We start from the raw sequence: 72,089 nt of genomic DNA on the forward strand, positions 1-72,089 counted from the left end.
AGATCCTGCCTCATGGTCAGCTAAGCTCAAATGCTAATTATTCAGGAAGGGAGCTCCAGGTCCATGTAAAATTTCATGACCTAACATAATTTATAAGTAAAGGAAGAAATCTTGTTTAGGTTACTCATGAGTCGACTCATGACATGACGCAGTGGTGGTCACAAAACAGCCTGATAACTATATTCCAAACAGCACCTAGAGAAGCCATAAATCCTCTGGAACCAAATAATCTGGAGTGATGAGAAGAACATTTTACTGTATGGCCATAACCATAAATGCTATGTTTGGAGAAAGGTCACCAAGACCTATGAGAAACACTTCAGGGCAGATCCACAAAGAAATTACGCCGGCGTATCTATTGATACGCCGGCGTAATTTCCAAATTCCTGCGTCGTATCTTTGTTTTGAATCCTCAAAACAAGATACAACGGCATCTCGGCTTGATCCGACAGGCCGCTAGGTGGCGGCCGCTAGGTGGCGTTTCCGTCGTAATCCGCGTCGAGTATGCAAATTAGCTATTTACGGCGATCCACGAACGTACGTCGGCCCGGCACATTTTTTTCCGTTGTTTGCTATCGGCTTTTTCCGGCGTATAGTTAAAGCTGCTTTATGGTGGCGTACTCAATGTTAAGTATGGCCGTCCTTCCCGCGTACAATTTGAATTGTTTTGCGTCGTTTGCGTAAGTCGTTCGCGAATAGGAATTTGCATAGAATGACGTCATCGTCGTAAGCATTGGCTGGTTCCGGTTTAATTTCGAGCATGCGCACTGGGATACCCCCAGGGACGGCGCATGAGCAGTTAAAAAAAACGTTGATTATGTCGCGTCACGACGTATTAACATAAAGCACGCCCCCATCACAGCCATTTAAATTCCGCGCCCTTACTCCGCGAGAGATACACTACGCCGCCGTAACTTATGGCGCAAATTCATTGAGGATTCAAACCAAAGCAAAGTAAGTTACAGCGGCGTAGCATATCTTAGATACGCTGCGCCCGGCGCAGATGTATGTGGATCTGCCCCTTCATCTCTAATGTGAAGCATGGAGGTAGATTTCTGTTGGGTTTGTGTGTGTGTTTTTTTGGGGTGGGGGTTGAGCCAAAGCAGCAGAGGTAATCTAGTAAAAATTGATGACAAGATAAATGTAGCCTATTGACAGAAAATACAGGAGGAAAATCTGAATTTGCCAGCCCAAAAGTAAATGAGGAACGCTTGGACTTTCCAGGATGACAATGATCCAATAGATTAGGCCAAGTTGACCCTTTAGTGGCTTCAGTAGAAAAAAAGGTTTTAGAGCTTCCATCACAACTGACCTTAGCATAGTTGAGCCACTTTGGTGAGTTCTATGACATGTGCAGTTCATGCTATTCAGCCAAAGAATTTATATTACCTGTAGGCTTTTTTGTATGATGAGCAGCTTTGCCACATGAGAAAAAAGTACCTCACTTAATACTATCACAAAAGACTGCAAGCTGTCACTGATACTAAAGTGGCATCATACTGCATCCTATAGTGACGATCAGCCGCAGCATACAGAGGACTGACAGGCTATGAAAAGTGGATGCCATAGGAACTTTGGATTGAGAACGAGGCTTGGCTAAAACATGAATGCGCATGCGCGAGATTACAGCAAGGGAAAAATGAAAGGGCGGAAACTGGGCCCAATCTATTTGTCTGAATGGGCCCCTCACCATGTACCGTCAAGATCACTCCGTTCAGCCAACATATAACTTAGGCCTCGTACACACGACGGGACATGTCCGATGAAAACGGTCCGTGGACCGTTTTCATCGGACATGTCCGCTGGCGGATTTTGGTCTGATGGCTGTACACACCATCAGACCAAATTTCCCATGGACAGCGAACGTGGTGACGTGGCCGCGCCGTCGCCGCGACAATGACGCGGCGACGTGCGCGACCCTGGAAGGTCAATGCTTCCAGGCATGCGTCAAATCACTTCGACGCATGCGAGGGCTTTCGGCCGAGCGGACATGTCCGGTGAGTCATACAGACGACCGAACATGTCCGACGGACAGGCTTCCAGTGGACATGTTTGTTAGCATGCTAAGAAACCTTTGTCCGCTGGAAACCTGTCAGATCCGCGGACCAGTTTCAGCAGACATGTTGGGTCGTGTGTACGAGGCCTTACAGAACCAACAATCAGCAGACTACAATCCACTGGCAACAGACGTCTGGTCACAAAGGCCAATGAGCTGTGGAATTCCCTTCCAGCGTCTCTAAGGTCCTTACCTTCCCTCCTGAGTTTCAGGAAGGGTTAAAAACCTACCTTTTTATTCAGGCCTACATATAATCAGACGAAGAATAGGAATCATGCAAAAACATGGACTTTGAATGCTCTTTTTACTCCTCCCCCTCCCCAGTTTTCCTCTGTTTTACGTTAGCTCCTTTATATTCAATACCCTAGGCTCTTTTACCTTTGTATTGGTAATTAAAGTTTGAATATAGGGTCTCTGTGCGCCTAGACAAGCTTCTATGGGAGCGCATTCGGCGCTGTACAAATCCTGTATCAAATTAAATCAAATCAAATGCTATTCAAAAGCGAACTCAGAAAACCATAATGAAGATGGCATCGCCCTTATTCAGGGAGATAAACGTTTTTAAAAGTCTAATAAAAAAAGTACTGTAAGTAATAAGCAATTGTGCCTGGATTACATTGTGATTATAATGAACTAGATGAAAAGCAGTATCGGGATAGTAGAGTTTACTACCCCTTTGATGAGGAACTTCACTAAGTTTAAAAAAAAAAATATTAGTAAGCAGCTACAATATTTGTAGCTGCTGACTTTTAAAAATCAGGTGCTTACCATTTCATTTCATAGATTACAGTGTCATCTTCTCATAACTGATTCTTCTCCCCCATTCTCGGTCCCCAGCACCACCATCTTGAATTTGGGAGCTGGCTGTGACTTCCTGATGAAACACAGCCGGCTCCCCACTTTGCATGCACAAGATCAGTACATGGAGACTGGTCCTACAGCCTCTTGGGACGTGGGACAGGTGTGAGGGGGGAAAACAACATCATCCTCGCCTAGGCAAGAATTGCGGAAGTGTGAACAAGTGCCGACAAAAACAGTAATCGCCTTCCTAAAAAACTTTTTGAGTTAAGAACCACTTTAATTTTAATGACATTAAAATGTGTTTAACATAGTCACCTATGATCTCTTAGGCCGTGTACAGACGACCAAACATGTATGATGAAAGTGGTCCGCCGGACCGTTTTCACCGTACATGTCTGGCCGGGGATTTCTGTATGGTGGCTGTACTAACCATCGTACAGAAATCCGTGCGTAAACAATACGCGGGGCGTGTCCACGGCGTCGCCGCGACGATGACGCGGCGACGTGGGCGGGCCTGCCAGTTAAATGCTTCCACGCATGCGTCGAAGTCATTCGACGCATGCGAGGGATGGCGGGCGCTCGGACATGTACGGTAGGTCTGTACAGACGACCGAACATGTCCGAGCGGGCAGGATTCCAGCGGACTGTTTTAAAACAAGTCCAGGAATATTTGTCCGCTGGGAAAAGGCCCGGCGGGCAAATGTTTGCTGGAATTCTGTCCGCTCGGGCCTACACACGACTGAACATGTCTGCTGAAACTGGCCCGCGGACCAGTTTCAGCAGACATGTTTGGTCGTGTGTACGGGCCTTAAAAATGATTCACAACTTACAAATTCTGCCAGTGGCAATTAAACTAATCAACACAGTTGTATTTGCATTATTTCTATTAAATTAAAAAAGAAGCAAACATCTTTATCAGTGTAGCCTTTTTTGGATTTACAAATACAGAATTATACTGTAGGAATAATAGAGGTATATCAATTATTATTTTTTTTATTATTATTATTTATTATTTATTTTACACCATTCACCTCATATACACAACCCATCACACTTTTTCACTACTTTGATATCATTATGAGGTCCATTTCACAATTACCAACCTTCTGGTTTTTGTATACCCATATTTACATTATTATAACACACCAGCATTGGTGTACTTAGATATAGTAATATTAATACAATATATTTTATTACACATTCTTTACATATGCTCATGTTAATGATCTCATTAGATCTCAATACATGGGTGGGGTTATAGCCCAATTTATGCTACCTATGCTGTCAAAATACAATAAGTATTTACATTCATTTAATTTAAACATTTAACCATTACAGGTGTCATCCGGTCCTTTCTCCCCCCCCGAAGGTCCACACACGTGACTCCTTGTAATAAAAATGCCATAAATCTATCCTCTATTTTGTAGACGCTATAACTTTTGCGCAAACCAATCAAAATACACTTATTGCATTTTTTTTACTAAAAATATGTAGAAAAATACATATTGGCCTAAACTGATGAAGACTTTTTTTTAAATGGGGAAATTTATTATAGCAAAAAGTAAAAAATATATATTTTTTTTTCAAAATTGTCGGCATTTTTGGTTTATAGCGCAAAAAAAAGTTTTGGTGATCAAATACCACCAAAAGAAAGCTCTATTTGTGATAAAAAGGGACCTCAATTTTATTTGGGTACAGCGTCGCTCGACCTCGCAATTGTCAGTTAAAGCAAGTAAGGGACGCAGTGCCGTATCACAAAAATGGCCTGGTCATTAAGGGGGAACATTTTGCGGGGCTGAAGTGGTTCATTTATAAACCATCTTTAATATTACAAATTACACCAATTATTGTGCAAAAACAACACAAGAAAAAAGAACTAAAATATATTTTACACTAATGATACAGGTGTATACAGATGCAGTAACTGATAAAAAATAAATAACAAAAACCGGATTCTTTTACCCCTAAACCATACAGGGGTTAATCAGTTGTCCTGCTGGCTGCCCTGCTCCTTCCCCCTCTCTCTCTCCCACCCACCATTTTTTTCCTCTCCCTCTCTCTATGCTACTGCCTTATCCTCTTTTTTGCTTCCCCATTTGATATTCAACCCTGTCAAGTACACCACTCTATTGCAATAGTTCATGCTTTGCCTAAGCCAGGGGTGCCCAACCAGCGGCCCAGGGGACACATGTGGCCCGCAAAGCCCTCTGATGTGGCCCGTGACCCCTTGCTCTGGGATGGAATAAAATAGAATAGAATACTGTTATTAAAGGTAAGTTTATTACTAAAAAAAATGACAGTGTATATCTGGGCATATCTGTTCTGCAGGGGTTACTGGGCTGCTTTCAAACTGATCCGCAGGTGCAGAGATGTGCACCTGCAGGTTACCATAGACTTCTATTACCTGTGAGTTTGGTGAGATTTCTGAAAGTGCATCACACCTACTACAAGATATAATAGAAGTCTATGGCAAAGTGCAGCTAACCTGCAAGAAAGCCACAGGTGAAGTGTGCTGCATCCGTGATGTAGGTTAACAACAGTGCATCAGTGTGAAAGCAGCCGTATGCCCCTTTCACACGGTCTGTCCGACCAAATCGGACCCTCCATTCATCTCTAAGGAATGAAAGATGTAAATGGACTTGTGTCTGTTTACAAATGCCTACCTCCAATCCAATCCGGTAAAAAAAAAAAAAGAGTAGTAGTAGAGTGGACTGCCATCCACCCGCTCTGCTCTTTGTGGCCCGCGAATGGTTACCAAGTCGCTTCAGTGGCCCTTGCTCTTCAAAAGGTTGGGCACCCCTGCGCCTAAGCATTCCTGACAGAATATGTCTACAGTATGATTGGTCATTGCGATGCGTCAACATATACTCCCCATTATCATGTTGAGGGCCATTTCTTTGCTGCTTTTGTAGTACATGTTGGTCCTCCCCTTTTTAAACACTTTTTATTGACAAGATGCACAAAAAGAAAGACATGTTGATACAATGACCAATATGCTCAACATGAGCACAAAGAATAAACAATTCAGTACACAATTTTCAATCATATTTTCAGCTGCATGTACAGAGGCCAGCAGTACAGTTTATACATATGAAGATGACGTCCAGTCACTCGGCAATCGGGTAAGGATGTATCGGGTATCAGGCAACTCTCCACCAAGTATAATCACGGCCAAACCCATAAATCAAGTATAAGTCACAAACTCGTCAGGTAGTTGTAATAGTAAGAGTGGATGAACACCAAGGGCCAAATTCACAGAAAAAGTACGCCGGAGTATCTGCTGATACTCCGGCGTACTTTCAAATTTGCTGCATCGTATCTTTATTTTGAATTCTCAAACAAATATACAACGGCATTTGGCTAAGATCCGACAGGCGTACGGCTTCGTACGCCTTCGGATCTTAGGATGCAATACCTCGGCGCCCGCTGGGTGGAGTTTGCGTAGTTTTCCGCGTTGGGTATGCTAATTAGCTGTTTACGGCGATCCACGAAGGTACGCGCGTTCGTCGCATTCTCTTACGTCGTCGCTAGTCGGCTTTTCCCGTCGTAAAGTTGTGATTGCTATTTAGGTGGTGTAAAATTAGACAGCCCATGTTAACCACTTAAGCCCCGGACCATATTGCTGCCTAAAGACCCAAGGGGTTTTTACAGTTCGGGACTGCGTCGCTTTAACAGACAATTGCGCGGTCGTGCGACGTGGCTCCCAAACAAAATTGGCGTCCTTTTTTCCCCACAAATAGAGCTTTCTTTTGGTGGTATTTGATCACCTCGGCGGTTTTTATTTTTTGCGCTATAAACAAAAATAGAGCGACAATTTTGAAAAAAATGCAATATTTTTTACTTTTTGCTGTAATAAATATCCCCCAAAAACATATATAAATTTTTTTTTTCCTCAGTTTAGGCCGATACGTATTCTTCTACCTATTTTTGGTAAAAAAATCGCAATAATCGTTTATCGGTTGGTTTGCGCAAAATTTATAGCGTTTACAAAATAGGAGAAAGTTTTTTTGCATTTTTAATTTTTTTATTTTTTTTACTACCAATGGCGGCGATCAGCGATTTTTTTCGTGACTGCGACATTATGGCGGACACTTCGGACAATTTTGACAAATTTTTGGGACAATTGTCATTTTCACAGCAAAAAATGCATTTAAATTGCATTCTTTATTGTGAAAATGACAGTTGCAGTTTGGGAGTTAACCACAGGGGGCGCTGTAGGAGTTAGGGTTTACTTTGTGTGTGTTTACTAGTGTAGGGGGGTGTGGCTGTAGGAATGACGTCATCGATCGTGTCTTCCCTATAAAGGGGATGACGCGATCGATGCGCCGACACAGTGAAGCACGGGGAAGCCGTGTTTACACACGGCTCTCCCCGTTCTTCAGCTCCGGGGAGCGATCGCGACGGAGCGGCTATAAACAAATAGCCGCGCCGTCGTCCCGGATCGCTCCCCGAGCGGACCCGACCTCCGCATGTACCGGGGGGGGGTACATGCGGAGGTCACGTACCTGTACGTCTAGCAGAGGACGTACAGGTACGTGATTGTGCCTGTCCGTGCCATTCTGCCGACGTAAATGTACATGAGGAGGTCGGGAAGTGGTTAAAGTATGGCCGTCGTTCCCGCGTTGAATTTGAAAAAATTTGGTTTTTGCGTAAGACGTCCGGGAATAGGAAAGGACGTAACGCATGTCGCCGTTCAAAAAATTACGTCGGTGCGACGTCATTTCGCGCAAAGCACGGCAGGAAATTTCAAAACGGAGCATGCGCAGTACGTTCGGCGAGGGAACGTGCCTAATTTAAATGATACACGCCCCATTTGAATTAGGCGGGCTTGCGTCGGACGGCTTTATGCTACGCCGCCGCAAGTTTACAGGCAAGTGCTTTGTGAATCAAGCACTTGCGCTGAAAACTTGCGGCGGTGTAGCGTAAATGACATACGTTACGCCGCCACATTTGTACCTGAATCTGGCCCCTAGAGTCTAATACCTTGTTGTATTTATTAGGGCAACCCTTATGCTGTCCTCCCCTTTTTTTTTACCAGTATGGTCTTATTTAATAAGATGGTCACCACTGGTATACACTGTCACAGAAAATTTTTAAACATATTTAATTATAGAGATGTCATTTTCAGGCACTGTATGGTCATTGCTCTCATAAATATCATAAAAGGTTCAAATGGCGTTTAGTCCACACAAAAAAAATGCTGTACTTTCTGGAATTAATTAAATTAACATCAGTAGAAGATTCTAGTTAGTGTTGACTCTAGTCAAATTTCATGCTTTGCTGATGATATCCAAATACACAAAGTGACAGATCATAAATCCTTCTTCTAATTCAGCCACAGGTAACTTCTGAAAGTGAAGTTTTAACAGAAACTAAACTTGTGCTGGCTATTTGTATATTTAAAATATTTAAGCCTTGCTCCCTATTCCATGCTTAAGCTAAGGTGATTAATTATAGCCATCCATCTTCCCCCCAAAAAAGTATTAATCAGCTCGCAAATTTGACAACTTGTTCCCCACAATATGGTCCAATCACAATGTGTGGCACTGACCTATACATAGGCCAGGGCCCCGGGGAACACATAGTGTACTCCTCAAATCTGCTCTCAGCTTGAAGCTTATCTTTGTGTATTACCAATACACAAGGAAGAGGGTAGTGCAGTTTAGTCAATGAAAAGTAAAAGCTGTTCAAGGCAAATCAAAACTTTGAATGAATTTTCTTTTTTATATTAATATTTATTTATTTAATTCTAATTTTACAAATTGACTCTTTGAAATTTTAAATGGTATAGTTACACACATTGCCAAACAAATTTCTTCAAATTTCTTCAAAAGCACTTGGACAAGCATACTTGATAGGCACTCCATATATTATTAATATTTAAATAATAGCCTCTAAGTGCCCACAATCTCATTCCAACAGAGGAATGTACACATCAAAACGGCCTAATGGCCAGATTTGAATGTTGTCATTGAGAGCAAAACAGATAACAAACAAAGTTCTAATACGAGAGAAACTATACGTTTATAAAAGTGATTTAATTAAATCATTGGTGGATTGCAAGTGGAAGGTGGGGCAAAATGTCCCCGCCATCCATAGTGGTTTGACAAAAAAATATATACACTTCATTTAGATGTCAATTGTACTTACCTAGGATTGGTTAAAAGTGTTTTTCAACAGTCCTGGCCCGAGTCAGTACATATAAAAAAAAAGAAAATGTGTCATTACTGGATGCAGTCGACAGGGATTCAAGAAGCACTTACCGCCCTCCATCTCTTGTTGTGGCTTGAGTTATCAGGTTTTTGTCCATTTCTTATGAAATGAGACTTTTGCCCGTACACCCGGTCGGAAATTCCTTCAGCAAAAGTCCAATGTGAGCTTTTCGTTGGTAATTCCGACCGTGTGTATGCTCCATCGGACTTTTGCTGGCGGAATTTCCGCCAGCAAAAGATTGAGAGCAGGTTTTCAATTTTTCTGACGGAAAAAATTCCTATTGGAAAATCCGTTCGTCTGTATGCTTTTCCAACAGAAAAAAAAACACGGACGCTCAGAATCAAGTACGAGATGGGAGCGCTCGGTCCGGTAAAACTAGCGTTTTTAATGGAGACGGCACATTCGTCACGCTGCAAATTATTGGATCTTTTAATGCAGCGCATTCTTCTGTAATTTATAATGCGAAAATAATGAAGTTGTTTTACTGCTGATATTCAAAAAGAGTTCTGAAAAACGTATTTCTTTATTATTTCTCGTGATCTCATGAATAATCTTTATTTATTTTTTAAAGCCAGATCTCCATAATAATGTTTTCAATTATTTTTTAGAATCATTTTTTGTTTTTGTTTTTAATCAAGATCTCCCTTTTTTTTGTCTTATTTTTAAATAATTTTTTTTTTTTTTTTTTTTTTGTGTGTGTCAAGTTACTACATTATTATCTTGTATTTTTAAACCTCAAGGAGGTTGGTTGTTGTCCCTTGTTAATTTGACATTGTATTTTTTTTAAATGTGCCTGCCTACTCACAAACCAACTGTCCTATTTGAATGAAAACACATAAGCAAGTATTTTCAGAAAAAAAATATCCATTTATTCTGGGTAACAAAATAAAGAGGAAGGCAACGCTGGAGAAACTGCCGGAGTTTGCAAAGCCTTTGGACCCCAAGGCAGACATCAAGTCTTTGGAAAAAAAATTGGCCTGAGAAGTACATATAATAGGGAGCACAATCTTGTCCAGGACTCCCAGAGATCAGGAACAGCAGCAGATGACATATATGTCCCCAGTCTGTGGTATTACAACAGCCTGCGTCTTCTGTCAGGCCATCACTTTTTTGTCTTCCCTGCAGCCTTCCCTCCACGCTGTGGCTTTGCTCGTCAAGTTGTGGCAGGAGGTGGAGTGTGTGGAAGAGGAGAAGGAGGATGGACAAACCCAGAAAGGTGGGTATTTTCTGTCAGTTCGCCCATCAACCCCTTATTTAGGGTCTGTAAAATTAGGTTTTCACAGAGGAGGCGTTGGCCCTGCTCCATATCCTGCATTTTTGCTGCTACTATGCAGTAGACATGTGCACACTGAAATATTTTGTTTCGTAATTTCGTTTTCGTCCGAAAAATACATTTATTTAGTTACTTCCGAAATTCGTTTTTATTTTAGTTTTTCATAAAAAAAAATGCATTTGTCCGAAAATCCAAATTAAGGTTGAATCTGTTATTGAAGGCTTAGGCCCCATACACACCATAGAATCTATCCGCAGATAAATCCCATCAAATGGGTTTCTGCGGATAGATCCTATGGTGTGTACACTCCGTCGGATATCTATCCGCAGATAAATCTCCCCTGGAATGGATTTCCAGCAGATAAATATTTGTCGACATGCACAGAATATCTATCTGCTGGAATCCATTCCAACGGATGGATCCGCTCGTCTGTACAGACTTACCGGATCCATCCGTCCAAAGGGATTCCCCGCACGCGCCGTAATGAATAGACGCATGCGTGGAATTCCTTATATGACAGCGTCGCGCCCGTCGCCGCGTCATAATAGCGGCGACGGCGCGACACGTCATCGGCAGAGGATTTCAGCGCGGATTTCAATGCGATGGTGTGTACACGCCATCGCATTGAAATCCTCTGAAATCTTAGAGAGGATTTATCCGCGGATACGGTCCGCTGAACCGTATCTGCGGATAAATTCTATCGTGTGTATGGGGCCTCATGGTGTCTGTCGAATATTCTAAGAAGAAGAAGAAGAAGAAAAAAAAAAAGAAGATTCGACAGAATCTTTAAAAAAAAAAAATGTTGACTCTCTCTATGTCGAATCTTCATGTCTCTCTATGTCGAATCTTCATGTCTCTCTACAGTATGTCGAATCTTTTCTCTCTATAATGTCGAATCTCTTCTCTCTATAATGTCGAATCTTTTCTCTCTATGTCGAATCTTTTTTCTCTATAATGTTGAATCTTTTCTCTCTATGTCGAATCTTTTCTCTTTATGTAGAATAATATTGGACTAAAAGAGTTAAGGTTAGGCACATTCGACCGCAACGAAAACAAAAATAAAGCATTTGTTTATGTCGGATCTTTCGGTTTTCGTTTTCTGTGCTTTCGTTATCGTTTGTTAAAAAGATAAGGAAAATACCTGAAATTCGGACGAAAATTAATTCGGACGAAAACGAATGCACATGTCTACTATGCAGGCATAGCCCTCTTGAACCGTGGGGGGTCTCTGAGGGTTGCATGAGAATCCCGAATGAGGGCAAGTGCTGCCTCATCCAAGTTCCTCCACTTCCTGGGCCTTTTTGTTTGTAAGGCAGAGGGGAGGCACCTGGGATTGGGTCAGGCCACTGGGCCCAGCCACTTCCTGGCTGCCACTGGGCCTGGCCACCTCCTGGCTACCACTAAGCCCAGCCACCTCCTGGCTGCCACTTCCCCCTGCCACCTCCTGCCTGTCAATTTCCAGACCCTCACCCTGGCTGAGGTCTTTTTAGTTTTTGTTTTATCAATCACACACAATTTTCAGCTCATGGCTGTTGCAAATTTAATGTTAATAAATAGAAAAGACTATCATTCTGACCCCAGCAGTTTTCATTCTTGTCCCAATCATTTTTGGCCACCACTACTGTCTATTGATATGTAAAACACTTTTTTTAATCATTAATTTGTTAGCAATTAGAACATCTAGTTAACATCATTAATTTTAGTAAAAAAAATATGTTGAAAAATACTATATCTGGCTTCATCTGGGCTCATCCACTTCTTCCAGGATGGAAGGCCCAGGTTGGACCTCAGAAGCTTCAATCTGGTCTTCCAGAAACCGCATTCTGTTGTAGTACCACAGATTGGTTACATACATGTCCTCTGCTGCTGCTACTGATTTGAGGGATTTCTGGACCTTATTATGCTCCTTATTATACGTGCTCCTCAAGCTAGCAATTTTCTTTTCCACAAACTCGATGTTTGCGTCAGGGACCTGCATCTTCACTAATAGGGATGAGCTTCGTATTCGAGTCAAACTCATGTTCGACTCGAACATCGTATGTTCGATCGTTCATCGAATTACGAACATTTTGGGCCATTCGCGCCAAATTCAAGTTGCATTTCATGGCCCATAATTCACTGCGTGCAGTGCATTGCTGGCTGATGATTGGCCAAGCATGCACTATGACCAGCATGCTTGGCCAATCACAGCTTGCAAAAAACGGAGAGCCATAATTGGCCAAAGCCAGGGTGGCTTTGGCCAATTATGGTTCAGGGGGTTTAGTACACGCCCCACACTATAAAAGGCCACCTGCAGGTCGGCCTTGTGTAGTGTGTTGCGGTGGTTAAAAGAGAGAAGACAGAGAGAGAGAGAGTGTGTGTGTGTCATTGTTAGTAGGTAGATAGAGCAGGCAGGCAGGCAGGCAGGCAGGCTAGTCAGTTAAAGTTACAGTGTGTAGAGGATATATATGCATCCCAGGTGTTGTATATATATTTATACACTGTATAGTTTAGCTAGATCTGCACTTGCTAATTTACTGGCAGGCAGGTGATTGTGCTAGCTGCAGTATTCTCACGTGATGTACTGCTTGTGTCCTCTGCAGTGTGCACCTAAAGCTATGTGGTGTGTACTGCCTGTGTCCTCTGCAGTGTGCACCTAAAGCTACGTGGTGTGTGTACTGCCCGTGTCCTCTGCAGTGTGCACCTAAAGCTACGTGGTGTGTACTGCCTGTGTCCTCTGCAGTGTGCACTTAAAGCTACATGGTGTGTACTGCCTGTGTCCTCTGCAGTGTGCACCTAAAGCTACATGGTGTGTACTGCCTGTGTCCTCTGCAGTGTGCACCTAAAGCTACGTGGAGTGTACTGCCTGTGTCCTCTGCAGTGTGCACCTAAAGCTACGTGGTGTGTACTGCCCGGGTCCTCTGCAGTGTGCACCTAAAGCTACGTGGTGTGTACTGCCTGTGTCCTCTGCAGTGTGCACCTAAAGCTACGTGGTGTGTACTGCCTGTGTCCTCTGCAGTGTGCACCTAAAGCTACGTGGTGTGTGTACTGCCCGTGTCCTCTGCAGTGTGCACCTAAAGCTACGTGGTGTGTGTACTGCCTGTGTCCTGTGCAGTGTGCACCTAAAGCTACGTGGTGTGTGTACTGTCTGTGTCTGTGCTATTTTTTTGTGCAGGGACAGTTCTAAACACATGCCACTTCACAGGCATACTATAGACACCCAGCAGGTACGATATTTAAAGGAATTTTTCATTTTTTTTTCACTTTAAGCATCATTAAAATCACTGCTCCAAAAAAAAGACCGTTTTTAAAACTTTTTTTCCATTGATACATGTTCCCTGGGGCAAGACCCGGGTTCTCAAAGATGTTTTACGACAATAACTTGCATATTAGGCTTTAAAATTAGCACTTTTGAATTTGAACGTTCGAGTCCCATAGACGTCAATGGGGTTTAAAATGTTTGCACGAATGGTCGGTCCGTTCGAAGGTTCTGGTGCAAACCGAAAGGGGGGGTGTTCGGCTCATCCCTATTCACTAATACCAGCAGTTTCTCTAGCTTTGCCTTCCTAGTTGGTTTATTAGGATATAAGGGGTTTTTAACCTCCCAGAAGTCCCTACATCTTCCGTTTTGTGGTCCCTCACTGTGCTGTCCTATCGGTGGCGCTGCGGCAACTTTGGTCATTGGTGCGCCTCTATCGGTATGGTGCCTTAGTGCACATATGATATGATTTATGGTTATTTACAAATGCTTAGCGATATTTTAACTTGTAAACCAATAATAGTCTATTTTTTCCTTCTAGAAAATCTATAGATCCTGAAGAAGCATTCAACTGCGAAACATGTAGAGCTCATGCAAAGACATCTATTAATATTCACGCTAGCCATCAACTTATGTTGATGTCTCCAGTGGACCAGTATTGGTTTTAATAATAATCTTTTTTGATTTGTCCTATTATTACACAAATATTTTGTAATAATTTATGTGGTTTTTAATGTATTTCTACAAATATGTACTGTAATGTTGATTCAATTACCCACCTATTTGGGATTGCATCAATAAAAATATATTCTGTGTCAACTATTGGTGCCTAGAGAGTCCATTTCTTCCTCAAACAACAAACTCTCCTATCACCTCCCATAATTTGTTAAGCTCCCTGTACCAGTTTATGAACCTGCCCATGAATTCTGAGTCCTTAAATTGTTTCATATTTGCTACAAAAACAATAATGTCACGCTAAACTCTCCTAATCTTATCCCAATATAGGCCTCAATCTAGAAGGAGTGTAGGCCACTGATGCCCCAAGTTTAAATTTTACCATCGTTAGAACGTTCGGTGCTTCCGGTACTCCTTCTTCCGCACACAGAACGTAGGTATGACACATGCGTGTTAGCTTTATATACACTGCGAATGCGTGAAACTCTGTATACGTCGCCCGCCCCTGACGTTCTTTCTAGTATATTCCCCGCCCCTTCTCTTTCGGCACGCAGTGGGACTGACTATGATGGGAAGTATGGACCATACACCAAATGTGAGAAAGGCCAAAGTTGTGAGAAGTCTGCACAGGAATTTTGGGGTACAACAATCCAAGGAGCAATTGATGACAAACGCTGGTCAGACCTGAAATTGAGGGAGCAAATCAGTACAGAAGGATCAAGAAAATGCTTAAAAAAAGTAAGTATTTCTCCTGTGTTCCTTTTATTATTATTATTATTATTATTATTATTATTATTATTATTATTATTACTTGCATGTTGCTCCGTGTGCTTTTCTTTACTGTTGGACAGTTTAAAATGGCAACTTTCATGTTCGTGGGCACAGTAATTGGTCGTAGTAAACATCGATCACCCATTAAATACGATGTTTTTGGCAGATACAGGTTAACTACATTTGGTCATGCCTATTTGTATAAAAAGATGTTTATCTTTTTATACAAATAGGCATGACCAAATGTAGTTAACCTGTATCTGCCAAAAACATCGTATTTAATGGGTGATCGATGTTTACTACGACCAATTACTGTGCCCACGAACATGAAAGTTGCCATAATTGTCTAGATGTGTTTGAAACTAGAATGAAATGCAAGCTTGATTCAGTGTAAAGGAGAGGACACTCAGCAGCTGTTTACACATCTGGACTCAGGAGCACTAGTGTGGGACACCAGAACAACCTTTTTAGGGTGTCCCACACAGGTGCTTTAGTGGATACTTGGGGTATCTCCATGTGTGAAACTTGTCCCAAAAAGGTAAGTATTCCAGCTTTGGTAGGGGAGAAAAGACTTGGCACATCTGAGGACACAAGGAACCCCACACCTCATGAATAGGGATGAGCCGAACACCCCCAGTTCAGTTCGAATCAGAACATGCAAACAGGCAATACATTTGTTCAAACATCCGAACAGTGTTAAAGTCTATGGGACTCGAACATAAAAATCTAAAGTGCTAATTTTCAAGGCTTATATGCAAGTTATTGTCATAAAAAGTGTTTGGGGACCCGGGTCCTGCCCCAGGGGACATGTATCAATGCAAAAAAAGTTTTAAAAACTGCCGTTTTTTCGGGAGCAGTGATTTTAATAATGCTTAAAGTGAAACAATAAAAGTGAAATATTCCTTTAAATTTTGTACCTGGGGGGGTGTGTATAGTATGCCTGTAAAGTAGTGCTTGTTTCCAGTGTTTAGCCCTGTCCCTGCACAAAATGTAATTTCTGAAGGAAATAAAGTAATTTAAAAGTACTCGCGGCTATAATAAATTGTCGACTGGGGGTCCCTCCAAATTCAATTACCAGGCCCTTCAGGTCTGGTATGGATATTAAGGGGAAACCTACGTCAAATAAAAAAAAATGATGTGGGGTTCCCCCCAAATATCCATACCAGACCCTTTATCCAAGCACGCAACCTGGCAGGCCACAGGAAAAGAGGGGAGACGATAGAGCGCCCCCCCCCTGAACTGTACCAGGCCACATGCCCTTAACATGGGGAGGATGCTTTGGGGGTCTGTGACCCCTCAAAACACCATGTCCCCATGTTGATGGGGACAAGGGCCTCATCCCCACAACCCTTGCCCGGTTGTTCTGGGGGTCTGCGGGAGGGGGGCTTATCGGAATCTAGAAGACCCCTTTAACAAAAGGGACCCCAAGATCCTGCCCCCCCCATATGAATTGGTAAGGTCCCCTACCATTTCACAAAGAAAGTGTAAAAAATGGTAAAAAAAACACACGGACACAGTTGGGATAAGTCCTTTATTTAAAAAAAAAAAGTTTAGTTCTAAATAAGAACTAAATGCCACCATTTTGTTTTTTTGTTGGCCAATTTCCCAAAATGTTTTGACTTTTTAAAAGCCAAATTTTGAAGATGCACACAGTGTGTCAACATGTGTTATCTCCCATCATGGGAAATCAATGTACGTGTTTTGTGGGTGCAATGCCTTACTCCCATTTTAATTAGGTGAGAGGAAGGGGTTGCACCCCCAAAACATGTCCATTGATCCCCCATGATGGGGAAATAGCACATGTTGACATTAGACATGGGATCAGAAAGTAAATGCCCATTTTGCCTCTCAATTTGTGTACATCTTCAAAATTTGGCTTTTGCAGGGATGACAGCTGGTCTTGGGAATAGCTCCACCTGACGTGACCTGATCACCCAGCTTGTCCTTTGATTTATCCTCTGGTGTCTCCTATCTGACCTGACTTGTCCTGTTTCCAGATCATTTTGCTTGAACACTGTTGGCTCTACTGCTTAGGATTCAGTTTTATAGAGCTCAATAACTCAAGTGAACAAAAGTTACCAATGGTGTGATTTACCCCTTTATGGGGCAGCTCATTCTATGTTTGAAACGGACAGATCCTGCCTCGGTTCAAGACTGCGGACACAGGGGCTGCCATTATCCAGTTGGGATTTAACATATGTTGATTTAGGTCCTTCGTTATAAGGGACCAAGTTGTTCTGGTAAGCAAATCTACTTACTAAATGGTGGTGGACTTCACTTCAGTCTTCAGATTCTAAGAAGAAAGTCTGGTTTACATTTTGGATTATTGCACGGATGTATACCAGCACTGATGTTATATATGGACTTTATCCGTAACTTTTAGGAACCCATTTTTGCACTTTATGAATTCATCTATATGTGGTCACTTCATTGATGGCACATTTTGGAGGTTGTTGCACTTATGAACTTTAATATTTTGCACTTCATTCATTTATTCAAAACAATTTCACTTGTTTTATACTCTCAATTATTCAGTAATTGTCAGTGTATTATCACTTACCCTTTTTAGGTTTAATTTAGGGTATAGCGCATCTATTTATATTTTTTACAACATCACCCCATCTGATAAAGGCAAGATCAACACATTTTTGACATACTATAATATCTGATATTGTCTTCAGTTTTTCAAGGTTGAACTTTGTAAGTTCCAGAGTTGTGTATGTTATGTTTTAAAACATGCCTGTTAATGCCAAAACAAATGTTAAATGTAAAACTTTATAAAACAAAAATGTTGTTTTTTGACCCCAAAATTTTATAACACACATGTGAATGTGCACAGAGTAATTTTTTTTAAAGTCAACAATGTGTGGCTTCTTCTTAGCATAGCATAATATAGAACCCTATAATCTTCATATTGTGATTATGATAGAGACCCATGTGTCTGCTTTTAGGGGTTTCCATTTTTCGTTTGGCTAATGCTGATACATGATCTCTAATCCTACAGAAAAAATGATGTTTGGTTTTTCCCACATAGAATGTGCCACATTGGCATTTTGTGATATAGACTGTTCCAACTGATTGGCTCTCTGCCACTAGTTTGCATCCTAAACAGCTGAACAAAAGCATTCCGTACAGTCAGTACCTTAGATTAAAACGTAATTGTACTCAAGAAGAAGGCTTTAAGAGAGGAGAATCACTTCTCTATCAACGTCTTAAGACAAGAGGTGATACCAAAACTTGCTTAAGAAAGGCATATAATAAGGTTACTGTACAAGATAGGAATGCATTGATCTATAAACCAAGAAAAGAACCAAAAGCAGGTACCCCGTCCTATGGGGCGGGGTCACCGGGTGATAAATGCAATAGGCAAACCATGTGATAAATGAAAAAAACTGAAAAGTTAATTATAGCAGGTTCTCAACTCCATGTTAGAGGTCACACATCAAAATCACACAAGGCAGGCATATCAGTCATGATCATTTCTATGTTTATTGTTAAAAAAAGTTTATATCATATATGTTATAGGGACAGTAAAGTGTTCACTTCATTAGGGCTGTATATCTGGAACAAACATAGTGAAAGACTTTTTGCCTGTTGCTGCTACTATCAGACTGATGTTTGGTGCAAAACTTTTTGTGTAAAACTACTACCTAGACAAATATATTTTATATAAAACATTAATTGCCTATCTTGTCTGGTTCCAGACAAGCATGATGCATACTCTTATAGTGCAGTTTATGATGGGCAAATGAACACATGGTAAGCAGTCTGAAGTGAAGGCGATTGGTTCACCTTACAAATCCATTAATTTAATATCGATGACATACTTGAGAGACATTAAAAGTCATGTTTTTTACTAATTTCTCATAGTCTAAAAGGTGCCTGCAGACATCTGATTGTAGAAGACCATTACTATGAACCATCATTAAGCTAAAATGTAAGGACCAGATCCACAGCCGCAGAGCGCAACTTAACTTTTCAGAGTTAAGTTACACTGCCGCAAATCTCCCAAGTTAGGTGCCGATCCACAAAGCACTTACCTGGAAATTTTCGGCTGTGTAACTTAACTCCGTCCGGCGCAATGCGTTCCTAATACAAATGGGCGATTCCCATTTAAATTAGGCGCGCTCCCGTGCCGGACGTACTGCGCATGCTCTGTCGGGTAAATTACCCGACGTGCATTGCGCTAACAGACGTCGCTCCAACGTCATTTGCTTAGACGGTAACGTAAATGGCGTCCAGCGCCATTCACGGACGTCTTACGCAAACGACGTAGAGTTTGAATTTTCGACGCGGGAACGACGGCCATACTTAATAGGGCTTAGTCAAATAGGACTCAGCCCTATTTTTACATGGCGTAACTCAACGTAAATGACGTAGAATTAGCGCGACGGGCCAGTCGGAATGTTCGTGGATCGCCGTAAGTGTTCATTTGCATATTCTAAGCTGGCCGCAATGGCCTCGCCACCTAGCGGCCAGCCTAGAATTGCATCCTTAAGATCCGACAGTGTAATTCAATTACACATGTCGGATCTTCTGTCTATCTCTTGGAAACTGATTCTGTGGATCAGTTCCAAAGATAGAAACAGGGATACGACGGCGTATCAGTAGATACGCCGTCGTATCTCTTTTGTGGATTACCCCCTAAGTTCTCATTGGGCAAATTAGTTTATTTGTAACTACATAGAGTTATGGGGGAGCACTGCAGGCATTCAGCTAGACACATTTATGAAATCACCAACACTGCCCCCCACTCTCCCGTCAGGAAGGTTTAGCAATTAGGAAGGCCTACAGACATTTGAACTTCATCCAAGACAACTGTAAATAGTTAAAAAGGGTAAATGTTCTTTAATGTTTGTAGATACCTTAAGGCTAAAGATGCCTCTACAAATAAGCTTTCTAACTTTACAACCACACCCTCCTTAACAGCTAACACATCTACATTGTGTACATGGAGATTTCTATACTACAGATCTCTTTTCAGACACCTTTTTTTTTTTACTATAAGGGAAAAAAGAAAAAACATGGCTTTCCTCACTTTCTGTCATAAAACATATCAAATAAAAATGGCAGAACATTATAAACAACCCAAAAGTGCCTATTTTTGGAAATTAGACACGCCAAGGTGATCAAAATGTTTGCCACAATTTTGGTAAATTAAGAAACATGCTGGCACTGAGGTGGTTAAGGTGCACTAAGGCCCCGTACACACGACCGAGTTTCTCGGCAGAATTCAGCCAGAAACTCGATCGGAGCTGGATTCTGCCGAGAAACTCGGTCGTGTGTACACTTTTCAGCGAGGAAACCGACGAGGAACTCGTCGGGCCAAATAGAGAACATGTTCTCTATTTCCTCGTTGTTCAATGAGGAAAGTCGGCCCGCCGAGATCCTCGGCGGCTTCAACACTGAACTCGACGAGGAACTCGATGTGTTTGGCACGTCGAGTTCCTCGGACGTGTGTACGGGGCCTAAGTCTTTAAAAGTTGTCCACTAAAAAAAATGAAAGCCTTCCATTCTTAGTGAAATAAAGTTTTGTTTGCAATGGCTTGATGTCATGGATAAACCCAAAACACTTTAACCACTTAAGCTCTGGAAGATTTTACCCCCTTCATGACCAGGCCCTTTTTTGCTATTTGACACTGCACTACTTTAACTAGCATTTCCATGGTCATGAAAAGCTGTACCCAAACAAACTTGATATAATTGTTTTCACATAAACAGAGTTTTCTTTTGGTGGTATTTGATTACCACAGTTTTTTTTTTTTGTTTTTTTTTAGTTTGTGATATAAACAAAAGAAACAAAAAAAAATGTATTATGCTACATGTCTGGTTAAAAAAAAAAATCCCAATAAGTGTATATTGATTGGTTTGCTAGAAAGTTATAGTATCTACAAACTATGGTATATATACTGGCATTTTTTCGGGACTGTGATAGTGCGGCGGGCAATCTGACACTGACTAAGAGCCACTGACATCTCCAGTGACACTACTACAGTGATCAGTGCTAATAATATACACAGAGGGCCAGATTCTCAAAAGAGTTACGACGGTGTATCTCAGGAAACACCGTCGTATCTCTGTTTTTGGCCCCGGGTATCTATGCGAGTGATTCCTAGAATCATTTTCGCATAGATACGGCCTAGATCCGACAGGTGTAAGTCACTTACACCGTCGGATCTTAGATGTAATTCGACGCTGGCCGCTAGGTGGCGTTTACATTCAGTTCTCATTTGACTATGCAAATGAGCCTGATACGCGGATTCCCGAACGAATTTGCGCCGCGTAGTCATCGTTTACGTCGTTTCCGTAAGGTTACCCCTGCTATATGAGGGGTAACCTTACGCCAGTCCGCCGTATGCCATGCTAAGTATGGCGTCAGGTCAGCATCGTCTTTTTCCGTCGGTTACGTCGTTTTACTAAGTCGTCCGCGAATACGACGTGAGCGTCATTGACGTTTTCTGTCGTGAGCTGGAGCATGCGCACTGGGCTCTTTTTCCGCCCGGCGCATGCACAGTTCCATTGGCACGGGGGGGCGCTTAATTTGAATACAAGCCGCCCCCTTTGAATTATGCGGCCATACGCCGGGCCATTTACACTACGCCGCTGCAAATTACGGAGCAAGTGCTTGGAGAATACGGCACTTGCTCCAGTAAGTTGCGGTGGCGTGGTGTAAATGGCTTACACTATGCCAACGCCGATTCTTTGAGAATCTGGCCCTATCACTGTACTAATGACACTGGCTGGAAAGGGGTTAACATCTAGGGTAATCAAAGGGTTACATGTGTGTCTAACAAGTCTTAATGTGTATAATGTCTGCTTTTTTTTTAAGCAATGCACAATTACTTACTCCCTGCATATTGCTGCTGCTTCTGTCATTCGCTCAGTCGATTAGCAGGTGCTGGCCATAAATCTTTGGCTGGGACCAGCTGATAAGCTTCTGGGTGCACGCACGTAAGAGAAGCAGACCCCGAAGAAAACCATGACATACAGGTACGTGATTTTGCCTGTACAACCTGACCGGCTGCAGTAAATGTATTGCGGTGGGTCGACAATTGGTTAAATGCCCCCTAACAATCACATAATCTTTGGTGGTCAGTGGAATTTTAAAGCCTTCACCCCTCATAATTTGTTGACAGTGTTATCTTAACCCCACAAAACAATTCCATAATTATTGCTGGTAAGTGGCATTTAAAACCCCCTTCCCCACAATCAGGCTGCAATCATCCTCCACCGTGGGAGGAAATGGAAGGCTTTCAAATATACAGTAAACAGTAGTACTGTTAACATTTGTGATTGCTGTGATTGCTCACCTCGGCGATCACATATCACAGAATCACTCTGACTGGCTCAGTGCCTTTTGTCAATGGTTTCAGCTGTCTAATGACAGCAAGATCAGAGGCATTTTGCACACACCTTCTACATGCACAAACAAAAAACAGAGTGGGGGTTTAAAACATCCATTCAGAATAGCTGCTCCCTCTTCCAGCCATTGTAATATATTGAGCAGGGGGGGGGGGGGGGAGCAGTTATTCTGAGTGGACATTTAAAAAGGCGGGAAATTAAATAAGTCAAAATATTAACACTTTAACTCTCTTCAAGTCTAAAAAATGATTTAGTAATAAAAAGCACACTTCACATGAATTAATAGCGCACATTTCAAAATAAGAAAACAAATGTCTAAAAAGAACATAACACACCGCTTATTAAAAAATACTTATCTGAGTGCCATCATGTTATCTTCATCTTAGACAAAGATTGGCTACCCAGTGCATTGTGGGTGACTAGAGACTGCATAGAATCTATTGTTTTAGGACAGGCAAACCTTATTACTGAGAGGAGGAGATAAGTAGGAAACAAAGCCTGCATATATAAAGTGCAAACCTGACTGTTTCTAATTCATATTAATTAGAAATTATACATTTACAAAAATGACATAAGGAAGATACACCTGCAATAAAAAATATTTAGCAAACATAAACATCACATTTGCTGCAATATAAATATACCCCAGTGTGTCAATTGTATTCTGAAAAGAATAGACCTTTGACCATGGTACCTTTTGTATTTGACAGATTACAGAAAAGGCTGGCAGATGCACAAATTTGTTACTTGGCTGCAACATATTGTATTGTTTTGCAATTTTTAACCTAAGAAGAAAATTGTTGTATATATGCACAAAGCATATTTCCATGTATTGTGCTCATTGATAAAAGCTCCCTTAACCCTCTAAAAAAGCATATTTTAAATACATGCAGTCCCCAAGTTACAAACATCCAACTTACATACAAATAATACTTACAAACGGAACAAGACAACACCATACGTACGTACACACCATCGGTCCAAACCGATGAAAATGGATCGAAGTTCAGTTTCATCGGTCCAAACTGTCCGTGTGTACGGCCCATCGGTCTTTTGTCCTTCGGACAAAAGTTAGTGAACTTGCTTTAAAATCGAACCGATGGACCGCTGACCGATAGGTCCAAACCGATAGTTAGTACACAAAAGCATCGGTTCAAAACCCGCGCATGCTCAGAATCAAGTCGACGCATGCTTGGAAGCATTGAACTTAGTTTTTTTCAGCACGTCGTGTGTTTTATGTCACTGCGCTCTGACCTGATCGGATTTTGAACTGATGGTGTGTATGCACATCAGACCATCAGTCTGCTTCAGCGGTGAACTGATGAAAACGGTCCGTCGGACCATTCTCATCGGATGGATCGACCGTGTGTACGCGGCCTGAGGCCGAGTACTCACGACCAAACATGTTCGCTCGAAATGTCCGACGGGCTGTTTCCGGCGTACAAGGCTGTTTTTTCATTTGGCCCGCTGGCTTGTACACACCAGCGGACGATATTTCCCTGCGGACCTGAACGCGTGCACGTAATCCACGTTTGACGTCACTATAAAGGGAAAGGCCAAAGTCAATGGCGACGCCCTCTGTTCCGCTTTTGCTAGTTACGGCTTTGCTCGTGTTAGTGAAGGTTTGGTTAGAGCTGATTCGCGCTTCTCGGTCTCCAGGCTTTAGCAGGTAGTATTTTCTCGTTCAGTGCGTGTGCTTGTGGGTACGTAGTTGGCATTCGGGTACAGGCACGCAGTTCGTTCTGCTTAGCAGATTCGTACTGTGCGTTCGTATCTGTGTGTCGTGCGTTCTTTGCAGGTACCGCTGGATTTGATTGTGCTTTCTGTTGGAGTGTGTTCTTGACTGACCAGCCGGCCGGTTTGAAGCCATGATGGAGCAGCAGCGTCAATTTTCGCGAGTTGGTGCTGTTTATGGGATGGCTGCTGGATATGTTCATTATTCCAGTACTTTGGCCAGAAACAGGGGGCGGAGGCGTTTCTGGACCAAGAATTGGTTGCGCCAGCGTGACCAGTTCTCTCATATGCCTCTGCTTAGGGAACTCCAGGAGAATAATCCTAATGACTATAGGAATTTTCTCCGCATGACGGACCCCGTATTCAACAGTCTGCTGGAACTTCTGTCCCCCTATATCACGAGGCAGGACACTGTGATGCGCCAAGCCATCACGGCCGAGCAGAGGCTTATTGCCACGTTGCGGTACCTGGCGACTGGGAGGAGCCTGCAGGACCTCAAGTTCTCGACAGGCATCTCTCCGCAGGCGCTTGGGGTCATCATACCGGACACGTGTGCTGCCATCATTAAAGTTATGCACGAGGAGTATATGAAGGTAAGTTTCCTCATTTTAACCTCACAATGTGTCTTTAATAATGTGGCAAACTAACTTTTTATTTTATTTCCCAGATATGCTGTGTGTTTAACTAAGGTTCCCTTTTCTCCCTATGCATGTTGATATCAGCTTTTACATGTTCTTGTTATTTTGGCCTACCTGCATATTTTGATCTTACCCAATATTAACCTGTCCAGCATGCTATCTTCGGGCCAACCCCCACCATGCCACTTTTTATTTATTTTTTTGTTTTCTAAAAACAGTTTAAACACCCCCCACCCCCCCTTCAAAGTGTTTTTGTCCCCATCAGAGGGCTGTGGAGTCTCTTATTAATTAAGTGGGCCTATCTATTTGTGCCCCGAAATTCTCCCTTCAGAATTTTCAAATGCTATTTTAAAAATGGAAAGTTGCACAAGGATGCTTGTATGATTATGTTTGCAATGTTTATGTGCCAAAGTACTAAATCTATTTTTTTGTTTGTCCCCACAGCTACCCTCCACACCACAGGAATGGCAGTCTGTGGCTTCCCAATTTGCCGAGCGGTGGGATTTTCCTAACTGCGGTGGAGCAATAGATGGGAAACACGTCCGCATTGTGCCCCCACCCCACTCGGGGTCCTACTATTATAACTACAAGGGTTATCATAGTATCGTGTTGATGGCGGTGGTGTCGGCACAGTATGAGTTTCTATATGTGGACGTGGGGAAGAACGGCCGGATGTCAGATGGGGGAGTGTTCGCACGGACTGATTTCTATGATCGTCTCCAAACTGGTGGTCTGGCATTGCCACCAGATGAAGATAATGTGGAAGGACTTCCGTTTGTGTTCCTAGCGGACGAGGCTTTCGGCCTTGGACCTCACCTAATGCGGCCTTTTCCCCAGAGGACCCTCACCTCAGAGAGGAGTGTGTTCAATTTTCGGTTGTCCAGGGCTCGGAGGGTAGTCGAGAATGCCTTTGGGATCCTCAGCAACCGGTTCCGCCTGTTCCTGACATCGATACATTTGGCGGAATATAAATTGAACACCATTATATTTGCCTGCTGCATTTTGCACAATTTTCTACGCAGGCACTCCCAGACGTACCTAGCCTCCATGGGCTCTGAGGCAGGACTACCCTCAGAGAACATTCCTGGCCTGGACACTGGTCGCGCTGGCTTGGCCCCCCAATCTGCTCGTGAGGTACGCGACAAATATGTTGAGTACTTCATGGGTCGGGGGGCTATTGCTATGCCAGATCATATTTCTTTCTAATTCGGCCCCCAAAGAAAGGAATATTCTCACAACTAATAAATAATTAGACCATTGGACTTTATACAGTTGTTTGTCATTACTGCTTTTTCTCTATTTTTCTGTCTTCCAGGTTATCTCCAAAAATAGTGCACTTCTAGTGCCAGATTTACTTACTCAGATGTATTAACTAACCACATTTGCACATTATTCACTCATCTACTAACTGGGTATTCAGTCTAGAAATAAGAAGCCACTCATTTTTCTGCTTTTGATGTCACATTTTTTTTTTTTTATTTTAGTCATTTTTTAACAAGAAATGTGTATTTTTAGTCAGAAAACATTTCCTGCAAATTTTTGTAACAAAATATTGGCTTTTAATTATTTATTTTTTTGTCTTTATTGACAGTGATTAGCAATAATAATGATCGAAACACAATGTAAGAATAATTTCACTGAAACTATACGCAAGAATTTTTGGGCTTGTCTCCTATATATCTATCTCTAGAGATATATATATATATATATATATATATATATATATATATATATATATATATATATATATATATATATATATATACACACTTCTAAACATAATTTTTTTAGACTTTGGTTCAAAATTAAAGTTCTTATTTAGTTTGGTTTTCAATAACCCAGACTAATTTATGTAGAAATTTTTTGGGTTATTTTTTATTTTCTAATTTATTTTTGGGTATTTGTTTCGAAGACATTTATTTACATTTAGAAATGTTTGTGTATTGTTTTTATACAAAACATTTTTTGGCTTTGTATTTGTTTGTGTCTAATTTTTTCAACAAGATTTTAACACAACACAAATTTTTTTTTTTTTTTTAGAAAAATTAGTTAACTTCTTTCTTTAGGTGAGATTTCTTGTTCGTTTTGTGATCTGAAACTGGAAACATTTACAAACCAAAAAAGATCAACACCAAACAAAAATTTAAAAAAAGAACAGCAGTCAGTCATATGGATGGTGTGCTTTCACACTGGAACACGCCAAAATTTCTAAATGCACACATTCAGTGAAAACTCGCCAAATGTCATTGGTTAAACAGACAAATGGCCACATGTGCTATCTGACATCATGGGTGATCAATGTCTGTGTTTTGTGGGAGCAAACCCTTCCTCTCAACTACTTGAGGATCGAGGAGGGGTTTGTACCCACAAAGCACAGACAATAGATAGTCTGTGATGGCAGATAGCACATATTGGCACACTGTGTGTGCATTTAGAAATTTTGGCGTATTATAAAGTACAAAAATTAAAAAGGGTTTTGTGGGCGGGGGATGGGCGGGGGATGGGCTTCTGGGGTTCAGTCTTTGACACGGCCCATCATGTCAATGATATTTTTGTAATTTTGTTCGATGACTAGCATCCTTTGTCGCATGTTCTCCATTTCCGTGCTACACTCTGAAATGACATTTCGCACATTCTGCTCCATGACTAGCATCCTTTCCCGCATAATGTCCATTTCCGTGCTGCACTCCATTACTTGCTGTACAATTATAGAAGCACTTGCACGTGAAAAATGTGATACACCATCTTCATCCCCTAAAAAGAAACAAATTGGCATTCAAAATATGTAAATAATTTCCAGCCTATCTGCATATGTTTGGCCCTATTAATATAGGGGTGACACTGACCTGATGGCCTGATAATTTCCACATCCCCAATTTCTTCATCTTCTATCACTCCTCCTTCTTCCACCACCTCCCCATCATCTTCTATCACTCCTCCTTCTTCCACCACCTCCCCATCATCTTCGACTCCTCCTTCATCCATCAATCCACCTTCTTTCAATTCGCCAAATTGTTCTTCCGCCACTTGCCCTTCATCTGCTATAAATTCTAAGTCCAAAATTACTTCTTCCTCCTCTCTTCCTTCCTCCTTTCTTCCTTCCTCTTCTCCTTCCACATCCTCTTCTCCTTCCACATCCTCTTCTCCTTCCACATCCTCTTCTCCTTCCACATCCTCTTCTCCTTCCACATCCTCTTCTCCTTCCACATCCTCTTCTCCTTCCACATCCTCCTCTCTTCCTTCCCCAGCCTCCTCCTGCTCAACATGTGGAGGTGTTTGATTTTGCGGGTGTCTGGCCCTCTCTGCCTCCTCCAATTGCTGGCGTCTTCTTTCCCCTATAAGAAATAATAAAAAACAAAAGGTATACTCATCAGCACACAGATATTGGATATCATAAATCGCACACATTGCATAGACGATACATTTATGATGATTTTTGGTTGTTTATTCTTTCAGCAATCCTCCATTTTTGGCGTAGTTCTAGGCCAAGCTCTGATCCTGCCCCTTTTTTGCAAAGAAGTGACACACATGGATGTCCCCCCAAAACATTAATTCTCGTCGACCCTCCAAATAAATATACTTTGATTTTTGAGACACAGGTGCTTTGCATTTCAAGATGTTAAAACATCATCTTTATTTGCATTTTGGAGAATGAATCTTGTTTGCCTGTCACATTCACTCAATTTAATTTCTGTGATTTTGCTATTCAACAATGTTGGAAAACCAAGTTTGGGGCCAGTCAGCCATGTCCAGGTGTGTTGTTCCTGGAGTAACGTCACATTTTTGCCAAACAATGTCATATTACGCGTGTTTACTATTTCACAAAATTTGGTAAGGGTTGTTATTTGACATAAACACAATACAGTATCTACACGTGTTCAAAAGTACAAGCAGGCCAAGGAGGCAGATGTGAAAAAATACATGTCAACACATTATTGCAGACATTCCCCCCCCCCTTAAATAATATGGACTTACTTTTACGCAGAATTTTGAGTATCTTCTTCATGTGATGTGGCTCCCTCAATTTTAAATCGGACCAACGCTTCCGTAGTTGCTCCTTTGACCTGGTGACACCAAACATTCTCCTCATTCTCCTTGCCACCTTGTCCATTATGTGTGACTTTCTACGGTTCGGTGTTTTGTAGGGCCCACATTCACCATCATAATCCTTCCTCCTCATGATGTAAACCAACTCCACCATTTCTTCGAACGCCATATTAGTGGCTTTATATCTTTTAGGCCTGGATCGGGACGGTCCTGCCTCTGTCCCTTCACTTGCGCCATGAGAGCTCCGTGCCCGCTCGTGTGACATCGCCATCTTTCCTTCCCACAGAGATTAGGGGCGTGGAAACGAGGAAATGTCCCGTCAGGGGCGGAGATGAGGGCGGGGATTCTTGCATATGCGGAGTGTCGCGAATGCCAACAACGTATTGACGTAGGTTACGCGGAGAATATTCGCGCGATTCCAGAACCTACACAGTTAACGCCATATTTACTTTTTCAATTGATTAGGGGCATGGCAAAGGTGACGAGGGCGGCGTTTCATACATACGCGGAGTGGATAAAAGGCGCTTGACGTGATTACGTAGGTTACGTGTTAATTCAGCGAGCGTAAGAAACAAGGATTTTGAGAGAGGCAGGTAATAAATTTAAACATGGGATCAGCAGCGGGCTCTAAAATGTAGAGCCATGGGATGGGGGTTTGGTCTGTTGGTTGCACAGTTTTATTAAGCTATTATGTCTCTTGGATACCAGAATGTGATTTTCGTACCCAAATGCTTTTGTAGACATCACAAAATAGAGAGGTCAAAAATGCTGTGACTCATTATCAATTATGTAGGGTGTATTCAGATCAGGCCAAGTATTGTTCTGTGTTGGTTGGACAGAGGTCATTAGGAAGTTTCTTTCATGTAATCAATGCTGAGGGGCAGGATATCTACACATGCAATAGTGCCTTGATGAATGCTGTCATTTGTAATAATTGTGTATGGTTGTAGATTTCTATTATTTCCTGCAATGTAACCAAAGGGGCGGCATGTATAAAAAAAATGTTAGCTAAAACCAACCAATGGGGCAGAGCTGGCCAGCATTTTCTAAACAAGAGACACTGTGTTTGTATTTCTATATAGGTACTACTTTTTAAACAACATATTCTATCAATGTAAATGCTGAGGCTTTTTTTAATTGTGTTTTTGGTTTCTTTTTATTTTTTCAATCTAGAATAAAAAAGAGTAAATCATAATTTCCCAATGGATCTCCTGCAGACCCAAGAGATTATCCAGCACTTGCTGGATAAATTTAGGGAAATGCCCATCCTGTGGGATTCAAAGCAGCCCACCTACCACAATAAGGACGTACGAGCGGCAGCACTTGAACAGCTAGCAGCATACATGAGGACATGGGTGCCAGAATGCAGTGCCAACATGGTGAAGGATAAACTTGCCAACCTCAGGGGCACATATAGGAGAGCGTACAAAGCTCACCAAAAGCAGCTAAGATCTGGAGCAGCAGCAAGACCACCAAAGGAACCCAAGCTGTGGTATTACAGCCAGATGTCATTTTTGCGGGATCAACTGGAAGGCAGGCCATCAATGTCAAGTCTGAATCCCAACCTTTCCTCCACGCTACCTCCCAGCGGGACTTCCCCAGATCACCACAGCCCTGCAGAGTCAGATGAAGAGGGCCTGGCTGACAGAGAGGCAGATCTGCGCCTCTACGATGATGAGGTATAGTAGTTTCATAACTATTTATGTAATAATATTAATTATTGTTTGATTCTTGACTTGATATTGGTTAATAAAATACAAGCTGGGAAGTAAAAATATAAAATCGTGGGCAAACAAATAGGTGTCAGGGATGACAACTGCAGGGGTCAGAGGGTGAGTCTGTTTTCAAGTTTAAATTCAAGGCAAAAAATAAGATTCAAGCATGAAAATGTGAGTGAGTATATTCCTAAATATATTACAACATGTCCCTTTTTTTTACACAGGAAGAAGAGACCAGCCAGGAGGTGGCAGATCCTCTCCTCACTGTCAGCCAGGACGAAGGGGTCAGTGGCAGCCAGGAGGAGGCCGGGCCCAGTGGCGTTCAGCAGCTCCCCAGGACAAGCACCACCAGCCAGGCTCCTCCCCTTTATATTAGGCCACCAGGCCGTAAGAAGAAATTGGGGGCAGTGGAGGAAGCCAGCCTCAAAATGATTCAGGAGGCGAGTGCCATCATGAGGGCCCCCCTCAACCCCACTGAGGCCTACAGTGCCTCCGTGGCACATGATCTCAATAAAGGCACGGAGGAGCAGAGGCAATTGGCCAAGGGCATCATCAACCAGGCCCTTTGGTGGATGCAGAGGGAGATGCTGACCCCAGACACTGGGCTATGTGACCCGGCCCGGCTTGCTGAACATCATACTCCTGCTGCCACATCATCCCCACCTGCAAGGGCCCAGGGAAGACCCGCTGGAAGGCAGCCTGGAAGGAAGGTTGCAAGGAAGAGGAGACGTTGATGCCCTGCCTTCCATTTGATCCCCCACAAATGGCATCTTGTTTGGACTACCACAGCTTGGGTTCCTTTGGTTATGTGCTGCTGCTTCAGATTTTATTTTGTGTGCTTCCTGAGGTTGGCTAGTTTATCCTTCACCATGTTTCAAATGCAAGTTTGCATGTATTTTGCTAGCTGTTCAAGTGCTGCCATTCTGTTTTTGATCCTTTTTATAATTTGCTCAAATAAAAGCCTTTTTGTTGATTTGAAAAACGTGCCTATTGTTTGTAATACTGTGGGTATTATTTTAGGCATCAAACATTACAAACAAATAAAATGTTTAATCTAAAATATTCACTAACTCATGGGGGGGGGGGGGGCATTTGGTGTGCCAACATGGTAGACAATTTAAACAACCTTCAAAATAATCCAGTTAAATATACAAACAAAAGCAAAATCAAAACTATTTCCTATTAAAATATTCTAAATGGTGACATAACTATAAACACCTAAATAAAGTGGGAAAGATAACCATTAAACATTAAAAGCAAAAAATTTGAAATGTGGAGGACCACTAAAAATATGATACGTCGGGCCAATAAAAGTTTGCAAAAATCTTACTACATCACAGCTAACAAATGTCACTTTTCAGTATGGAACAACTCAGTTGAAATAACATGAGCTAAATAACTGATTAGTTATAGCAAGAGAAGAATGAATAAAACGACGGCATCAAGCGTTGTTTATTGTGTGGTTTGCTTCAGTGTTCTATTGCTAGAATTAATCTTTCTATTGACGAATGTGCCATATCCCAAACAAACGTGAGTTTTACCTGAACGAGCGCTCCCGTGGCCTCATTTAGTCTGAGCATGCGCGGGGTTTTTGTACGTTGGTTTTGTGTACTCACCACCAAACATGTCCGTTCGGACAGGATTTGAGCGGACGGTTTTAAAACAAGTTTGGAAATAAATGTCTGCTGAAAAACGGCCCGGCGGGCAAATGTACGGTGAAATTCTGTACGCTCGTAACTACACACGACCAAACATGTCTGCTGAAACTGGTCCGCGGGCCAGTTTCAGCAAACATGTTTGGTCGTGAGTATGGGGCCTAAGAGTTATCATGGGGAAAAAGGTGTCTCCACTGAAGCTTTATCATCAATCCTTGTTTCCAAAACAACTCAAAATATTAAAAATGTAATTGTCACAGGGACAGAAAGTGAGATAAAATCTTCTGAACAGCATACTTGCCAACAGTTCAGATTTTCGAGAAATCTGGAATGTTTTTGGCAAAAACAGCCGGCAGGTTATAAAAAGATGGCCGCAGCCCAAAGGACTATTTCACCATGTGTTCAGTGGAGAGGGAAGGGGCAGCCAATTGGCTTCTCTTGTCAGTGTACAAGTAGACAATTCTCTTGTACACTTAGGCCGAATTGGTTGTGCGGATCGGAGGCCCCTCCCCTCTCCACTGAACAAACAGAAAAAGCCAGGAACTGTTGTTGCCACCAACCCTCTGCCCCATGTCCGACAAGAGGGGACAGACACTTATGTAAGGAGGAGCTCCTCTGATGGGGATGCTGATGTAAGGAGGGGCTCCTCTGATGGGGACACTGATGTAGGCAGGGGCTTCGCTGATGGGGACACTGGTGTAAGGAGGGGCTCCTCTGATGGTGACACTGATGTAAGCAGAGGCTTCACTGATGGGGACACTGATGTAAGAAGGAGCTTCGATGATGGGGACACTGATGTAAGGAGGGGCTTCACTGTTGGGGAGGCTGATGTAAGGAGGAGCTCCACCAATGGGGACACTGATGTAAAAAGGAGCTCCGCTGATGGGGACACTGATGTAAGGAGGGGCTCTGCTGATGGAGACACTGATGTAAGGAGGAGCTCTGCTGATGGGGACACTGATGTAAGGAGGAGCTCTGCTGATGGGGACACTGATGTAAGGAGGGGCTCCACTGGGGTACCTGATGTAAGGACAAACTCTGCTGGGGGCACCCGATGTAAAGAGGGACTCCAATAGTGGCACCTGATGGCAGGTGACGTGGCAGGGGACACGCTCAGGGCTGAATAAGACTCCACCTACAGGCAAAAAAAGTGTGCCTATACATTTTTTTACAATGTTGGCAACTATGGAACAGGGACACAGACAGCAAAACAACATTACAGGGGTGTTAACGCTTCCATATGATATTCAAAATACTTGAAAAAAATATTTCTGGCTGGAGTTACACTTAAAAAATTTAACTGTTCCAACTTTTTTTTTTGTAATTGTAGTTTTTATTAGTTTAAACAAAAAGCAAGAAACAAGAGAAAAAAACAATAAAGGTACAACATATACATCACAGTACATACATTAATGTATGAAGAAACCTACCTTGTTTGTAACCCATCCTGGGTTACAAACAAGGTAGGTTTCTTCATACATTAATGTCTGTATACTGGCTTAAACCACAGATGCATTCATGAAACCAATTGTGAAGTCCAAAAATTTGGATGGTAAATCAGAAACCCTTTTGAACTCGATGGGAGTGTACAGACACTCCATTCAAAAGAACCGCCGTTCTTTTGAATGACACAAACGCGGTGACGTCATTGACTATGACTAGCATGCGCTCGTCACATTCAATGCTGTCACCGCCATCTTGATACACCCTACCTATGCCTTGGAAGCTACCGTGCATGCGTCAAAGTCATTTCGAGCATGCGCAGGTTTACACAGCGACAGGTAAGTATACAGACGCTCAGGTTTCTCGGCAGGAAAACACTGCCGAGAATAACGACAAGCAGTTTTCTTGCTGGTTCTTGCTGAGAAAACCGTGCGTTTGTACGAGGCTTCATATGCAAGAGACTGTCAAACAAAGGGCATAGGGAGATTAGCACTGCCATGTGGGACATACAGTGCCTTGCAAAAGTATTCACCCCCTTGGCATTTTTCGTGTTTTGTTACCTGAAATTAACATTGTATACAGATTTGCATCATTTAATTTTCAGTATTTAATTCTACATTCATGTATACCATAGCACATGGGTCTTTAAACTACAGCCCTCCAGTTGTTCAGGAACTACAATTCCCATCATACCTAGTCATGTCTGTGAATGTCAGTGTGTTACAATGCCTAATGGGATGTGTAGTTCTACAACAGCTGGAGGGCCGTAGTTTGAGGATCCCTGCCATAGCATGTCTATACAATTGTATTGTTTTATACCGTATTATCATTCACTGTATATATTTTGTTATTTATTGATTTCCATTTGACTATTGTTCTGCTTTCTTCTTTTTTTGATAGGTTGGTTTATTATAAAAAAAATCTTGAAAATACATTTTTATTGTCGTCTCCTGAACTTACCTTCTTGTTATTTCGAGCATAGTAAGTTTCTTTGCTGAGCCTCTTCTTTAATAAGTCCATCCAAATTTATTGTACATAGTGGTAAATCTATGCTTATGTTCTTCAGCCTGGTTTTTACCTATCCCCTGTGGTTGGACACGGCCCTCCCTTTTCACTCGATCAAGATCTTCAGCTCCTTCATCTTTGGGCTCATTTCATCCATTTGTCCCCCGTCTCGACAGGCCGAGGTAGGTATCGGGTTTTCCAGTCGCAAGCCTCTGCAATATGTATATGTTAATAAAAAAAAATCATGATTAGTGTTGCTCACGAATATTCGCATTGCGAATATTCGTTACGAATATGGCATATTCGAGTATTCGCAAATAACTCGAATTTCGCGGCCAAAATTCGCTATTCCGAATATTCGTATTTTTTCAAATGTATTTTTAAAACAGATCACATCCTAGTGATCTCCATCGACGTCTAAAAGCATTGCTGGTATGATTAGAGACCCTGGGCCGAGTAGCTAAGCTGAGGCGATCCTTTTATGTTGCCGAATATTCGCAATCGCGAATATTCGTATTACGAATATTCGCGAATACTTTCTCCACCCTTCTTTTGCATCAGAGCCAATCAGAGTTCTCCTACCACAGTTGTCAGAGGTTAGCAACCTCCGTAGCAACCAATAGGAACCTGCCTGCACGACCAGTATATAAGATCACTCCCAGCAGTATTTCAGTGCAGATTCACAAGGTGGCTAGAGAGAGTGGAGTGTTTCTGTGCGTTTTTCCAGTGTATCACATCTTCAAAGAATTTTCCATCTTTTGTCCCGTGTCATCATTTGCATTTCACCTCTTTAATGAGAATAATAACTGTTTAACATAAAGACATTTAAGAGATGTCAACGTAAACGGTTTACTTGGCTTTTTTTTAACTCAACAGAATCAGGGGCCCCAGTGTGCGGTTGATCTTTACCTAACTCAATACAGGTCAGTCTAGAGGAGAGATCTGTATTTTCCAAATCTATGGTTATTCAATATTTATTAAACTAATCAATATACAAATTGGTCAAAGTAAACCCTCAAATCTATATAATAATGTATTTATTTTATTAATACCTTGTTGTTAGTTGCAGGGTCCATTACGTAAAACCACACTTTTTCCAAAGGGCAGGTGAAATTGAATGTTTCAGAATTTCGCAATCAATTTCGCATTTGCAATAGCGAAATTTCGCAAAAATTTTTTTGGGGTAAAATATCACGAATATTCGATTTTAGCAAATATTTCACGAATTTTCGTCTATATATTCGTGATATATCGCAAAATCGAATATGGTGTATTCCGCTCAACACTAATCATGATTATGGTTATATTTATACCAATGTACCATCCTAATATTTGTTTCTATGTTCTATGTATGAGCTGGTAAACGGATTGGTGGTCCCAGAACAAATCCCCTGAGGAAGCCATTTTGGCGAAACATGTTGGGACAGGACACTCCACTGTGACCACCTTATGTTGAAATTTGGGAAGCCAGCAAACTCTTATCTATGCTCTTACAACCAGTTTTTAATGAACCATTTTTTGCATGTATTTTGTATTAATAAAAATATATTTTCTTTTATATGTACTGTCCTTATATTTTCTTTAGCACCGTTATAATCCCACCCTGTTCTCTTGCTACCAATACCTAAACTGGGATGAGGTGCGTACCCTTTAGAACCACTCGGATCTTCTCTATTTTTGATCCAGTTTTATGTATATATTTTTCCAAATTTACTTCACCAACTTAGACTATTGTGTTTTGATCCATCACCTATAATTCAGATTAAAAAAACATTGAACTAAAGGCTGTAATGTAACAAAATAGGTAAAAAGCCAAGGGGGTGAATACTTTTGCAAGGCACTGTATACAAGCAAAAAAAATAAAAATTAAATACAGTACCATTCAGTGCATAGAAGGTTCTCCATTTAATGTGACTTCAGGGGTTAAATGGGAAATACAGCTATCTTTTCAATTACATGCTTTTCAACAAGAGATAAATGGTTCTAATAGGGCAGTGTTTCCCAACTCCAGTCCTCAAGGCACACCAACAGGTCATGTTTTCAGGATTTCCCTCAGATAAAAACGGCTGTGGTAATTACTAAGGCAGTGAAACTGATCAAATCACCTGTGCAAAATAATGGAAAGCCTGAAAACATGACCTGTTGGTGTGCCTTGAGGACTGGAGTTGGGAAACACTGTAATAGGGCAAGCAGCCCAAGTCCACAAAAATCCAACTTGAACAAATAACCCTGTAATGCCATCCACTGGCTTGCATAGGGCAGACCCCGCAGAGTAGAAAGCAGCTAGATGCGTGGAAAGACCCTCTGTTCGGTTCGCGCCAGAGCTCTCGAACATCACAAAAGTTCGGATCTGAACAGCAAACCCCATTGAAGTCTATAAGACCTGAACAGGAAGAATCAAAAGTGCCCATTTTGAAGGCACTTATCAAAAACAAGGACTGGTACAAGGTGTGGAAAAAAACAAGCATAGCCAGATAAAAGCTGTAGTTAGTAAATTGAGAAGCAAAAAAAATGGAGAATATGGACTGGTGCCTGGGCTAGGAATGAACCTAATTATCAGGCAACAGGTGTTTGCCTGAGCACAGCTAAATAGTGAGCTTTATTGACAGGCTGGGTGGGGACTCGTTCTGTAGATGCTACATTAACCAGCAGGTGAGTTTCTTCAACGACCTATACTTCCCAGTCCTGGAACAAAGCATGCTGTAACAAGGAAGAAGAGACCACAGGCTAATAGAATCACAAAAACACTCTGCTTTGCTTCTGATCTGTGACACAGATTAGGTTTTATTGAAAGGAATGAGAGGCCAGTGTTTTTTTAGAGACGATAGAAAAGGAAGAAACCTGACCTTTAATAGTGTTAAAAGCCAAACGCTGGTCCAGACCCAGCCATTTTCCCACCTTGGAATACAGGGCCAGATTCACGAATAATTACGGCGGCGTAACGTATACCCTTTACGTTGCGCCGCCGCAAGTTTTCGGCCTAAGTGCTTGATTCACAAAGCACTTGCCTGTAAACTTGCGGCGGCACAACGTAAAGCCGTCCGGCGCAAGCCCGCCTAATTCAAATGGGGCGTGTACCATTTAAATTAGGCGCGTTCCCATGCCGAACGTTCTGCGCATGCTCCGTTAGGAAATTTCCCGCCGTGCTTTGTGCGAAATTACGGCGACGTGTTTTTTGAACGGCGACGTGCATTACGTCCTTTCGTATTCCCGGACGTCTTACGCAAAAAAATTTTTTTTTAAATTTGACGCTGGAACGACGGACATACTTTAACATTGCTGGTCTAAATCTAAGCCATGAAATAGCAGGCTTAAGATTGCGACGGGAAAAACCCGACTAGCGACGACGTAAGAGAATGCGACGAACGCGCGTACCTTCGTGGATCGCCGTAAACAGCTAATTTGCATACCCGACGCTGGAAAACGACGCAAACTCCACCCAGCGGCCGCCGGAGAATTACACCTACGATCCGAAGGCGTACAAAGCCGTACGCCTGTCGGATCTATGCTAAAAGCCGTCGTATCTTGGTTTGAGGATTCCAAATCAAGATACGACGCGGCAAATTTGAAAATACGCCGGCGTATCAGTAGATACGCCGGCCTATTTCTGCTGTGAATCTGGCCCACAATTTTTTTTATATTTTTAAGAATTTTACATTATTACTAGATTTGTATTCTATATACACATATATATATATATATATATATATATATATATATATATATATATATATATATATATATATATATATATATATATATATATATATATATATATATATATATTTGCTCCTGCCTTGTTTAAACACCACGAGAAAGGGTAATAAGGTAATAAGGCTGTGACTGAAATGCCTGCAAGTGATAGATTTCCTGACATAAATCTAGGACAGCCTTTTTTTTTTTTTGCTGTCTTTTGCTGACAGGTACATGTATATCTTTATGGAATGATCTTGCTATGGTACTGCTTCAGTAACTAAGGTATTCAACTGAGACCAAATGAATCTAAAAAGAACTGATGTGGATGCCAAACCAACAAAAGGTTTTCTATTGAACTTAATTTATTGCAGTGACTGCAAGGAGGGCAAACAGATCAAACCTCATGCATGGTTTCTTATTGCTTATTGTGTAGAGCTTTCATGTGTTTAGGTAGCTACTGAGGGTTCACATCTTCTTTAAAAGATGTAATCTGGTAAATAATATGCAGTATGCATAGTATACAATGGTCTAACTAGGTTCTTACATTATAGGAATCGTATTTGAGCAAAACCCATGTTAAAAAATTAGTCCACCCAAAAAGATATTTTGACTTTGAGCATGGTTGACTAATTTAAAAAGATCTCAATGGCATAATTCCTGATTTTGTTTTGTGCACCTGGAAGATTTATTTTGTATGTCATAGCATCTCTTGGTGTATCTCCATAATATAATTATTATTAGTATTGTCCCGATACCGATACTAGTATCGGTACCGATACCGAGTATTTGCGCGAGTACTTGTACATTGGAGGAGAGCTGCTGCCGATGCCGCCGTCTAGCTGATCGGCGCTCAGGCCAGGGAACATAACAGCTTTCATTTGAATAGCTGCTGTTTCCCGCCGCGCGCCGTCATGGCCCCTCCCCCTTGTCGGGTACTTTTCCCAGGATTGGACAGGTGATCTGTCTATCAAAGTGCCCGGACAAGGGGGAGGGGCCATGATGACGCGCGGCGGGGAACAACAGCTATTCAAATGAAAGCTGTTATGTTCCCTGGCCTGAGCGCCGATCAGCTAGATGGCGGGGGAGACGTGGCTGCATATGGGGGTGGAGACATGGCTGCATATGGGGGGGAGTCATGGCTGCATATGGGGGGGAGTCATGGCTGCATATGGGGGGCAGACATGGCTGCATATGGGGGGGAGTCATGGCTGCATATGGGGGGGTCATGGCTGCATATATTGGGGGGAGACATGGCTGCATATATGGGGGGAGACATGGCTGCATATATGGGGGGGGTAGACATGACTGCATATGGGGGGGAGGAGACGTGGTTGCATATGGGGGGGACGTGGCTGCCTATGAGGGGGGAGACATGGCTGCATATGGGGGGGGAGACGTGGCTGCAAATGGCGGGGAGATGTGGCTGCTTTGGGGGGGGGAGACATGGCTGCATATGGGGGGGACACAAGGCTGCATTTGGGGACACATGGCTGCACTTAAAAAAAGTATCGGTATTCGGTATCGGCGAGTACATGAAAAAAAGTATCGGTACTTGTACTCGGTCCTAAAAAAGTGGTATCGGCACAACCCCAATTATTATACAAGATTTATATATCACCAACAGTTTGCACAGCACTTTATAAAATGGAGGAAGCCAGTACAGTTACAATATAAATTGATACAGCAGGGATCAGAGAGCCCTGTTTGTCAGAATAGATTACAATTCCAACAGAGAAAGAAAGACTTCCTGATAATGGCTACAGAAAGCGTACACACCTATGAACTGAGTTCTCATCAATAGATTACTTCAGCCCTCAAAATTTCCACTTGCCTGCTCGCATTTGGCGAGTGGAAATTAGTGGAGGACGAGTGTGGAGCAGTAACAGACTGGGTTGACAGGTTCCAGGCTGATCGCTTTTGGCAGAGCGGTCCTGCCCCCCCGAACTGCTCTGATTTCCTGTAAAAAAGCAACACCGCTTCTGCCAGGAAACTGTCAGGAGGAACTGGTGGTCAGATCACACGGAGCGGGGATTTTATGCTGAGACATGGCTTCTATATGAATAGCTGGCCACTGTCAAACAAAGTCCTGCCTCCTGGATTGGCATTGGACTAGTGTGCTGTCTATTAGAGTAGCTGGTCCAGGAGGCGGGACTTGACAAGGCTGCACTAATGGGAAATGCTATGCTGCACTTATGGGCAATAATAGGCTGCATTAAGGGGATATGATAAGGCTGCATTAAGGGGATATGATAAGGCTGCACTGATGGGCAATGATATGCTGCACTTATGGGCACTGATAAGTTGTGCTGATGGGCAATCATATGCTGCACTTATGGGCACTGATATGCTGCACTGATGGGCCATGAGAAGCTGCACTGGTGGGCACTAATAAGGCTGCACTGATGGGCACTGATAAGGGTTCAATGATGGCCACTGATAGGCTGCACTGATGGTCACTGCTAAGGCAGCACTGATATGCTGTACTGATGGGGCGGGACTGATAAGTTGCACTGATGGCCACTAGTAGGCTGCTGACAAATCGGTGAGCCTTTATTTACCCAGTGCCGTTTTTGAGTAGCACTGGAAAATTGGCCATCGATTGGTTGATCTGTCCAGTGATTGCTGTGTACTGAATAGTCTTTAGACAGAGACACTCTACTCAGCCTTTCTGAGTGGCTGTTTTGTGTGATCACATGGTAATGTTTACAGTGCTGATTCCTCCCCTTCCCATTACAACAGAGAAAGAACAACGATCGGTACTTATGAATGAGCACAAAAAGAATAGATCAGCGTCTGCAACTGAACATTAACCCCTTTATCTCCATGATGCCACGTACACATATATTAACCTCATTACCTACCTCCCTCCCTTGTCTATGACTTGTACATTTAATCTATCTAGCTCAAAGCTCCATATCTAACACCCTCAATTTTTTGGAGATGAAGGAACACCTTCATCTTCAAAAAATTGTGTAAAAACAATAGAACACCATGGGTGTCTACTTTCCATAAAAGGGTCATTCTGGGGGTTTTCATATTATTCTGGCCTTTTTAATTTAAACAGAAAATACAAGTAACACGTTTTTTTTTTCAAAATGTTTTGTCTTTGTAGCGCCCTCTTACTTTCAGTATGGGCACTACGCTAAAGTTAGTGGGAAATGGGAGAGTTACCTTGCTCCCATTCACTATTTGTTTAAATTTGGGACTTCTGTCATTCCAGAAACGTCCACTGGGACAGTCTGTGGTCTAGGGATGCAATATCATCCCTGGCCAGCAGTTGGCGCCAGAGGGGTTCTGGCAGAGCAAGTTTTCCCCAGCAGCCAATTAGAGACGTTTCTCCTCGCAAGGCATGCTGGGGAAGGGTATATCTGTGACAGGTGTCATGTGTTCTAAAATCTTCGCGGGGTCCCGTTCCAGGTGCGGCATCCACCTTCAGGGTGCGTGCATCCATGGACCCCGCCGGCGTGGCCCACCTGGCCAAAGTTGCAGTCTACAAGAACCCTCACCCAGAGGTACAAGGGGACCCCAGTGATTTGCTGGGTTCCCAGTTCTACTGAAAGGATCCCAGGCTGGGTGCCGTATGATTGGGGAGTCGGTTTGAGGAGGACCCGGAGGCAGGTCGTCCAACAAAGCCTGAACAAACCAATTGGGGATCCGGTGACCAGAGTACTGACAGGTATGTTTGCTGTCATCTGGTGACCAATGCAGAAATCTACTGGGAGGATTTGCTTCATTTATCTACCTAGCTCAGTTATTGAAATTGGCCCGTGAGGCAGGCCTGCATCCTCCCAGAAATCCTAAGTGACAACTTGACTGCCAGACTTATACACAGGGGTCTGTCTGGGGGCACTTTACCCACTCAGATGGAGTGGCGACGAGTTACAAATTGGTAATATGCAGAGCAGTACTGACTGCTCCATTTAATATCCAGGCCTGATACTGCAATGTTTTCTTCCTCTCTCTCTTCATCAACCTTGTCATTCCCGATTTATGTCGATGTTGGCTATGTTGGCCTGGAAAATAAAGCATTGGAAAAACCTTTATTCATGGTCTGGACCTTCGCTCACTGTTTGTTTCCTACTACTGCACCCCTGGGCCATATCAAGGTAACTCAATATGCCGATCCCAAAAACAAACCAGCGGCTCCTTCGGGGGTGAGCGCTACACGTGGGGGCTCGTCCAAGATTTGGCTGTTACCATTGGCAACCAGAAAGTGTATGATTATTTATTAAAGAGCGGAAAGTGTGTCCAGTGTTGTGTACTAGAACTGTCCGACAACGAGGGAGTTGGCCTTGCATCGCTAAGCTGGGCGTGCCTGCAACCTGTCCGGACAGGTTCTTTCAAGTTGGCGGAGCTACCCTCCCCTGCGTGAGACGTGCAGTGGGATTTCGTGCCATCTGAGGAAAGGAACACCCCTCTGCGCTCCAAATCTTCAGAACCACCATTTTCGCGTGAGAGACGGATCGCCTGAGAGATGTCTGTACCATCAGAGAACTCTGCTGCCCATGCTGGGTTGAGGCGCCCCGTGACCGCACCGGGGGTGTCCTCTGCATCTGTCCCACCTGGGGCGCCCGGCCTGTCACCGACTCACCTATCGCACAGGTGTGTCGGTAGAAGCACCGGAGGGTGGCGGGAGGGGGGACGTCCCATCTTTCCGCCCGTGAGAATGATCAAGCGGCGGGACAGCCGCTATGATCATACTTATGGTGTAGGGAATCGCCGGCTGAAACTGGCAATATCTAAATGATGCCTGTAGCTGCAGGCATCATTCATATATACCACCACAAAGTCCAGGACGTTATATAACGTCCATGGTCCGCGAGTGGTTAAGGGGAACCCCGAACCAAAAAAATGCGTTGGGTTCCCCAAATTCCATATCAGGCCCTTCAGGTCTGGTATGGATTTTAAGGTGAACCCTGCACCAAAATAAAAAAAAATGGCGCAGGGTTTCCCAAAAAATCAATACCAGACCCTTATCCGAGCACGCAACCTGGCAGGCCGTAGGAAAAGAGAGGGGACGAGAGAGTGCCCTCCCTCCTGAACCGTACTAGGCCACATGCCCTCAACATGGGAAGGATGTCCCCATGTTGATGGGGACAAGGGCCTCATCCCCACAACCCTTGCCTGGTGGTTGTGGGGGTCTGCGGGCGGGGGGCTTATCGAAATCTGGAAGCCCCCTTTAACAAAGGGGAACTCCAGATGCGGGCCCCCCTATGTGAATTGGTAACGGGGTACATTGTACCCCTACCATTTCACAAAGAAAGTATAAAAAATTGTAAAAAAAAAACACAGACACATCTGGAAAAGTCCTTTTTTTAAAAGAAAAATAATAATTCAGCGATGTAATCCCATCTCTCGATGTCCAACAATGATCCATTCTCCCGTGATGCTGCAGTCTCCACTCATTCTCCAGCAAGGAACGAACCCCCCATGACGCGTAAGAGGGGGCGGGGTCACCCGTCCAACACCCCATATTGTTCGCTGTTCATCGAAAGGGGGAACAGGTTAGCACGCAAGTGGTTAAAGTAGTAGCTATTCTGCCACGCACCTAAACAATATATGATGATACCGTACATTGCAATACAAGCCAAGCAGATTGCAGAATGCAGATTTAATAAAACAAATTTCACTGAGCACCTGGAAAAGTTAAGCAGCAGACCTTTTTTTTTCACTTTTCTGCAATATTACTGATTTTAAATTGTTCAGTCTCTTTCTAACAACAACATCTACAATGTATTTCCTTCCCTCAATCTGTTAAAGTTTTAATAATACCAAATTACCAACGCACATCACTTCTGCAGATTGGTTGCCGCTGATGACAAGAATGTAAGGTCCTGATCTGTTCTGAGGTTTTTCTAGAGATACTCTGATGTCTTGTTAATATCACTAGAAAGGGATAAAGTAGCAGCAAAATGGTCGAAATAGTATGTTACTCTACTCCCAAATTTCTGTCTGCCTCAAGCAAAATGGTGTGATCCACTGTGAGCAGTACTTGCACAGATTAATTTGCTTATTCCTATTTTTTTTTACCTTCAGCTGAAACAAAAGAGTTGTGATCATTTTACCAGCAAATGTTGTTTGTTAAGTGCAAATAAATGATGGACAAAGATAATGCAATCTCACTCAACCTCTTTGAGCAAAAATAGAGATATAGAGATCATAGATAAAAGCTGATATTATGCAGTTGTTATTCCTCCTTTTCTGATTGTTTAATATGGTACTCTTTTACACTTGGCATGCTTCCACCAGCTTGGCTTCCTGTAGCCTTTCTGAGGATGGAATGGAACATTTGCAACAATTAAATAGAACCATCTGCAAGCTGAAAATAGTGTTAAACCCAAAACCCAAAATGTTATATAAGGCAGCTTGCCATTTCCTTAGATGTAGTGGCTGCATTAGTTTTTTTTTTAAGATTTTCCCCTCTGTTCTCAACTGGTGATCCAGCCATGACCACGCTTCTGTAGCGTGCCTAAACTGTGGATGAAGTAGCAATGGAGATACTTTTGGATAGCAATATAGTCAGTCTGGGGGGAGGGAAGCGTTAAGCCTGGTACACACGATCAGATTGTTGCCCAACCAAGAATATTTTAGATTCTTGCCTTCAGGGCGTGTGCCTGAATCGTTTCTTGCATATGTAGCACCCTGCTCCTGTTGAGTAGGCACTATTTGTAAATTTAGTTATCTGAGCTGTAGTTTAGCTCAGAATTTTATGCCAAATTATGGGTCTCTGTTCCAGCTCGGCTGTGTTGCGCATCTTCCACCTGACTGTGGGTGTTGCTCTCACCAAGGGTCAAGGTTGGAATTGCAATGGGCTGGGTGTATTGGGTGCCTCTTGCTCAGAAACAGCTCAGTGGCATGGTCCCCGCCGTTGTGCATTCTGGGGAAGGGTACTTAAGGGGCAGACGCTGTTCTGGGGGGGTCTTCCGATCCTCAGGGATGTATTAGCAACCTTTTGGTCTCTGGGCCTGAATAAGCACTAGTTCAGTGCGAAACGCATTGGCTGTTCCCCTGTTCCATTGCTGTACCCCTGTGATGTGATGTACCTGCTGTTCGTTTGAATAAAAGACAACCTTAATGGTCACCGGAGTGCGGCTATCCATTCTTCTCTTCATATCCTATGCATGTTGGTCTCTGGGCCTGCTGGCCCGAGGCACCGCTACTGAAAGTAGGCCCAGAAGTTTCTGGGGGGCCTACTGGTCCAGGGATGGTCCTGTGCTGTCTTCTCTGCAGGAAGGAGCCGAATAATCGAGGATTCAATTAGAGGATGCGTCCTGACCAAAGTACCTGATAGTGCGGCCAGCTCGGCTGAAAGATCCAAGCACCGTGAGCTGTGTAATCTTTCTTGGAACTTTGCAAAGTGTTTGTGTAGTTACATGATCCTGTGGCAGAGGACCGTGTAACGACTCAACAGTATTCATCAAGTCTGTGGCAGAGACTGTTGAGTGAGCTTCGCCAGCTAGGCAGCTAGGCCAGTGAGAGGTAGCTGAATCCAGTGTGGGACAGTTGCCCTCTGGATACACGATTATACCCGCAATCCGCAAAGCAAGGTACCTGAATCTTCCCCAACCCTCTGTCCCTCTAAAGGAACTTGTTAATAAAACATTTGAAGCAAAGGAAACCAAGTGTTGGTGTGGACATTTGTAACTCTTTAAGAAGGACCCCTAGAACAAACATGGTAAACAGTAAGGTAATGACAGACCCAAATCAAAACTAGAAGCTCCTTCGGGGTAGTACTACACATACTAATGGTACACAACTGTCGACCAACAAACATGAACGTAAGTGAAGTACTATGAGGTATTTCAGCTCTTGAGTGCCACTCTTTGGGCCCCTTCTGCTAATTTTGTGTTTAGTGAGCATTGATTCCGAGCATACGTGTTTGTTCTTTCAACTTTTGTGTGATGGACTTGTGTACTAACCATCAGAAAATCTGTTGACAACAGACCATTGTCCGTGAAAAAATTTACTAGCATGTCACCCAACATATGTTGGCAGATTTTAGGCAAACAGTCTGTCAACGGACAATCCCCTGCCAACAATCTGATCATGTGTACAAGTCATTTACACTAACAAATTGTAGCCAAACTCCAAACACTCGGCTCATGCACACTGCAGCTAAAAAAAAACTCCTTTTACTGGCATTTGAGCTTTTATTTCTCTGCCTAAAGCTTGAAGAAGCTTGTGTTTTTTGAGATGCAGTATGCATGAGCCCAAAGCAGTGCCTGGTATGCTCTTGAAGGGGGAACCCATGCCGTTTTTTTATTTAAAATTTGGCGTGGAGTTCCCCCTCATGATTTATACCAAACACAGTGCCTGGTATTGGTGAGGATACAAGTCGGATCCCCATTCAATATCGTGCCACAGCTAAACGCAACCGCATGTAAACGCAGCTAATCGCACTGTACAAATGCAGCTGATCGCTGTGCCTGGAGTCTTGAATTTCACAGAAAATAAACATGCTTTTAACTGTGGCAGAACAGCCGTCCGTGTAAAAGGGGCCTTACAGCAGCAGTTTTGTCCCTTTTGAGATAAGACTTTATATAAATAAATAAAAGTTGACCATTGTAAGCACCCTGTGGTTTGTCTCAATCCTCTAAGTGCTACACCTGTCGGATTGCTTGTTCATTTGAAACATAACAGGCTAATGCATAATACACACGATCAGTCCATTCGATGAGAACGGACCAATGGACCATTTTCATCGGTTAACCGATGAAGCTGACTGATGGTCCGTCGCGCCTACATACCATCGGTTAAAAAAATGATCGTGTCAGAACGCGGTGACGTAAAACACAACGACGTGCTGAAAAAAACTAAGTTCAATGCTTCCAAGCATGCGTCGACTTGATTCTGAGCATGCATGGATTTTTAACCGATGGTTGTGCCTATTAACGATCAGTTTTTTTCCATCGGTTAGGAATCCATCGGTTAAATTTAAAACAAGTTGGCTTTTTTTTAACCAATGGTTAAATAACCAATGGCGCCCACACACGATTGGTTTTGACCAATGAAAATGGTCCATCAGACCATTCTCATCGGTTCAACCGATCGTGTGTACGCGACATTACTGGCCAGATGACCAGGTGAAAATAAAGAAAAGAAAACCTTAAAATAAACCATAAAATATACCGTATTTATCTGCGTATAATGCACACTTTTTTGCCCTGAAATTCAGGGCAAAATCGTGGGTGCGCGATATGCGCCGATACCCGCTTCCCGCGCCGAGTTTGAACTACTGCGCTGGCATATACCGAGCGCAGTACACTCGTGTATAGTCGGTCAGGCTCGACTCCTCTCGCAGTCACGTCCTGGATGTACAGAACGCACAGGACGTGACCGCGAGAGGAGCCGAGCCTGCCCAACTATACACTAGTGTACTGCGCTCGGTATATGCCGGCGCAGTAGTTAAAACTCAGCGCGGGAAGCGGGGATCGAGCGGGGAGGACACCGCAGAAGGATGCCGGACCCAACGAGGCGGACACCACCGAAGCCGCAGACGGATGCCGGACCCAACGAGGCCACCGATGGACGCTGCGCAAGACACCAAAACTGTAAGTACTAAAATGTTTTTTGTACAGGAATGCGGGTCCACTTTAGGAGTGCGCGCTATACGCCGGAGCACGCAATACCCCGTTAAATACGGTATAGACCAAAAAGCAAGCAATATAAATGTTTGCTTTTTAGGCTTATGCCGCGTACACACAACCGTTATTCATGTCATGAAAAAAAACAACGTTTTTCTTGACGTGATTTATCCTGATTCCTCTCAAGCCTGCCTTGCATACACACGTTTGTGGAAAAAAATGCTCGAGCAAAGCGTAATGACGTACAACACGTATGACGGCACTATAAAGGGGAAGTTCCATTCGAATGGCGCCACCCTTTGGGCTGATTTTGCTAATTTCCCCATCTCATAACTTGCTTCTGAGCATGCAGGTTTTTTCCTTTTAGTTACAGCGTACACACGACCGTTTTTCACGATGTGAAAAAGAACGACGAGAAAAAATAGAGAAGGTTCTAAAAAGAATTCAGGCATTTTTCTCGTCAAGAAAAATGCTCTGGAGCATACACACGACCGTTTTTCACGACCAATTTAAAAAATTGCATTTTTATCGTCATGAAAAACGGTCGTGTGTAAGCGGCATAATACAGAGCAAAACGAAAACAAGACAAAAATATATTAATGGCCAGAATTGTACATTGACTGAAAACTGTACAAGCAATGTGTGTTTATATTTTTTGTGCTATGGACCTAATCTACTGGTTCCCACCTTTTTGTATAAATGTTAAACTTAAGTTGTTGGCTTCAGCATTCAAGGAGTGTCTGTGTTTGTGGTATTGATGATGGGGTAATCAGAGGGGAGTGTTCATTCTGGACCCCTGCCCAAGAAATAATCACTTTTTAATACAGTTTGATATACTGAGTAGCCACAGGCCACCAGAGAAGATCCTGACCGTCCCATGCTCCTTGTTAACTCATGCTCTTCTGGGGTATGAATGAGATGTAACAATCAACAAATTTCAGGATTCTGCAGCGAGGATGTATAAATAAAAAAAAAAGTGCAGAACTAGGGAAGCAGACAAAAGGTCCTCTTAAATTATGTAATTAATGTGGATATTACGTTTTGCCCTTTCAGACAGTAGGTTAATTGATAGAGCATTGTGCTTCCAAATAGAAGATAACAATAGGGTGAATGGACTGATGTTTGGGGTTTCTTATTACAGGGTAATAGAGACTTTGGAATTCAAATATTTTTTGGACGGGGAGCATTTTAATTAAGCTGTGTTTTGTACAATCTTAGTAACCACACTGGGGTTTTCCCATTACAACAGGGTTAAATGCAATGCTGTGCTGATTCAGTAGGGTGAAAGGATATTGCTCAAAAGTTCAACAGAGATGATTAAGTATAAATCCATATTTCAGGCTGTGCAGACAGTCTCCGTCTGGATCAAGACCCCTGAAGGACCCCAGGAAGGGTGCCAGGTGCAGTCAAAAAGGGGGTCTCCTTTACATTCCTATTAGTATAAGAAAAACTCCCTCCGAGCATTTCTTTTAAACAATAATAATACTTAAGCTGTAAAAATAAAGCTTTTTCAGAGGGGAAGCATTTAGACTGATAATAAAAGGAAAGCTCAGAGTCATTCTAAGTTGAGTCCCTACACTACAAGCACTGTTGATATTTCAATTTTTTTATATTATTTTAATAAAAGTTTACAATAAAGCTTATGCCAACTTGTCTGACCACTATTCTGTATCTCCTAAGATATATAGTAATAAAAAATATATTTTTTTCACACCCCTGCCAACCTCTTTCAAATTATAGCTGTCGCTGATACATGAATATTATCTGCAGGGAAAAGAAAAAACACAATTAAATGGTTTGTGCCGCTTTCCTTCAAGTTCCACTTGAGTTCTCGCGTCTAATTCAAACCTCTGTTGGTTTTTAGGCTGCTTCTCCCCCTTAACGCAGCCCCCAGCATTGTACAGAGGAAGTAGGCAGCACTTGAGATTGGCTGATCTTGATTTGTCTGTCACCAGAACCCAGCATAAGGCTGTCAGGCATTCCAAGCATGAAAACAGAAACAAGGTCTGTGTACATGCCGTAGTCTGTGACAAATTGTAGCCCTTCGAGGCATCGCATCCTTCATTTCAAAGATTATAACAGTCATTTAATCATCAATAAATAAATGTGATTTTATGCTACATTATCTGCAGACAAACTCCCACTATTCAAAACATTTAACATGATCACTTTATTATGTTGAATTCATATATTTTAAATATTCATTAAACTGATGCGTGATGGTATTTCTTTTTTTAATAGCACTAAAATAAAAAATTCAACTTAAAGAGACCCTGTCACCAACTAAAAAAAATTCAGGTAAAAGCACAAAATAATAAAGTATTTTAAATGCTTACATTCAGATTTTCTTCTTTTTCTAAATGATTTTTATTCACTTGTAATATGTTTAACCACTTAACCCCCGGACCATATTGCTGCCCAAAGACCAGAGTACTTTTTGCGATTCGGGACTGCGTCGCTTTAACAGACAATTGCGCGGTCGTGCGACGTGGCTCCCAAACAAAATTGGCGTCCTTTTTTTCCCACAAATAGAGCTTTCTTTTGGTGGTATTTGATCACCTCTGCGGTTTTTATTTTTTGCGCTATAAACAAAAATAGAGCGAAAATTTTGAAAAAAATGAATATTTTTTACTTTTTGCCATAATAAATATCCCCCAAAAATATATAAAAAAACATTTTTTTTCCTCAGTTTAGGCCGATACGTATTCTTCTACCTATTTTTCATAAAAAAAAATCGCAAAAAGCGTTTATTGATTGGTTTGCGCAAAAGTTATAGCGTTTACAAAATAGGGGGTATTTTTATGTCATTTTTATTAATATCTTTTTTTTACTAGTAATGGCGGCGATCAGCGATTTTTTTCGGTACTGCGACGTTATAGCGGACACTTCGGACACTTTTGACACATTTTTGGGACCATTGGCATTTTTATAGCGATCAGTGCTATAAAAATGCATTGGATTGCTATAAAAATGCCACTGGCAGTGAAGGGGTTAACACTAGGGGGCGGGGAAGGGGTTAAGTATGTCCCTTGTGTGTTCTTACTGTGAGGGGGGGGGGGGTGGCCTCACTAGGGGAAACACTGATCTTCTGTTGTATGAACAGAAGATCAGCGTTTCCCCCGCTGACAGGACCGGGAGCACACACAGCTCCCGGTCCCCTCTCTGTAACGAGCGATCGCGTGTGCCCGGCGGCGATCGCACGGGAGTCAGGGGCGAGCGGGGGGCTCGCGTGCGCGCCTCTGGCGGCGCGCGCGCGCCCCTAGTGGCGGCTCAAAGAGCCGACGTAGAATGACGTGGTCTCGCCCAGGAGAGCCGACCTGCCGCCGTAGAATGACGGCGGCTGGTCGGCTAGTGGTTAAACTTGCTGGAAACTGGTCGTACACTGATATAGCCAGATTCAGAGAGATTGCCGCAACTTTGCGGCGGCGTAGCTTAGCGTGTTTAGGCTACGCCGCCGTAAGTTAGCGAGGCAAGTACTTGATTCTCAAAGTACTTGCCTGCTAAGTTACGGCGGCATAGCCTAAAGCAGGCGGGCGCCTAATTCAAAATTGTCTGAGGGGGCGTGTTTTATGGTAATGAGGCTTGACCCGACGTGATTGACGTTTTTTTTTAACTGCCCATGCGCCGGGCACCTACATTTCCCAGTGTGCATTGCGGCTAAGTCCGCCGCACGGGCCTATTGATTTCGACGTGGACGTAAACAACGTAAATCCCTATTCACGGACGACTTACGCAAACGACGTAAAACTTTCGAATTTCGAAGCGGGAACGGCGGCCATACTTTAACATTGTCTACGCCACCTAGGGGGCAGCTTTAACTTTAGGCGGCCTATCTCTTACGTAAACGGCGTAAATGTACTGCAGCGGCCGGGCGTACGTTCGTGAATAGGCATATCTACTGATTTACATATTCTACGCCGACCGCAATGGAAGCGCCACCTAGCGGCCAGCCGAAATATTGCAACCTAAGATAGGAGGGCACAAGCCGTCGTATCTTAGATATGTTTAAGCGTATCTCTGTTTGAGAATACACTTAAACATAGGTCGGCGCAGATTCTGAGTTAGGTCGGCGTATCTACTGATACGCCGACCTAACTCTACCTGAATCTAGCTAATAGTTTTTTTTTTCCATTCAGCCTGCAGATTCCATTATGCACAATAGCATGGATAGCTGAATCTTATGCTGTGCCTAGTGCATTTATTGACAAACGAACAGCCGCTGCTTTTAATTGGATGCAGCTGTGTTTCGGATGACAATTTAATGCCTCCTTCAATTTTTCAATTGAGGGATGCAGCTAACAGGAACTGGATACAGTGCTTGGCCAGCTTTAACCACTTCCATACAGGGCATTTTCACCCCCTTCCTGCCCAGACCAATTTTCAGCTTTTAGCGCTTTTATATTTTGAATGACAATTGTGCAGTCATGCTACACTGTACCCATTTCAATTTTTATAATTTTTCCCCAAAAAATAGAGCTTTCTTTTGGTGGTATTTGATCACCTCTGCAGTTTTTATTTTTTGCGCTATAAACAAACAAAGAGCGACAATTTTGAAAATAACACAATATTTTTTACTTTTTTCTATAATAAAAATCTCCAAAAAATATATAAAAAAACATATTTTTTCCACAGTTTAGGCCGATATGTATTCTTCTACATATTTTTGGTAAAAAAAACAAATCGCAATGAGCGTATATCGATTGGTCTGCGCAAAAGTTCTAGTATCTACAAAATAGTGGATAGATTTATGGCATTTTTATTGTTTTTTTTTTTACTAGTAATGGCAGCGATCTGCGATTTTTATCATGACTGTGACATTGCGGCGGGCGGACACATCGGACACTTTTGACACTATTTTGGGACCATTCACATTTATACAGCTGTCCGTGCTATAAATATGCACTGATTACTGCAGTGTTTCCCAACTCCAGTCCTCAAGGCACACCAACAGGTCATGTTTTCAGGATTTCCCTCAGATGAAACGGCTGTGGTAATTACTAAGGCAGTGAAACTGATCAAATCACCTGTGCAAAATAATGGAAAGCCTGAAAACATGACCTGTTGGTGTGCCTTGAGGACTGGAGTTGGGAAACACTGGATTACTGTATAAATGTGACTGGCAGGGAAGGGGTTAACACTAGGGGGCAATCAAGGGGTTAATATGTTCCCTATTGAGTGATTCTAACTGTAGGGGGAGGGGACTCACAAGGGGAGGAGACCGATCTGTGTTCCTATGTACTGGGAACTACTGTTGAGCAGAATATGCCATATTCGATTTCGCGATATATCTCGAATATATATTCGAATATTCGAGATATATTCGCTAAATTCGAATATTCGTGATATTTTATCGAAATTAAATGATTGCGATTTTTCGCTATTGCGAATGCGAAAATAATTGCGATTTTTTGATAACTGCGGTAGGAGCACTCTGATTGGCTCAGAATATTCGTGATATTTTATCGAAATATCGCAACATGCGAATGCGATATTTATTGCGCAATTTCGACAAATGCTGTAGGAGCACTCTGATTGGCTCAGAATATTCGTGATATTTTACAATACAAAATAATTGCGAATATTCGGCAAATGCGGAAGGAGCACTCTGATTGGCTCAGAATATTCTTGATATTTTACAATACAAAATAATTGCGAATATTCGGCAAATGCAGAAGGAGCACTCTGATTGGCTCAGAATATTCTTGATATTTTACAATACAAAATAATTGCGAATATTCGGCAAATGCTGAAGGAGCACTCTGATTGGCTCAGAATATTCGTGATATTTTACAATACAAAATAAAAAGTGTTTTGCATTGGTGGTGATTCTTTACTCTATCCATCTGTCACAGCCGTTTGTCAATCAAACACCTTGAAGATTGAACACGTTCATGCTGCATGCTTTGGACTTTTTTTCACTTCACATATCAAAGACATTTTTATGAAAGATTATTTTTCTATTATTGGGACTATATTTCTTTATATATTTGTTTCACTGTGTAATTCACAAGTTATTTGCGCTTGCTTATTTTATAATTTGCCCACATGTCTTGTCACTAGACATATTTTTTATTCTTGTAGAGCGACTCCATTTTCTGTCTTGTATTAATTTATGTTGTATAACATTTTTGAGTTGCTGCTGTATTCTCCCCTTTTTTAAGGTATGCGCAATTTTTTCCTTCTTACAAAAAATAATAATATCAAACATACAAATATTCATAACATACACATACACAAAGCCCCCCCCTTTTGCATCAGAGACAATCAGAGTTCTCCTACCACAGTTATCGAAAATTCGCAATCATTTTCGCATTCGCAATAGCGAAAAATCGCAATTTTTTTTTTTTCAATTTGGCAACATAAAAGGATCGCCTCAGCTTAGCTACTCGGCCCAGGGTCTCTAATCATACCAGCAATGCTTTTAGACGTCGATAGGATGTGATCTGTTTTAAAAATCAAATTGAAAAAATGCGAATATTCGGAATTGCGAATATTCACCGCGAAATTCGAAATATAGCGCGATTTCTCGAATATGCTATATTCGAGTCGAATATTCGCAATGCGAATATTCGTGAGCAACACTACTGGGAACACACATCGGTCTCCTCTCCTCCGACAGGACATGGATCTGTGTGTTTACACACACAGATCCACGGTCCTGCCGTGTTCACGGGCAATCGTGGGTGCCCGGCGGACATCGCGGCTGCCGGGCATGCGCATCGGGTGCCGAGTAATGCGGCGTGGGCGGTAGGGAAGCGGTTAAGCTGGCCATAGTTGGACTGAAATGTGGCCGATTTAGCAGGGACTGGCAGAATTTTGATCAATCTATGGCCATTCCAATTTGTGAGAAGATGATCCAGTGATCAACTTCTCACAAAAAGGCTTTCTGGAAAAATTGTGGCTGCAGCACTGGTCAGTGTATTCTGACAACAAAGACATCCCATTGTCAGAATTCAATAATAAAGAGGGGAGTATTACTCCATCCACCTTGATTGTGTGGACAGCCCACTGGCTGATTCATCTATGGTCAGCCTTAGACTACTCCAGGAAGAGTCAATTCTTTAGCGCAGGTCCCTCCTTCCTTGCATGTTATAGCCCTCTCTTCCAGGAAAGTTTCATTGCTGTTTGTGCTGGCAGCCCCATGTAGATCCTGGGGTAGACGTGAAGGGAAATACTACAGTGTGTCACTTTATTTATTTCAGGTACTTATATAGCGCTGTCAATTTACGCAGCGCTTTAAATATACATTGTACATTCACATTGGTCCCTACCCTGAGGGAGCTTACAATCTAATGTCCCCAACTCACATTTATACATTACACATACTAGGGTCAATTTAGGCAGGATCCATTTAACCTACCAGCATGTCTTTGGAGTATGGAAGGAAATCGGAATACCTGGAGGAAACCTATGCAGGCACATGGAGAACATGCAAACTCCAGGCAGGTAGGCACTTGAGTGACAGCTCTGTCTTCTAATGTCACATTCTAAATGGTGGCACCCAGAAGCAGTCTCATTGTGGATACATACACAGGAGAGACTTTTACAGTTAAATAACATAAATAAAGTGCATTTAATATAAGGTAAGATTGCTGTTGAAATTAATGATCTGGTGACAAGTGTTTATACCAGGCATGTCCAAAGTCCTGCCTGTGGGCCAAATGCGGCCTGCGTTCCAGTTTAGTACGGCCCCCCTGGTGATTTGGATACATATCTTTTGTGGCCCCCGGGGCCACAAAAGATATTTACTGTATTTATCTGTGCTGCCTTGGAGGGGACAGGGAGGGGGCGGGATGAGCGCCTTCAGATTACATACAGGAGAATATCCTGTTTACTCTGCAGCATATCTAGAAGGAAGTCCCTTCTCCTGGGCTGCCATTGGATGACTGTCCTGTCTATTATAGGAGGCGGGACTTCGTATTAAAGAGGCTGCCGAGTAAACATGAGATTCCCCTGTATGTAATCTGTTGGCGCTCATCCTGCCCCCTCCCTGTCCCCTCTGAGGCTGCAGATGGGCATCAATCAAGCTGCACTGATGGCAATGGTAAGGCTGCATTCATGGCAAAGGTGAGTCTGCATTAATGGCAATTGTGAGGCTGCATTCATGGCAATGGTGAGGCTGCATTCATGGCAATGGTAAGACTGCATTCATGGCAATGAATGATGAGGTTGAAGATGAACACTGATTAGGCTGCATTTATGGGCACTGACCCTTATTTTGCTTCACAGTTCTTTATTTAAAATTAAAAAAATTCCTGAAACATCCCTCTTAAAGTGAAGGTGCGTGTTATACGCCGATAAATACGGTATATCCAAATAACACGCTTGAGATAATCTCCGCACCACACACAGCCACAAAGGCAAGAGGATTCTTGTTGGGCAGTGTATTAGTGCTCGGATGAACACACTTAAACCAAATTTTAATGGTTCAGAGAATGTCAGGCAAATTAGTCGGCCCTCACGCATATTCACGTCAACAAATCTGGCAATCTTTGAAAAAAGTTTGGACACCCCTGGTTTATACAGTCTGACTATATAGTCAAAAAATGTTTTAAACGTACTTTATAAATGCAGGGTAATACCGGATATCTCTATCTGTCTACTGTAATGATTATATTATTAGTTAATATGCATTTTTCCAAAAAATTATGAAAGCATTTGTGACTTTGTCCCCTTGTATGTTAGAAGCATGCCAAGTGGAATTCCATTACCACTTTTATCTTGGGAAATTATTTGGCAAAAAAATCAAAATGGACTAATACCTAGAATCCTCCTCCTTTTTTAACCCTTTTTTTTAAATGAATGGAATTTCGTGAATAATTTGCATTGTTAAAAAATGTGTTCTTTTAAGAAAAAAATTCTATCCTGTTCCTTTGAATTTTTTCATCAATGCCATCAAAATGATCATTGATTTGATCCCATTAGCAATCAGAAATGTATTTAACAAAATTCTGCTAGTTTATGGCCAGCTTAAGTGATTTTCACTTAACTTGTGAAGTTGCGTTGGCTTCAATTATCCAGTTATGTGCAAGCAAATTCCTTTTTTAATTTTCTATACACATGATTGGGTATTTGTCACAAAGAGAATTTTCACTTGATTTCATCTCATTTACTTTCATAAGTGAAAATGAACCGTGCAAAGTGAAAATTAGAGATGGGTTTTGAGTTTGGGTGCACCATGAGTTTGAGAAAACCAAAAACAAATAGGTATGTTTGCCACTATAGTAACCAATTGCCAATCATTTATTTCCTCTTGGTTGAACCCGCAGTCAGTTGGCATAGAAAGTCCATTAATGGGGGTCACATTCAGAACTTTACAGTGCCAGGTTACATATTAGTGTGTACCACCCTTTGCATGCACAGAGAATAGATAACATAGTTAGTGGGGAACCCTTCTAGATAGGCTGCTAGGGTTGACTAGGTAAATTTAGACCCCTTTCACACGGACGGCTGTTCTGCCGCAGGTAAAAGCATGTTAATTTTCTGCTGAAATTCAAGACTCCAGGCACAGCGATCAGCTGCATTTGTACAGTGCGATTAGCTGCGGTTGCATTTAGCCGCGGCATGATATTGAGCGGGGATCCGACTTGGATACGTTCCAATACCAGGCTCTGTGTATGGTATGAATCTTGAGGGGGAACTCCACGCCAAATTTGGCATGGAATTCCCCCTCAAGATTCATACCAAATGCAGCTGACACAGTGCACTACGATTACCTGCGGTTATGTGCAGATAGCTGTGCCAAATCACACCTGGACGCATTAAATTCAATTTTTTCTATTAGCACCAAACCGTAGGTAACGAAACCGCAGCTAAACGCAGTGTGTGAATGGGGCCATAGGAAAGCATTGTGTGCTTCTAGCTGCGGTAGAATCCGCAGCTAAAAGCACCATTCTATCCGTCCTTGTGAAAGGGGCCTTAGTGCTATGGCTCTCCTGTAATCTGGAGAGATTTAGGCTGCTCTGGGCTCTGCAGGTTGACTGCCCCCAGAGAGCAGGGTTCTTTGCCTCGCTGACACGTTTCGTCTAAGAAGCCTTCATCAGAGCTACTTTCTAAAAGTCCTTGGGAGCCAAGGAGGGGTTCTACTTAGGATCGTATGTAGGAACTCTACAGAGTCTGCCTGCTGTAGTCTGAAGTACACATCAAAGCCTTGGGGACACTGTGGGTACAGACCAGAGAGAGAAAGAGACCCTTATGACTGTTACTGCTTCTAACCCCCGCCACACTCAGTTAAGGCTTTCCTGGCCTGGGACATTGTTAATGGTGTACCAGTTCTGCCCACTTCATGTTCCAATACTTGGAGGACTGTATAAGGAAGCTGTTGCTAAGGTGATAGTGTCCTAAAATTATTGTTTAGTGTTCTGGAGTATCCCACAACTCCCTAATCCCCATTCAAATTAATCTGCAAAAAAACTTCTAAAAAGCCAACCCCTAGACTGTTTCCTGAACAAGAAGTGTGAAAGTTGCTGTTTGCCTGGCTATGCAATACTAGCGAGAAGAGCACATGCAAAACAGCAGCTCTTGTGGGGGTAGTGCAACATTATTACTACCAATTTGTGTGTCAGCAACAACTGTTGACGTTTATCTGATGCCTCTGCTTGCATTTTTGGGTGAGGATTGTAGAACATCCCTACTCTTATTGCCATAGCTTCTAATAAAGTTAGGCACTCTTCATCAGGGGGGTTCATCATATGTAGTTTAGTAGGGGTCCAACAGATGCATTTGCAGGACAAAGCAGTGGTGGGGCTGCACCTTTGAGGACGTCTGCCTTTCCCTTCTCACAGTGGCCATGCTATATTCCTACTCCTCCTCCTCCTCCCAGGTGCAGAGCAGTTTCACCAGCAGCGGAAAATTCACCCTTGTTTTAATTCCTCTTCTACAGCTAATCCAACCTTTGCCTCAAAAACTGCCTTGGAAAAGTCACTTGAATTATTTAAATACAGCATCAGTAACTTTCTGTGGGAATTTATGCTGGAATTTATATTATGAAGGAAGAAGCATAGAGGGAGGGGGCAACAGGCCATGAGAAGCAATTGCCACTGATGTTCCTGCAGCTTACTGCCAAGTAGGCTTGAGTGATGAGGAGGATTTGGGATAATGAGGTGGGCAGACCTTACTTGGGTGCCTGAGCACAATATAAGAGAGGCAGGATGTCAATCACGGGCAGTTTGTAGATGAGTGAAGGGAGCAGCCACCCTATTCCACCAGAAGGCATTGATCCATGAGTGCAAGCCACTGTTAATCCCAGGTACATGGCACAGGGCTCATCAGCCTGGGACTTTTAAACACAAAAATATTCACCCAATAACCTCCATTCACCCAATCATCTCAACAGCTGCTCCGGTTTTCGCTGGTGAAGCCTACCCTCTTCCAACACTTTGCAACCTGTCCTCAGTGGCATGTAATCAGCTGCCATTTTTTCTCCTAAAAGGCCATCCCTGCCCTCCATCAGCATGTGAAATCTGCTGTCTCTATATTGCTGGAGGCATTGCAGACAACAGGCAAGTTGTTCATCAAGTATTAAAAACTATTAAAAGTGAGGGTACATGTCTTTTATAGTGCACTGGGTACATTTGATGAAGACTGCAGTACAGGGTACAACACTGGAGCTGGTTATGCAGCCCCATGTCCTTCAACTTTGTGATGTGGGAGCGCAGTCACTACTTCCACCATCTCCTCATTGACCTCATTTGGTGACTCATCAGAACAATGATTCCTCCCCAAAGCGACCAAGGCCCTACACAAAGGCCCAAGCTACACATTGTTTTACTGATTTGCAGTTGTTATGCCTGCCTTTCTTGCTCCAAGCCCTTTGGCAGGGAAAATTCTCACATATGACTTACCTGCCATGTGTACCCAACCTGGTGGTGCAGCAGCTAATAGTTGGGTTCCTACAAGATGGGAACCACGATCTCTCATCTCCTATAGTCAGTCTAATCCCCCATAGTTAGAACACACACAAAGGGAACACAGTTAACCCCTTGATCGCCCTCTAGTGACAGTGACATTTACACAGTCATCAGTGCATTTTTATAGCACTAATTGCTGTATAGATGCCAATGGTCCCAAAAATGTGTCAAAAGTGTCTGATATGTCCGCCATAATGTCGCAGTCCTGATAAAAATAGCTGATCACCGCCATCACTAGTAAAAAAATAATAATAAAAAATGCCAGAAATCTTACGCCCATTTTGTAGATGCTATAACTTTTGCGGAAACCAATCAATATATGCTTTTTGCGATTTTTATTATCAAAAATATGTAGAAGAATACATATCGGCCTAAACTGAGGAAAACATTTGCTTTTTTAAAATAAGAATTGGGGCTATTTATTACAGTAAAAAGTACAAAATATTTTGTTTATAGCGCAAAAAAATTAAACCGCAGAGATGATCAAATACCACCAAAAGAAAGCTCTATTTTTGGGGAAAGCGTTGCACGACCGCGCAATTGTCAGTTAAAGCGGCGCAGTGCTGTATCGCAAAAAAATGGCCCAGTTATTGAGCAGCAAATTCTTCCGGTGCTGAAGTGGTTAAATAAAAAAATAATGCAACAAAGCTCCCTCAAAGCCCTGCTTAATTAACATCCTACAGATATGAGAATTGTACAATTTCCTTAATTAAATATTAAGTAACAAATGGAAAATAGGCAGATTTTTGCTTTGTATTTGATTTAAAAGTAAATTCCAGTTTGCACACATGCTGCTGCACAGTGCAAAAAAAAATAAAAAAAATGGTTAATTGCAGAAAAAAATAAACACACAAAGGCCTCTTGCACCCCTACAGCTTGAAAAAGCTCAGTACAGCTTCCTTTTTTTTATGGAGCTAAAATACAGCCCGTTTATTGTAATGTGTCTATGCACACAGGTGCACAAACAAGCACTGTGTATTGTTTAGTAAAAAAATATAAAAAAAATCTGCATTTTTGGTCAATAATTTATGCCTTGTGCGTGCAAATGCGCACAAATGTCTATTTACATATTGTACAGAACGAGAACGTGAAAAAAAAATTTGCATGAAATTGTGCGAACATTTTGCAAACGCATATACATGAAAATACACACAAATACTTACCAAAACAAATGTCTAAAAATGACGTCTGAAAAAGTAGATGCTCAAACAGTATCATATGCAAGAGGCCTAATACTTACGGAGGTGTTTACAAACCTACATATCATTTTCCTGATTTAACCAACAATGAACAAATATACTAATAAAAACATAAAGAAAGGGTATTTTTAGGAAATTCCCATTTGCAAAAAAAAAGTATTAAAATAATTAGTATTCAGGTTATAGCATTGGCAGTGTGATGGGTTTAGGATTTTATGATCGGGGACCCTTGGCCGGTAGGTCAAAGGATTCTCAGGGTAAGCGTTGATTATTTATGTTGTTTATACTGGGTTACACTTTCTGCTGTACCCTGGAGTTTTCCTTAAAGCGGTTGTAAACCCGCATGAAAATTTTTTTTTCTCCTTTAAGGCAAAAGTCATAATGAGCTAGTATGCACCGCATATAGCTCATTATGAAATACTTACCTCGGAACGAGGTGTGTAGAACTTACCTGGTCCACGACGAGGGAGATTTCATCTTGCCTCGGCGTGTCTTCCGGGTATCGCCGCTCCAGCGCTGTGATTGGCTGGAGCGGCGCTGACGTCACTCCCGCGCGTGCGCGTGAGAGATTTAAAACTCGGCAAGGTCCAGCGGCTGCCGGTCCTTTCGCCGTAGATTCCCCCTGCGCATGCGCCGCGGCGCATTTGCGAGGGGAATATCTCCTAAACCGTGCAGGTTTAGGAGATATTCTCCTTACCTACAGGTAAACCTTGTTATAGGCTTACCTGTAGGTAAAAGTCAAAAAAGTGGGTTTACAACCACTTTAATTTTCTTATTCCAATATTTCTGTTAAATACTGCATTGCACTATATATTTCATATGTGGATCTTGATGGTGTTTGCTAACACTCACTAAATCTGTTGGGATGCTTTTGTTTTGTCATAATGTATCTTTTCAATAAACATAATTGGAACATAAAATAATTAGTATTCTAATCCGAAGAACAAACATGGCAATACGTGACTTCAGATGCAAAAAAAAACAAAAAAACAAACCTAATAAAATAATTTGTGTTCTGTTCTGAAGAACAAACATGTGACTTCAGACAGCATCATAAGGTGCTCTACATAATGGGGAGTTGACCCCATAAAAATGTCTCCATAAACCTTGTGACAACATCACTCCTGGCTGTCTTCAGCCTGCCCTGTGGCTGCCCAGGTGTGAAGCCTCCCCCACCTAACACCAAAGTTATTTTATGGCTTAAGCATACCAGGAAGGGCCGAAGCAGGTCTCATCTCCCCCTCAGGTAACACAGCTTATCTATACCAGCTACAAGTGTTCTATCCAATAGCATCCGTCACCTGCTGAAACAAGTTGTGCCCTAGGGTCATATATGCACAGCCATACTGGGCAAGGATAGTGTTCATAGTTCCGTCAGCTACTGTATATCATTGTTATGATGCTCAGCCACACACATTGCTGTCTGCCCTTAACCTGACTGTCTCATTTTCTAGTACAATCTATTCAATCAACATACACTGCACTGTCTTTTCACACAAGTAGGTGTGCGTGACTGTGCTAGCTACAAATGCAAAAAATTTTAAGAGAGCTTTAAAAAAAAAAAAAAAATGTTAATAAATGTGTTTAAAATATAAAAATATTTTCTAAATATGTTTTATATCATAACACATTTTTGATCACTTTTATTGCTGTCACAAGGAATCTAAACATCCCTTGTGACAGTAATAGGTGGTGACAGTGTCTAAAAGACCCCAAATCCCTCCTTTCCACTTCAAAGTATTCAGATCACCAAAAACTGCGATTCTGAATACTGTATATTTTTTTTAAACCGGCGCCATTGGCAGCCGAGTAAACAGGAAGTGACGTTGTCACATCGCTTCCGTGTTTACACTGAAGAGACAGGGTTGAAGCCGTTTGCGCCTTTATTTCAGTTTCTTGCTAGGCACTGGGGGCAGCGGATTGTGCATCGGGTCTCCCGGCCCAATAAGAGCAGTGGAGGTGGCAGGAGGGGGGATGTCTCCTCCCGCTCCTCCGGGATAACACCCGAGCGGATTTCTAACCCCCAAAAGCTGAGGACGCATATGTGCGTACGCTCGGCGGGAAGGGGTTAAACCTGTCACTGAACCTCAATAAATTAACGAGCGTTCTTACATTGAAAAATGTTAAAATAAATTCTACTGGTGTGTACTTAGCTTTAGACCCTCCAACAACGTTTTATTGCTGTCTGTGTCCCTGCTAAGGAGATTAAAAGTGGCCATAGATGTATCGAAATTCGGCAGGTTCAGCAGCAACTGCCTGAATTTGGATCAATCTGTGGCCCGTTTCTGTTCACGAGAAGTCGATCGATCTCATGAACTGGCTTGTTAGAAAATTTAGCTTTGAACTGTGCATGCAGCCAATAGGCTGTAGCGCTGACAGTGTAAATTTTGACATCAAATTTCGATTAAGTTTTAGTCCTAATCTTTTGACTAAAATGCAATTTTAGTTTTAGTCATATTTTTGTCATCTGAATTGTTTTAGTTTTAGTCATATTTTAGTTCACTAAATCTCTAGTAAATGTATTTAACTAAAATATCCAGTACATTTTAGTTAACTAAAATCTAATGGATTTAGTTAAACTGTAATACATTATTTAAGCATTTCTCTAGACTTGCCAAACTCATTTTATACTCCTGGAATAAAAATCTAAGAACATGTTATTATTTATGGTATTAAAGGATATGTAAAGGTTTGTTTTAAAAAAAAAAAACATGTCATACTTACCTTCCTCTGTGCAGTTGGTTTTGCACAGAGTGGCCCTGATCCTCCTCTGCTGGGGTTCCTCAGTGGCACTCCTGGCTCCTCCTCTTCTCGAGTGCCCCATTGGAGAGCCGCTCTCCTCAGGGGAATTGAGTGGGTGTGCTCCCGTGTCCTGCTGCTGTGTCCAGTAGGACTCGACCCCGCCTCCCAGGCTCCTGTGTCATTGGATTTGATTGACAGCAGCAGGAGTCAATGGCTGTGCTGCTATCAATCTATCCAATTAGGACCCGAGACACTGGCTGAAGGTGGTGTGCTCATCCCGGTCGCTGGAAAGACCCCGTTCAGGTAAGTAAAAGGGGGGCTCTGGGGGGCTGCTGCATCACAGGAGGTTTTTCACTTTAATGCATGCATAGAATGCATTAAGGTGAAAAACCTTGAGAGTTTACAACCTCTTTAAGGTTTGAACATGTACTACAGACACATATTTGGCTGTTGTGATATAATTTTTGTTTTAGTCGTATTTTAGTCATCTGAGTCAACACACCGATCAGAGTATTCTGATAGAGGGAAAGTTCCACTGTCAGGCCCTGTACACACGGCCGGGAATCCCGTCAGGAAAAAAACTTGGTTTTCCTGACGATATTTCTGGCAAGCTTTTCTTGCAAAGCTGTGCAAACAGACAGCCATTCAAAAGAACTGGCGTTCTTTTGAAAAGCAAGAACGTGGTGACGTCATCGACTACGACTACATCACCGCCATCTTGCTGCACCCCACACTAAACTTGTATGCTACCGTGCATGCGTCAAACTCTTATCGAGCATGCACAGGTTTACGACCGGTTTTCTCGGCAGGAAACACTCTGCCGGGAAACCCAACGGGAAAACTGCTAGAGAGAATACACACGGCCGGGATTCCCGGCCAAATGCTCCCCTGGCAGTTTTCCTGCCGGGAAAACGAGTCGTGTGTACGAGGCTTCAGATTACAATGACACAGTGGGGAGAATTCCCGCATTGCACCTTGAATGTGTGGAGGGGGTATTGGCCATTTTTTTCTCTTTCAGCTAGCTGGTCGAGCGAAAAAAAAACAGAACCATGTATGGCCAGCTTTACCCCTCTGTTCGTCCTGGTGACCATTATCATAGAGCTGTTAGTAGGTGAGCGTAAATCTTTGCCCTTTTGAGTAACTATGTCCTATATAGAAAATGCTGTGTTCTATAGTCATGTAGCAATTGGTGGGTGGAATCAAATCACTATATGCGGGAACAAGCATATGACCTGGAAGTATGTCCGATACAGACAATCCTTGACAGCATAAGCTCACCAAAAAAGTGGCAGCATGAGCAGGATAGATAAAAAATATTAGTAATGTTCTGTTACATTTTTCGGAGGTGACAGATTTGCTTTATTGTAATATTTATTAGTAGAAGTAATAGCAGTGATTGCAAGTAGACAGAGATTTTTTCTCACCGCTCCAGGTGAGCCCCGTGAGCAATCAAGGGCGGTTGAACTACCAAGGTGTTGGCGGTGCTTGGAATGATAGCAAAAATAAGGAACAAAAACTGGATAGCCGCACTCCACAATGACTTAAAAAAGTTGTCTTTAATTTTCAACTGTACGCACACAGTCACTGCAACCAACAGAAAACAGGATAGCCGACGCGTTTCGCACTTACAATTGGTGCTTAATCATGGCTAATGATTAAGCACTAATTGTAAGTGCGAAACGCGAAACGCGTAGTAGTACGCGAGCTACAGTATGCCTTTATTTATTTTTTTTGCCCCGTACTCACTGTTTAATCCTATAGTGAAGATTCAGACTCCCCGTGGCGAATGGGCGTTCCTATCCAGAGGGAAGATGATTGACGGCCGGCTATGGCGCGTCACGCTTCTCCGGAAATAGCCGAAATAGGACTTGGCTCTTCACGGTGCCTGCGCATAGTCTGTGCGCAGGCGCCGTATAGCGCCGTGAAGAGCCGAGACCTACTCCGGCGATCTTCGGGGAGCGTGACGCGCCATAGCCGGCCGTCAATCATCTTCCCTCTGGATAGGAACGCCCATTCCCCGCGGGGAGTCTGAATCTTCACTATAGGATTAAACATTGAGTACGGGGCAAAAAAATAAAAATAAAGGCATACTGTAGCTCGCGCTACTATGCTTAATTTAGCATAGTAGAAAATAAATATTTTAGAAAATAAAAAACAAACCCTTACAACCCTTTAACCATTGAAAACCTTGCCTTATGTGAAGTGGATCATTGGTGTAATTACCCAATACATTCAATACTTTACACTGATGCCCCGTACACAAGTTCGGAAATTCCGACAAGAAAACCGTGGATTTTTTTCCGACGGAATGTTGGCTCAAACTTGTGTTGCATACACACGGTCACACAAAATTCCGACCATCAAGAATGCGGTGATATACAACACTACGATGAGCCAAGGAAAATGAAGTTCAATGTTTCCGAGCATGCATCGACTTGATTCCAAGCATGCATGTTTTTTGGTGCATCGAAATTGCATACAGACGATCAGAATTTCCTCCAAGAACTTTTCTTGCCGGAAAAATTGAGATCCATCGCTTAAATTTTTACTGTCGGAAATTCAGACAGAAAAAGTCTGATGGAGCCTACACACGGTCGGAATTTCTGACCAAAAGCTCACATTGAACTTTTCTTGTCGAAATTTCCAATCGTGTGTACGCGGCATGATGGTAAGAGTCATCATTATTGGGTGCTGGTGGTGGCTATCCTATTGATTCTTATTTGGAAATATTTAGTGCTGGACTTTGTTTCGATTGTCCTCAACAGCTCATCATTGATGAACTTTATCATTTACACCTAATAGTGCTGCACCTGTTTTTCTAATAATATATTATTACTATTATTATTATTTTTTATTAAAAAAAAGAAGGAGCTCCACTGGGGGGCTTTGGTGAGATATCAGAGGTCTAAACAGACCCCTGATGTCTCACATTTAAGACAGTCCCTTCTTTTGCCGCCAAGCAGCAGAGGGAATCTGTGCAGCACAGCGTAATTAGGGCGTGCCCAGCCACACCTGGCACACCCTGTGCACACGCCTATGGATCAAAGATTACTTTTTATACCTCCGTCTAACAGCCATTCCACCGGGCAACCCCCTCTCCATTTTCTTTTACAAGAAAATGAGACTACTTTTCTGTGCTCTCAATTCTGCACCTTACGTTTGACTTTTTCTTTAGAATTGTGGATGCAGGGATCATTTCTTAGGATACGTTTTCTGGATGAGATGGCAAGGAATGATAGAGGCTTGCAGGAGAAATTTTTTACAGCAGGTCTGAGATTAGCCTCAGTATTAAAGGGTGACAGATAGGACCACGTGTTGTCTAAAACACTTGACTAAATTACCTGAATGGTTGCAATGTACTGTGAAATCTTGCTATCAAATCGACACTCATTGAGGTGACTACTATCAAATTTTTCCTTTATCTTTAAATAATTGTTCAGACTGATTTTAAAGATATTCTAAATAGTAAAGCTGAATGCTGTCTGCCATAGCCAATAGTAATATAGACCCTGTGACAGAGATGTCTTTCCAAACCATGGCTATAGAATTGAGTCTGAACAAGAGGAACATGAAAGGAGATGTCCCACTGGTAAGAACTAGAACAGAAAACATCTGCTCGTGATAACAGCTGCAGTGCCTTACCTCACGGTCTCCCTCTCAGCGTCCTCTTGTCACAACTCTCTAAGCTCCTCTCTTTACTCTCTGTATAATACCTGGTATTAGAGTATGTCCTATGCAGAGTGTGCCTTTGTCCTGTAGGTGTAAAAGACCCCTATATCCTATTTTATTCCATGTAATTTGTGTTTGTTTGTCTCCACAGACACCTTGTTTTTGTTAGCTGTCTGAAAGAGAGCTGACTCATCTAAAGGTCTCTAGATCCAGAAAACTTTTGATTGACTCATTACCCAAGTGTCTGTTCTTAATGTGCTGTCTATAACTATAGAATAAAATAATTTGCAATAAAAAAGGCAGAGGGTTAAAATGTGTTTTTGCTGTTTTTATATTTGGAAATATATTGAAACAACATTGTTATAATGTACTTTGGTTAGGTTTTCAATAGAAGTTGTCCCAGTTTAATTCGTATTAATTGTTCCCATCTTCCCTTAGCTTTATTTATGTATTTATTTATTCTTACATACTGTTGATATGTAAATGTTTTGTTTCAGTCTATTTTGTTTGTAGTGCACCCCACTTAAGAAATGTAAATTAAAGGGATCCCCCAATCCTGCCCAGCCAGACACACTGAATCTTCACAACAAGCACCCCAGAGACAGAGCAGTCCATGCCTTCTGTTTTTATGTTTTATTAGGGGGTTTCAACTTGGATTGGGATGGGAGTACAGTGGAACCTCGGTTTAAGAGTAACTTGGTTTGAGAGCGTTTTGATTTGTGAGCAACTTTTTTTTTTAATTCTGACTCGGTTTGCGAGTGTTGACTCGCAAAACGAGCAGAATTCAAGCTAAATAGGCCTGTAGTACCTCATTTGGCCTGAGGTACGGGGGCGCAGAAGCCGAGCAGAGCCAAAAATAGGCCTGCAGTACCTCATTTGGCCTGAGGTACGGGGGTGCATGAGCCAAGAAAAGCCGAACATTAGCCTGAAGTACCTCATCGCCTGAGGTACGGGGGCGCAGGAAACGAGCCGAAGTGTCCTCGGGCCATTTCGGCCTTTTCCGGCACTCTCTGGCGCCTCCCCCCACCTCTGGCCGCATTTGGTATTGCATCCCATTAAAATCAATGCAGAACAAATTGTTTTAGTTTCCATTGACTTCAATGGGAAAACTCGCTTTGATATGCGAGTACTTTGGATTACGAGCATACTCCTGGAACGGATTATGCCCGTAATCCGAGGTTCAACTGTATATGGGATGCCCACTTGACTTCAACAACTTCAGGCACAACTTCCTATATACAGTCTCTACAGTATATACTTCTTCAGCTCCGTGCAAACACTTGGTTTCTTCTCCTCTACTTAATTTCTGATTGCTCACTCCTTGAGGGGAAATGACAGACCTGATGTCAGCTCAGCAACGGCTCATTACAGGCAGGAACTCACAGTTCCTTAACAGAAGCACATTGGAGTTACACAGCTTAAACTTTTTCCTTCACTTCGTTTGTGGTCACTGAGTCCAGCACCACTTCTTCAGGCAATGCCAACCCACCTGGCTACATCTGACTCTTCACCAGCCCACCCGGCTGACTCTTAGGCCCTGTACACACGATTGGACAAAAGCAATGAAAACGGACTTAAGTTCAGTTTCATCGGTCCAAAGCAACCGTGTGTGGGCCCCATCGGTCAGTTATCCTTCGGTCCAAAAATGTAGAACTTGCTTTATAATTCAACCGATGGACGCCTAACCGATAGGTCAAAACGATGGTTAGTACGCAAAAGCATCGGTTCAAAACCCGCGCATGCTCAGAATCAAGTCGACTCATGCTTGGAAGCATTGAGCTTTATTTTTCTCTGCACGTGGTTGTGTTTTACGTCACCGCGTTGAACTCGATCATTTTTTTAACTGATGGTGTGTAGGCACATCAGACCATCAGTCTGCTTCATCGGTTAACCAATGAAAATGGTCCTTCGGACCGTTCTCATCGGATGGACCGACCGTGTGTACGCGGCCTTAGGAGATCTCAAGGGAAACGCCTGAAGACTACAAGGGAGACTATGTTTCGCATTCTCCCCCCTTTATAGTCCCCACAGTACTTCTCACTCTTTCCTACCGCACCTCCAGGAAGGCCCTGTAGAAGGATCCTTCCAGCACCTGAGCCTCGGCCCAAGGTCACCAACCCAAACTAGAGGGCACCCCCGAGGGCCACGACAGTTTCCTTAGCACTGCATCTCCATCTTCCACCCAACTTCCCCTGCTGGCACGGGTCATGCCTATTTATGAGGTAAGCTCTGCCTTTTGCCAGCCCACTACTGGGGATTGGCCTCATAAATATTCATGGCAGCCCTCCTTACACCCACCCTTTAGTTCTAGAAGATTCTACAATCTTCCAGATCAGGGGGAAGTACCAGAGAAAGCTGCCAGATGAGTCATTCAGCCCTGACTCACTAAACCCTGACCCAAATTCCATAGCTCAGGCTTAGCCCTGAGCAAAACTAGAATTGACCTACTCTAAACCCTAACACCACTTCTAGCACATACTAGAGGGTGCTACACTCACCCCCCCCCCATAAAGCAGTCCGCATCAGCTGGGGAAAAAAACAAACTCCTGCGCCCAGCAGGCCATCCCATAAGAAAAATAAGGGAGGAAGAAAAGGGAAACAACTTGGAAGGGGCTTTGAACAAATAAGTTAGCAGTATCAAATATATACACATTTTGTCAAACAAAAAACATATATAACTCACATATATACATCCTAACATATACATCCTACAGGTCCCTGTAGCTAACATAATAAGCATATAGGTACAAAATGACATATACTTAAGCTGGGACACCTCCCCCTAGGAGGAAGCCTCCCAGCAAACTGTAGAACCTGCCATCACTTAGCAGGGGGACAGGCGTTCATAACGATACCGGAACACAAAACAAGAAAATGCAATCCTATCACATTCACTAACTTTCCTATCTACCTCTACATTCTGTCAGCATAGGGTTATAGTTTTTAAAGTCTCTGGTAGGAAGAGCCCCTCCATGTGTAGCAAAACAGTAGAATGCTAGGCCTCACCCAAAGTTCTTCAACAGAGACCGGATATCCCATCTGGAAACGGATCGGGGTGCTAGCCAGCCTATTCCATGAATACAGGAACAACAGAGACTACAGTCCTCTCCTCGCTGTCCATTTCTGTGACCTTTGGGGCTAAACAATTCACTTCAGTCTCTTCGTATGAAATCCTGATGATTGGGCAGTTTTTTAAGGTTGCCATCAGCTCCTATTTATTCCAGCCTTGACAACCACCACCCTTTTCCTGTAAATGGCTCTTCCAGCCACCACTCTTGACCTGGGTCCAAGCCTCTTTGGTGTGATCCCTGCAAGGGTTTGGGGACATGCATGTATTACCACACCATGTCACCATCCCACTGCACACAAGAGTGTGCATAGGGGTAGTGCAGATCCGATTGCAGAGCTGTTCTTCACTGCACCTCCCTCTGAAATCTTAAAATACTTGGCAGTTCCCGAGACTTGCCTTTCCGAGGGAGAACACAGACCTTAAGCCACCTCACTACCCATTGCCTGTACTCAGCAGCTCTGGTCTGAGCTGTGGATGGTCTGTTCTGGAACATCCGCTTCACACAGACTGGTGTCTGCACAGATCCTTTGGTGCCTTCAGCTGAATCTGGGACTCCTGTCACCTCAGATAGCACCTCCAGAAACACCTGGGAGTCTCCTCACTCCCACTTCTTCTTCTCCGAGCTGCTATGGGATTTCCACTCTGTATACTGTTCACCCAAGAAATCAAATTCCACCTGCAGTCTGTGCGACCCCCAGTCAATGGCCCCACCACTGCTGCTCCCCACTGGTTCACCTGAAAACAAGTCATCTTACTGCACTGGCTCCTTCCAGGTGGGCTTGACAGGTGAATGGGTGCAGCTGGTCTACAGCATCTGGCTCCTGCTGGGCAGTACTAGCTCCCTGGCTGGGCTGCAGGCAGAGGCAGACTTACTGCTTTCTTGCCCAATGTCATTAGTCTTCGCAGGGGAGTCACCATCTTCTAGCACACACTAGAGGGTTCGACATGTTCATTTGATTTGTAGCAATGCATTAAGAAAAAAGCCCTCTAATTAAAAAACAATAATGATTTGTATCAGAAATAACATTTTAGTGTTTTCATAAAATAAACAAACCCCTTAGTTCCCAGACAAGAGAATTCACACCTCCTTGAAGTCTCTAACACGTAGAGAGCGTCCTGCCGCACAGATGTAGTTCCCAGGAGGGGGCAAACACGTCACTGACCACCCCAGCCTCCCTTCACGGTGGTGAGTAACAATCAGACAAGCAGGAAGTGAACAGAACAGAGAATAAATAGAGCAACTTCTGAGCAAAAACTAACAATGAGGAAGTAAAAAGAGGAATGTCTGCAGGTAAAGGATGCTTATTATGAAAAAAATATGTTTTCCTTTACAACCCCATTAAACATGAAAGCTGTGCTATTTACTAGTCCAGTCAGCTGTGGGCCATGTTATTCAGTGGGCCATGTTATTATGTATGGACGCATGCTCATATTTAGTCAATGACTAATTATTGGCATGTGTCTATGTAAGGGCAACATCCCTCCTTTTTACAGGGTGGTGAATGAACTGGCCCACATCTGATTGGACTAGAAAACAGTGCAACATCTATGTTCAGATAGAAATGAGTTGGAAGGACGCCCATGTTCATCT

This window comes from Rana temporaria, chromosome 8, assembly GCF_905171775.1.
Source record: "Rana temporaria chromosome 8, aRanTem1.1, whole genome shotgun sequence".
Taxonomy (NCBI): domain Eukaryota; kingdom Metazoa; phylum Chordata; class Amphibia; order Anura; family Ranidae; genus Rana; species Rana temporaria.